At 36.5% G+C, this 72089-nt stretch overlaps 6 protein-coding genes across 6 annotated transcripts; 2 read left to right on the forward strand and 4 right to left on the reverse strand.

Moving 5' to 3' along the window:
• Positions 1 to 1858: 1858 nt before the first annotated feature.
• LOC101544465 (olfactory receptor 51Q1) lies at positions 1859 to 2821 on the forward strand. Its single transcript, XM_012934927.2, has one exon. It carries the CDS (start codon positions 1868 to 1870, stop codon positions 2819 to 2821), a length of 954 nt encoding a protein of 317 aa, XP_012790381.1. The 5' UTR covers positions 1859 to 1867.
• Positions 2822 to 11627: 8806 nt separating this feature from the next.
• LOC101544731 (olfactory receptor 51I2-like) lies at positions 11628 to 12575 on the reverse strand. Its single transcript, XM_004618356.2, has one exon. The coding sequence runs from the start codon at positions 12573 to 12575 to the stop codon at positions 11628 to 11630; it is 948 nt and encodes a 315-aa protein (XP_004618413.2).
• A 5998-nt stretch (positions 12576 to 18573) lies between these two features.
• LOC101558454 (olfactory receptor 51I1) lies at positions 18574 to 19518 on the reverse strand. Its single transcript, XM_004618250.2, has one exon. The coding sequence runs from the start codon at positions 19516 to 19518 to the stop codon at positions 18574 to 18576; it is 945 nt and encodes a 314-aa protein (XP_004618307.2).
• Positions 19519 to 25335: 5817 nt separating this feature from the next.
• Positions 25336 to 25828, reverse strand: LOC129405817 (60S ribosomal protein L23a-like). Its single transcript, XM_055143390.1, has one exon. The coding sequence runs from the start codon at positions 25819 to 25821 to the stop codon at positions 25351 to 25353; it is 471 nt and encodes a 156-aa protein (XP_054999365.1). The 5' UTR covers positions 25822 to 25828; the 3' UTR covers positions 25336 to 25350.
• A 7383-nt stretch (positions 25829 to 33211) lies between these two features.
• Positions 33212 to 34150, forward strand: LOC101558721 (olfactory receptor 51I2). Its single transcript, XM_004618251.2, has one exon. It carries the CDS (start codon positions 33212 to 33214, stop codon positions 34148 to 34150), a length of 939 nt encoding a protein of 312 aa, XP_004618308.2.
• A 17082-nt stretch (positions 34151 to 51232) lies between these two features.
• On the reverse strand, positions 51233 to 52177 carry LOC101558995 (olfactory receptor 51I2-like). Its single transcript, XM_004618252.2, has one exon. The coding sequence runs from the start codon at positions 52175 to 52177 to the stop codon at positions 51233 to 51235; it is 945 nt and encodes a 314-aa protein (XP_004618309.2).
• Positions 52178 to 72089: the final 19912 nt, after the last annotated feature.

The following is a 72089-nucleotide window of genomic DNA, read 5'->3' on the forward strand; positions in this document are numbered from 1 at the left end:
TATATAGAGGAGGGACCACTATGACAACGATAGTTGGAAATTATCACTATCACATCACAAGGCATTAATTCTTGCCTCCTGTCCAATATCCACTTTTTTTTAACATTTGCACATTTTCTTTTTCTTTTTGGGTCACACTGGCGATGCACAGGGGTTATTCCTAGCTCTGCACTCAGGAATTACCCCTAGCGGTGCTTGGGGGACCATATGGGATGCTGGGAATCAAACCCGGGTTGGCCGTGTGCAAGGCAAATGCCCTACCTGCTGTGCTATCACTCCAGCTAACTTTTTTTTTTTTATTTATTGGAGTCCTTTTGGCACCACAGCCAGGAACACATGCTTGGGGCTACTTCTGGCTCTGTTCTTGGAGGTCACTCAAGGCAGTGCCCAAAGGACCATATAGAGCTAAAATCAACCAGGGTTGTACCAATGAAAATACCTTAAACCCACCAATACATACTTAATTCTTCAGCAATTTTAGAAGAAAAGCTTACAAAGTTATAGATGATAACAGAAAATCCCTTTCATGCATCCATTATATTCAGAAAACTGAAATGTTTTATATGACCTGTTTACGGGTTTGCTTATTCTTTCTGCAGTTGCTTTTTACATTATTTTCCTCACTTTCTCCCTGAATTATGTCAGTATCATACTGCACTCATTTCCTGCAACCCCAGATTAACTTTCAATTAACATTTTATAGCAAACTATTGTTTCCCTGTATTAATTTTTCACCCTTGTTTGCTTATGCCAGTACCCATCTGACTTTTTATTCTTCTTGTAGAATGAGTTTATGCAGAAATCATAATTTTCTAAAATAGGATTTAATGTGGTTTTCTAGACTAGGTCTCCATGAGCATAGTAAGGACAGTAAAGACTCTACAGACAGAGCTAATTCCCTGGGCTCCCTGGAGACCCCCATGTCCCAAGGTATCTCTTTATGTATTCCTGACTGATAGTCAACACTCCCCAAACTCCAGACAGGTGGTTTGCAAGAGTTTATAACATACCTGTATGATCCAAATATAGAACACAGATGCATCATATATCAGAGCAAAATCATATAGGAAAAACTACAGGTAAGACTCTGTGGATGCATGGAGAAAAGAAAGAAAGGTGCTCTTATTTTTTTTAAAAAATGAAACCTATCAATTTATGCAATGAACTTCCAGCAGTGCCCAAACTTAGAAATCAATAAAGAAGTTATTGTTCTAATCAAAGTTCTAGTCTCACTGTTCACCTGTCACCCTCTGGTTTCTTATGTTATTTTGGCATGGTATGAATGCCATTCATAGTCTGAGAAGACATCAAAGAATGATATATCGTATTAGAAATAAAAACTGATCTAATGGAATAATGACCTTAAGTATTATTAAATGGGTGAGAGACTGAAAAATGTGATGATGAATTTATATAAAGGAAAAGGTGAGAATGCTATTGTCAGAATCAAAAGAAAATTTGACAGTGAATTCTGGCTTTAAAACAAGTAGGATTTGACATTGGATTTGCAGCTAGGAGTGATTTGAACTTTTTGTGAAGATAGTATTGATATAAGAATTTAAATCAAAGCCACATTTTTGGGTCCTAAGAACTTAATGGGCATGAGAGTTTAGAAGTACAAATATAATAATATTAAACATTCTCTATGTATTGAAGCATATTGGGGTCTCAAGATAAATAAGTATTATATGAGCAGTTACTGTACAGATAGTTTTTAAAAGGTCAATCTTGAATCTTTGTTTATTCATACTCAATAACTGTATATTTAGTTGAATAGAGTTCAGATAAAACCAAGTAAAGTTTGTGATGATTTCTGTTTTCTTCTTTCTGAACATAGTCACTGGATTTAAAACTACGCTCATCTGTCATGTCCAAGGTGACTAACATCACCCAAGAATCCTTCTACTTCATCCTCACTGGCATCCCGGGATTTGAAGCTTACCACATCTGGATCTCCATCCCCTTCTTCTGTTTCTACACCATCTCCATCATGGGCAACACCACCATTCTATCTGTCATCCACAGAGAACCATCTCTCCACCAGCCCATGTACCTATTTCTCTCCATGCTGGCCCTGACTGACCTGGGTCTCACCCTCACCACCCTGCCCACAGTCATGAGACTTCTCTGGTTTGATATCCAGACAATCAGCTTTGAAGCCTGCTTTGCCCAGTTATTTTTCATGCACACATTCTCCTTCATGGAATCTTCTGTCCTGCTGGCCATGTCTTTTGACCGCTATGTGGCCATCTGTCGCCCTCTGCATTATGCCACCATCCTCACCAACACTGTCATTAGCAAGATTGGAATAGCCATCGTTTTCCGTTGTGTTCTGGCTGTTCTTCCACCACTTTTTTTACTCAAGCGTTTGCCCTTTTGTCGTTCCCACCTTCTCACTCACTCCTATTGTCTTCATCCAGATATGATACGCCTTGTCTGTGCTGATACGCGGGTCAACAGTTGGTATGGTTTGGCTCTAATTTTGCTTATTACTGTGCTGGACCCACTCCTCATTGTGCTCTCCTATGTAATGATTTTGAAAAGTGTCTTAGGAGCAGCCTCTACTGCTGAGAGACTCCGGGCCCTCAATAACTGTCTGTCCCACATTCTAGCTGTTCTGGTCCTGTTTGTTCCTATGGTTGCGGTATCTGTAACTCACCGTTTTGCTAAGCATACGTCTCCACTGGTCCATGCCATAATAGCCAATATCTATCTGTTGGCACCCCCTGTGATGAATCCTATCATTTATAGTGTCAAGACTAAGCAAATCCGACAAGGAATTAGACGTTTGTTTTCCAAAAAAAACATTCACTTAAGGTGATGTAATCTATTCTTAACAATTCATAAGTTATCATTATAGGTTTGAAATCTTAGCATGAACCAAAAGGGGAAAGAGACAACATAAAATTAAAAACCAATATATATGTATCTTAATTTTTTATTTTATAAGTTAGTTCACAATATTTGGTTACATTTCATATTTAAACACCAATCCCACCACCATTACATTTTCCCAACACCAAATTCAGATGTTTCCATCCCAAATCCCAATCCCTGTCCCAAAAGACAACTGAAAGAATATATTTTGTATTGTTTGTCATGAAGAACTGCTGAACAGGCTTACAAAATTGTGTCCCTATAGGAAACGGTTAAAAAAAAAACAATAATTTTAAAGTCAGTGTGAAGTAGTGTTAGCCTTAAGCAAGAAATTTTTGTCTAAGATGTCCATATCTCAAAGAAACGTGGAACTGAGTTGACTAAATTCCAGCACATTTTGCCCCCTTACTGGTAGAATGTTCTTCATTTACTGAGTAAAATTCTGCGTACATTTTTTTCTTCTGGTTAGTCTTCTTTCATACAGACTTGGTGGAATAAGTTTGAAATAACCTCAGTTTTTGTCCCTGCCACCCATTCTCTTGGGCAGATCCACTGACATATCAGGTAAGTTCTAGTTCCTGTGCTGTGACATCTCAACCTGAGTAGTGCTGCTATGCTTCTATCTTCATACCTTCTGTGGAGATAAAATTATGCTTCAAAATACTTCAGGTTAATTTTTAGGGGTCAATAGATATATGGGTCAAAATTTTTAGTCATCCAGTTTTAATTAAATAGTGCCCAACATGATTATTTTAGCAGACCAGATGAACATCTATAAAAACTATAAAAGTTAGGGGGAACTATTTAGATCCCCTGCAGCTAGAATAGTTCATTTTCTGCATCAATAGGGACTCATTGAATTTTAAATTAAATTTTCAAATAAGTCTATAAATTCTATTTTTTGAGTAGTAATTTTTTTACTCATGAAAACAGATTAAAAATTAGGCTTTTGATATTCCTAATATGATTTACATCTTTAGGGATAGTTTTCCTCTGGTATCACAAACTTTGAAAATAGAAATAATAGAAAAAGATCTGGTAGGGAAATATGGTACCAATAACAATGAATACTGTTTAGTGGAACCTAGATAAATTTTCTCCAAAATATATTTGAAAGAAAGCATAATTTTAGTCTGACTTCTGTTTATTGAACTCATAAAATTAGCCAATATTTGAATCAACATAGATTTGAATAAAATCTGACAGTGCTTTAGTGAAAGCATAAAGGAATAAAGGACCAGGAGATAAAATATATAGAGCAGAGGGGAAGATATCATTTTCCTTCAATACACTTTACCTCTTAAATTTTCTTGTGTTTTTATCAGAACCTATAATTTATCATGTTTTGCCAAAGAATCATGCACCAGAAAACATAAGAAAATTAACTATAGGCCCGGAGCCATGTTCAGTTTCATTGTAGAATAGATTAGAACAGGAAACAAATTTATTGAGTTGATTCTCTTCTTGAGCTCTTGACAAAAAGTCAAGAAAATGGATGGAATATGGATCAAAAGAAGCTTTTCTTTCAACAGGTGGTATAGATATTAGAATCTCCTAAATCATTATAAAAGGAGACTAAATCCTAGAAATAAGTCAATTTTGAAAGAGGGACACATGGTGATATTAATGATATCCTCATGAGAGTAATCTGTCCATTGAATTTTATGGCCACTGATCATGAACTTCTAACAACAAAAAATTTTACAAGAGACTAAATGAAGATTATAATAGAAAGTCTTTCCATTTCTCATTCTACCAAATATTTCTGTTTCCTTTCCCTACACACATCTTTGACTCTTGTATGTTTGTGTCATGTGCTTGTGTGTATATGGAGTTTAGTTTTGTTTTTGTTTGGGGGCCACATCTAGCACTACTCAGGGCTTACTCCTGACTCTTCACTCAAAAATTACTCCTGGCAGTGCTCAGAAAACAATATGGGGTATCAGGATCGAACTTGGTTTGGTGGACAAATGTCTCACCTACTGCATTATTTTTCTGGCCCCTGTCTAAGTTCATAAGTTAAGAAATGGTGTAGAATAGTAAAATATATTTTAACAATTGATAAATATTTCATATATATTATTTAGTGTTTACAATGATGTAGTTTACTGGTCACATTTTACTACAGAATATTTTCCCTTTTATAAAATTTAGAGTATTATATGTTTGATACCATTATATTAAATAAGATGTATAATTAACAAAGGACTGGATAGTGATGTTTGCAGACACTAAGTGGATTATATTAACTCAAGTGGAAAAATAGTCCAGATTGCTTCTACAGAATAATATATGATGTACTAATTTACCTAAGAATATTTTTGAGAACAGAAAGATGAGTCATAATATTTAAGTAATAAAAATATCCTTCAGTAAGAGAATAGACAAAGTAGTTTTAATGCAGGAATACAATGCACACTACTGAGAAACTAAAAGGAAATGAGCTCTCAGGCTACACAAATGCAGGTATGAATATGATATGCGTATTGCTAAGTTAAAGAAGCTAGTCAAAAAAGTGTTAAAAATGTATATTTAATTTATATTAAATTACATAAAAGGAAAAAACTGTGAGTAGACTGATTCAGTGTTAACCAAAGCTTGAATTGACGAAGATCATATATTTACATATTTTTTTTTGCGTAAGGTGATTCTATACTACTAGCCTGGTGTATACATGACATGTTCATTGCCATGACCCATAGAACTTTACAGTAGCAAAATGTAAACTTCAGTGCATGTAAATTTTAAAAAGCACTTAGGACTCCAAAGAATCCCAAGTTGGAATGCAGAATCTGACAAAAAAGGGAAAAACCTCTATTACAAACATATGGGGGAAAAAAACACGCTAAAAGACATATGAGAAAAAATAAAATTACTTTGGAAGTGGGTATGAGTCTCAAGATTAAAAGTAAAGTACTGTAGCACTGTCATCCTGTTGTTCATCGATTTGCACCAGTAACAGTCTCCATGACAGTTGATGACTCTGGTGATAGTGGGCACCAGTAACGCCTCCATTGTGAGACTTGTTACTGTTTTTGGTATATCGAATATGCCACAGGTAGCACGGCCAGGATCTGCCTTGTGGGCGGGATACTCTCAGTAACTTGCAGGGCTACCCAAGAGAGACAGAGGAATGGAACCTGGGTCAGCCCCATGCAAGGCAAACACCCTAAAACAAAGTATTAATCTTTATAGATGAAACTATTACTCACAGGGGTTCTTATTAACACATCTGCATCCACCATACATGTAGGATAGGAACTTAACAATTAAATGTAAAGAACAGACTGCAGATATCTTTTTTTTTTCAGTATTGTATTAAGAAGTTATTGAGAAGAAAGTGGAGGTTTGAAGACTGTGGACAGGACTCAGGTATAATGTAAATAACATCATGTTTAGCTTAATGTAGATTCAGATGATTAAGTGAAAAAAAAATTTTTTTTTTTTTGGTTTTTGGGTCACACCTGGTGATGCACAGGGTTTAGTCCTGGGTCGTGCACTCAGGAATTACTCCTGGCCGTGCTCAGGGTACCATATGGGATGCTGGGAATTGAACCCTGGTCGGCCGCGTGCAAGGCAAACGCCCTACCCGCTGTGCTATCACTGCAGCCCCAAGTGCAGAATCTTTTATGTATATGTAATAATCTAGGTTGTTACACAGGTATTTATTAGTTGTATGGATCTGGAAGCAATGGGTAATCTGGTAACAATGCAATCATATGTATTTACAAATATTAAATGTTTTTGGAAGGTGTGTTAATTAATCCACAAAACAAAATCAATATAGAAAACAGTGAAAATTAAAAAATAAGGTTCTCAATAAAATAATAACTTAAGTCTTCCATAGATAAAAATGTTACTTATAATTACATTTGTACTGGAACACTGTCAAGAAAAAAAAACCTATTGCAACAGTTTTTTTTTTAATTTTTAAAAAAAAATTAGTCTGTCTTAAAAAAAAAACTAGTCTGTCTAGCAATTTATTCTTGCCAAGATACTAAGATAAGTTTAATATCTGAAATATATTTCTCCATTTATATTAAAATGTCATTTGATAAACATTTATGAGTATGATCATTTTTATTCTTTGTGATTATGGAGTTTGAACATGATAGATAATTGTATTTCTTTACCCAGCATATTGGAAGCTAGGTTGTGATTTTTAGTTAGAGTTTCTTCCTGTAGATGTGTACATACATATGATATATGATGTACATATATAAAGTTATGAAATGTGGGATATTATTTTTCTGTCACTTGTCTGGGAACTTCATGACCACAAATTTATAAAATTTACTAAACAGATACTGATAGATAACATCAGCTTGTTATTCTATTTCGCTACAATTTCTATTTGTTTCCACATTTTGATCCTAGTATTTAATATGCAATAGACATATAATATAAGCTAAGTGTATGTTATGATTTCTATATAACTGTAGCTATATTACTGAAAAAACACAGGTAAAAGTAAATTTCAGGTGATATCTTGTTAAACCCAATATGCCAAAATATTATCATTTCAACTTGCAACCCAATTTGGTGGGGAATGACTATGCTCAGTACTTATTCCTTACTCAGTACTCAGGGATCACTCCTTAGGGGTCCATATGTGGTGTCAAACTTCAAATTAGAGGAAGCCATGTATAAGGCATGTGGCCTGAAGTAACACAAATTTTTTAAATGGGACATTTTATATTATTTTTACTTCTTGTGAGGTCTTTAACATCTGGTCAGAGCATGACAACATATCACTTTAAACAAAGAACATTTCAAGTACTTAATATTTATGTATGCCTAGTGGTTACCATGTTAGAATCAACCCAAATCTGCTACCAAAGAACAGGGCTTTTGAACTTTACAGATTATTACTCAAAGTTACAGTCTCTGAGTAACAGTAAGAAGGTTTGATAATTTCTTATATTTTTATTATGCTTTAATAGTTTTCAATTTGTTTTCAATAACTTTCATCTAAGCTTGGATATCTGAATGATTATAAATCTATTAAGAATAATATCTAATGTGTATTTCTGAATAATGATTGTGAATATTGCTGCCATAATAATTTATATTATAAAAGAAATGACTATGAAGGTAACTACTAAAATAAAAACAAAATTTGATCACTTATTCAAAGTTACACATTCATGCCTTAGATTTGTAGCTTTTAAGAGATATCCATTTTCTGACATTTAAAACTTAACAAGAGATGTTGGCCCTGCACCAAGAAATTATTGCAATACCCATTATTAAGCTTTCAGATTTATAACCCATTTTAATTTCAAAATAAAATATTATTTCATGAATAATTTCCATATGTAATATATATAACTCAAGGTATTATAGGTAGAAATAGAGATAGAAAATGAGGAAACACACAGAAGATATCTACATTCATTCACAAGTTTTTGGATACCACTATAGATGAAATCATTTCTCATGTTATTTGGGAGTGAAATTTAATGAAAATTTCTGCAAGATAATTACACTGGTCATAGAGAAACTATCGGAGGATTTTTGGGGCTGGACTGAGCTACCAGGATGAGCCCAAACCAGTGGTTTGGATGAGGTTGAACATATTCTTTTGGCTGCCTTAGTAAATAATTTCCTAAATTATAACAAAATTGTCCGTCTTCCTTTTCTCACGGATCCCTGGTTCTGCTTAAGCCTGTTTGTTGTCAGTATGTAGATCCTACCTTGTTTTCCCATATGCAGAAGAACTTTGCATGATCTTCCTGTAACTCCTTTGGTGACTGTATTGACCCTTAAGAGTTTCCATGATCAATAAAAGGAGATTACAGGGCTCTCTACCTTTGTCTAAGAGTAAGAAAGAACCTATACCCTCCATGAAATACATTTCTTCCGAGTTCCTTGTCTCAGCACGTCCGACCACACAAACGTTCACGCAACATCTGGCGCCCAATGCACGAACATTCATGCTACAGAGGATGTCTAATCTATAAGCCTTCAAAATGATTATTTGATTACCCAAAGAAAAAACAACATTTCTGGAAAAATCTGTACATAAACTATTTTAAATAATATAACTTTTAGATATTTAATATCCATATACTCTCTTTGCTTAAATTGCTTTGTTGAAGAATATCTAGTTTCACTACTCCCGTCAGACAATATTTGCTTCCTCTTTATAATATCATTCCTCTTTTTTTACCTAATTTTCCTCCTTTAAATAAAAAAAAAATTAAATTAAACTAAAATGAGAAAGGAAAAGACACAGAGAGAACAAAGAAAGGAATAACTGGGAATTTAGCAAAGATCTGGATAAAGTAAATGACACCAGTAATTCTATAACCAACTATAGAATAAGGCAAATTGCATACTTTTTGGGCTTTGAAAACAAATAGAGACAAATGTAATTATCATTTATTAGGCCATTAAATATGATTGATAAGAGATCATCATATGGTTTTGCTAGTTAATGCCCAAAGCATTAAAAAGTGTAACAGGACTCTGATGAAACAGCTCCATTTCCACCTTCTTTTTTATGTTACCAAACATCAGTATTAACATGTACAAAAATGGAATAGAGAAAATAATGTTTCTGGAATCTGTATCATTGTATTGATTTTTTTTTCAGATTTAGCAAAGGTCTGTATATCTCATTAAAAGATTAATTCCTATTAAAATTTTACCTTACACATATCAGTATTTGTATTATAATTATGTTGGTGTTATCAACTATGTACTGATAAGTATTGGAAAAACAATTTAGTCTATAATACATTTTAAAACCTATTTTATGTGCTACCATTTTTTACATAAAATTTTACCATATATTCATATTTATGATACAATGGTTTATGACAGCATAGTAATATAGGTATAAGCATAAAAATACATTATATGACCAAAACACTTTGGTGAAGTAAAATAAAATATTGGTTAAAGTGGAAAACTGACTGATAAAAAAATATCTGAGATATAATATTAAGTGTTTATACACATCTCAATTCATGATGCCAGATCCCCAATGACAGCATTTAGGTTCAACTGTACATTAAAATATATGATATGATCATTTATCTTAAACCAGCTATTCTATATTCCCAAATATATGTTCAACAACCTTGTTAATTTAGTAATAAAAGTTAGCTGTCAACCTGAAAGTGCATGAGAAAGTACAAAATTTTGTTTTCATCCATTGTTTCATGGAGTACACAAAACTTTGGTGCCTATTACACAGATTGAGGTCTTTGAAATGCTTACTTGTGAAGATAATTCTCGTGAGTTTGATAGGTTAAGGAAAAATAACACATAGTGAGGAAAGCATTTTAATTAGAATTTTTGAAGTGAGAGAGGTCGAAAATCTGAGACCAGTCATTTATCAATCAGCTCAGTCCTAACAATACACTCTACATTAAGAGTTGTGTTGTTTAAAACTGTAAGGATGGCCCTTCTTTTTTGACCACAGATATCTAAGGAACCTGATTAACTTAAACAGAACCAAGCCGTGCCTGCTAGATTCATGCTGACAGGGCTGAAAGAGGGATGGAAATCAAAGAACACATACAAATATACCTTTCACAGAGCATGTTAAATTTACCAAAGGCTGATGGTAAAGAAGAAAGGGGAATAGTAATATCCAAGCACAGAACACCAGACCGTTTTGGCAGTGTATGTTTATCTAACAGGAGGACTTGAAATTTTATAAAAGCAGAACTTGGGGCTGGAGGGATCAGGGTAGGGTGTTTGCCTTGCATGTGGCTGACCCGGATTCGAATCCCAGCATCCCATATGGTCCCTCAAGCACTGCCAAGGAGTAATTCCTGAGTGCAGAGCCAGGAGTAACCCCTGTGCATCACCGGGTGTGACCTAAATAGAAAAAAAATTTAAAAAATAAAAGCAGAACTTGTTGCATTTGCCAGAATTTTTAGGATCTCAACCTAATTATGTTTGTGTTCATATTTTACTTTATACCTAAGTTAAAACTATTTAAACAGTTGTTTCTTCTCCTCCGTGTCTCTGAGTGCATTTAATTTGTTAAAATAAGAACACTTCTGAGAAAGGAAGGATGTGCTATTAAAAGTGATGCTGAAGACTCTAAATATAAACCATGACTACCTGAAGCAAGTCAGAGTCTGATTCCCTCACTCAAAGGCACACTCCCAGGAGCATCATCTTTATAGGTATAGACAGTTAACCTCTGCCTAGGTCATCAAAACAGAACTTTGTTTTATGTTAATTTAAATAGCATTAAGCCTCAATCCTTTGTGGGGAGGAGGTTGGGGTCACAAGGTTTGGGTAACAATTGTGGTGCTCAGGGATTACTCCTGGCCCTATGTTTAGGGAGCATTTCTGGTGATGCTTGATGGACAATATGTGGTGCCATGGATTGAATCAGGGTTGGTTATGTGAAGGCAAGCACCCTACCTGCTGTACTATCACTCAGTCCCTCAATCCTTTATTCTTAATTTACCATTTATTACATTTATTATATTTGTTGTTATCTGGAGTTCTGAGGGAAAGGGAAAGATTTGTAATCTCTGCCCTAAAACCAATTACATCTGTTGAGTATGACATCAGTCTTTATCTTTAGAGATTAAGCACATTAATAATATATGAGAAAGGAAGAATTAGGTATAACTGTTGCATTTCAGAATCAACTTTGCTACAAAGATTTAAATTCCTTACACGTATTCTTTCTCAGAATGCCTAATACAGAGTTTTGCCCACAGCAGAAATGCTGTTATAGTTTAAAATGACTCAAAAGCCGAGCCATGTTAAATGATTCAGGGCAATTCTTTTTTGTGGAATAAGGCAACAATTCCCTGTCGAATTGGCTTCGTCTTGACACTATAGATAATAGGATTGAGTACAGGTGGCACAAAGAGGTAGACACTAGACATGAGTGTGTGTGCCAGGGGTGAGGCATGCTTGGCAGCCCGATGCATCACAGACACACCAATCATCGGCACATAGTATATGAGAACTGCACAGATATGTGACACACATGTGTTGAGAGCCTTCCGTCGTCCCTCCCCAGAAGCAATGCCCAGAACCGTGTAAAGAATCAGTACATAAGAGACCACGATAAGCAATGAGTCTAGCCCAAAAGAGGCCAAGACAATGGATAGTCCTAGAATGCTATTGAGTTTAGTGTCAGCACAAGGCAGCTGGATCAGGTCTGAATGGAGACAGTAAGAGTGGGAGAGGACATTAATATGACAATAAGGCAATCGTCTTAGAAGGATTGGAAGTGGTGTCATGAATAGCACACTCTTCAGTGTAATGCCCACCCCCATGGAGATGATGCGTGACAAGGTCAAGATGGCTGTGTATCGTAAAGGATTGTAAATGGCTACAAAGCGATCATAGCTCATAGCTAGCAGGACTCCTGATTCCATACAGGAGAAGGTGTGAATGAAGAACATCTGGGCCAAACAGCCATCAAAGTTAATCTTGCGGATATCAAACCAAAGAATACCCATGACAGTGGGCAGAGTAGACACAGAGACACCAACCTCAGTGATAGCCAGCATGGAGAGGAATAGATACATAGGTTCATGTAGGGCAGTATCTGCCTGCACAGCTGCCATAATTAGGCTGTTCCCCACAATGGCCACAATGTACATGGCAAAGAAGGGAATGGAAAGCCATCCATGTTCAGCTTCCAGACCTGGGATTCCAGTCAAGAAGACAGAGAGGAAGTCTATGCTTTCATTGCTTTTCAGTTGCATGTTACCACAGCAAAAAAGCAGCCTTCACCTGCTGGTTGAAAAGAAAAATCGTTATTCCTCACCAAGAATAAGTTCTGTCTTAACAGCCCACCTTTAAAAGTTGAAATCTTGAGCAAGGCAACAGTCATTCCCAGTTTCCTATGTACTCATTACTAAAATAGGGCTAAAACACATCTGCTTGAGTTTTCTTTAAATAAATAAGCTATTGCATGACATGTGAAACACTAAATAAATATGATGAACTATTTTATCGTTAGAAAGAAACTAAAACTTGGAATGATAGACTACCCTAGATTTTGGCTGAGATCAAAGTACTCATTTTGTAGTGAAACTTCCACTTCATTATGAAAATGAGAATAAAATTCAGTTGGATCTAGGATTGAATAATAACTGAACTTTAATCATTTACACCTCAATAAAAATTAAGGTTTTTTTAAAACAAAAAAAATAACTGAACTTTAAGAAAGAACTGAATAATAAGAAAAAACATTATTGATCAAAGTACCAAATTATATCAAATATGCATAGACATGTACAGAAATATAAAGAAAGGAAGAAAATTAGAGAACAAGGAATAGAATTATAACCAAAATACTTCTTGTACACATTCTAAAAAATAGAAATAGATTCAAATTCACCTGGTAAAGCTTTGCGAAGTGAGTTAAAAGACAGACAGACTGAGCTCACAATGGCTTCAGACAGGAACTAACTGAGACAAGAGGCCAACTTTATGTCTAGGAAAATTCCCAGAGGTCAAGGCCTCTAAGGTCCTATTTGTCTGAGTATGTTGCTGTGTTGATAATGGGGAAAAGAGGGGCATGGTCTCTTACTGTGGGAATGAGTAAGAGGAAAATAAGAACTTCCAGTGATGATTCTCTTTTTCTCTTTAGAAAGAAAGCAATTTCAGCTAGAAGTTTGTGATGAGGTGGAAGTTGGAATTATAAGTTAAGGTAAATGGAAAAACTCTTTCCTGCTTTCTCCATTGTACCCATTCCCTGTATGCCTCAATTATCTGTCCTCAAAATTGAAACACTTAAGTTAGAATCCAATGCCTTCCAGTATTCATTTAAAAATCCTTACAGCAGACAAAGCCTAAAGTTTAAAACCCAACAAATTTTAGAGCTCAGAGATCATAAAATAGTTTAGAGTCCAGATTCAGTACCATAATTTAAAGAAAATGATCATGGTTGCCTGTATTCATATGTCACTACTGTTTTGTAGACAATCCACTCTTATAAAATCCACCAAGATCAGAGTCTTCTACAAGAGAGCCTTAGCAAGGTAACCAAAAGACTACGGGATTAAAATTAACTAAAAAACTAGGTTTGAGTCCTAGTTTTAACATCTACTGGCTTCATTATTTTAAAAGATTTGCATTGCTTTAATTTAAAGTAAATTCATTTATAAGAAGAATATACCTGTTTTCAGGGGCTTAAAAAATCAAATAAAAATATGTGACATTTTTAGTGTGATTGCATCACACAATATAATCATTCTTGTCATAAGTTCTCAGAAGATCTCAATTTCATACCACCCAAAAAGATTATTTGTTCAAGTATCTGTTTTTCCTATTATAAATTTTACTGTATGTCTTCCTTATTTAATTTTAAGTGGAGTAAAATTATATTGAGGTGAAATAAGTGACAGAAAGCTTTCTGCTTTTTCTGTCAAGTGATTGCATCGGTGGTGGAAGGTGAGGGGAAGAAATAATAGATAGATATAGATAAAAATTATACTTTCTTGTGTGGTTCTTTGATGTATATACAAAGTACACTGAGAACTTATCCTTTTCCATTTTATAGGGTTAATTAGGTCAAGATTGGTGAGTTGTGAATCAGAAGATGGATTCTGAAAGATACAGACAACCTAATAAATAAAATCCTAAAGTTGTGGTGAAAGAAATTAAGAAAATGATGCCTGAATTTGGACACAAGTTTCTAGTGAGGAGAGACTAATACTGAGAAATTATAGAGCAAAGTGAATCTAGCAATAAATATGACAAAATAATAAGATATAAGCATTGGCCCAAAACCAGTTCACTCATTCATTAATTCTTCAGTCATGCATTTAATTGATATATTCTGTGTATCAAACACTCTGCTAAGTGTCGTATCCTTAGTTTTTATTAGCATTGTCTCTCTTTAAATTCTTAAAAAGTCCTTTTTTAAGCACATGAAAAAATGCTCTACATGACTAATGATCAGGGAGATACAAATTAAAACAACAATGAGATATCATCTCACACCATAAAGACTGGCACTCATCAAAAAGAACAAGAACAACCAGTGCTGGTACAGATATGGGAAGAAAGGGACTCTCTTTCATTGTTGGTAGGAATGCTAAATGGTCCGGCCTTTCTGGAAAACAATATGGGCATTCTTAAAAAACTAGAAATTGAGCTTCCATATAACCCAGCAATACCACCTCTGGGAATATATGCAAAGGATACAATAAAAGCATAGTACATTACCATGTATCATGGTCACCGTTTATTTTGAGGTGCAGAAGCTTCTTAATTTTTATCTTTGCTTCCACTTGCTTTGTCAGTGGTGGTTCATCCTTGAAGACGCCTTTAGCTTCACTGCCATGGAGGTTTCCGTCTATATTTTCTTCCACGTACCTCATGGATTCAGGTGCTCTGGGGGCCAAAAACACACTGCAGAAAAGACATCTGCACTTCTATGTTCATTGCAGCACTATTCACACTAGCCAGAATCTTAAAACAACCCAAGTTCCCAAGTACAAGCAATTAGATAGAGAAACTTTGGTACCTGTGCTTTCTGTGCCATTAATGAACCTAGTGGAAATTCTAGGCCTCCTTTCCTAACACTTGTTCAGCATCAGAAACTTACCAAGGAAAGGATCGGCAGCTTGGCTTCATGCATATGATGAAGTGCTCAAATGTTCAAGATATAAATATCTATTGGTTCTTATTGATAGCTTCAGTAGATGGGCAGAAGCTTTTCCCATCTGTACTGAAAAAGCCAGAATGGTGGTTTGATGTTTCTATGTTCATTAGAAAACTCCGTACACAGATTTTTATTTTCTATCAACTATGGGTGAGGCAGTTATTCCTTTCCTTCCAGTATTTTATGAATAGAAATGGGTATGGCATTATGTTGATTTGGTTTCTGTTGTTTTAACTCTTATGTTTTCTAAGACAGCAAACTACTCTGTCCTTACTAAGTCATAAAGGACCTTCTACTCTGCCAGGGTCTAATCATTTCAAAGTACCATCCATCAGTCTAATTGATCTGATCTTTTCTGTCAGATAAAATCAGACCCTAAGGAGATTGGACCCCTCCCCATGAAGGAAATTCTCCGAATTCCTTCGGACCTCTCCCTCAATCTGATTAACTTTAGTGATTCAGCCCAAAGAAGACCATCACCACTCCCAACCTCCCTGGTAACCTACTTAGCAGCGGACTTTTACCTGGGAAGAAGCCCCACGTGGGAGCAGGTTGGAGAAACTTTATAAAAGCCACCCTGAACAAAGGAAAGGTGCACATATGCTGCCCGAGACCTTGTGCTGCTTGCACCCACGTGGTCAAGCATGTGTGGCTCCTGAGCACATGCGTCACCATCATCTCCCCTCTCGAGATGTGTACTTTCGTGCTTTCGTGTCCAATGCTGGGATGTGTCTATGGGCTCTCTCTGCCCTTGGAGAAGGCCATTTTCTCTCTTGAGTGCATCTCTCTCTCTCTCTCTCTCTCTCTCTCTCTCTCTCTCTCTCTCTCTCTCTCCTCTGCATCTTAAAAAAAAACTTCCAAATAAAATCTACTTTAAGAAAAACTATGGTACATATACATATAATAGAATACGATGCAGTTACCATGAAAAATAAAATCATGAAATTAAATCATGAAATTATATCATGAAAATAAAATCATGAATTTTTTATATGAATTTTATATGAATTTTTATATGAATTTTTTATATGAAACTTATAAATAAATGTATGTGGAAATGCTGAGGAAAACAAATTAGAAGGAGAGGGACAGATATAATGATTGCACTCATTTGTGGGCTATTTAAAAAAAAACATAGTAAGAGATTAATACCTAAGGACAGTAGAAACTAGGGCCAAGAGGACTCGTCCATGCTTGGGAGTGTGCCACAAGTCATGTGTGGCAGTGGGCAGGCAGTTTAGGATAAAGAAGGAACCATTATGATTATGATATTTGGAAATGATCACTCTGGTAAATAACTGAGTGCTGAAAAGAGATAGAGGTACGAACCTGATAACTTCTTAGTACCTGTATTCAAAGCATAATGCCCAAAAGTAAAGAGAAAGAGAGAGAGAAAGAAAGTTCTTACCATAGAGGCAGTCTTGGGTGGAGGGGAGTGACGGGAGGGACATGGTGGTGGGAAATGTGCACTGGTGAAGAGATGAGTGTTGGAGCATTGAATGATTCAAACCCAATCATGAAAAACATTGTAACTGCATATATCACTGTCATTCAATGAAAAAAAATTTAACAAAAAAAATGTGGTTCAAGTTCAGTAGGTCTTATGTGGGGCTTAAGATTTGGAGTGATAGCACAGCGGTTGGGCATTCGCCTTTCATGCGTCAGACCAGAGTTCGATTCCTCTGCCCCTCTCGGAGAGCCCAGCAAGCTACCAAGAGTATCGAGCCCGCGTGGCAGAGCCTGGCAAGCTACCTGTGCGTATTGGATATGCCAAAAACAGTAACAATAAGTCTCTCGAACAAATTGATGAGCAACGGGATGGCAGTGACAGTGACAGCGATGGTACATCCACACAATGAAATACTATGCAGCTGTTAGGGAAAATGAAATAATGAAATCCGCTTAGACACGGATTGACATGAAGAGTATCATACTGTGTGAAATGAGTCACAAGGAAAGGGATGAGCAGAATGATTTCACTGATTTGCAGGATTTTTTTTAAACATAGTATAAGAATAATACTCAAAGACTGATCCATGGTAGGAAATTTGCCATAAAGGAGGATGGGAAGTGCAATTGGAGAGAGGAGTTGCCACTATGTCAGTGATAGTTAGAAATGATCACTTTGGACAAGAACTAAGCGCTGAATGGAGGTAAACTGACATAAATTATACCCTTTCAGTAGCAGTATTGCAAATCACAGTGCCTGAAAAGAGAGTGTGTGTGTAAGAGAGAGAAACGGAGGGAGGGAGAGAAGTGTTTGCCATAGAGGCAAGCTGTGGGGACTACGGATTTGGAATGGAGGAAAATGGGACATTGGTGGCATGAAATATACACTGGTAAGAGGATTGGTGTTGGAAAATTCTATGACTGAAACTCAATTGTAAACAACTTTGTAACTCTGTATCTCACAGTCAATTCAATTTTTACAAGGAAAAAAAAAGATTGTGTTTCTAAGTCTAGAACACACTTGGGATAGAGAGATCCTAAATGTTGTTAACTTAATATTTTTTATCTAATGGTAAGTTAAATCAAAATCATCATCTTATTCCCTTTTTCTTAAAGACTTGTTCAAAGTACTTTAGTTCCTCTTATATTTTACATGCTACTACACATATACATTAAAAGTCTATGAGAATCTTACAAAACAAATAGAATCTCTTGAAGAAGCACCAACATTCATCCCACAGACTTTTATTTATTTTTAATGTTTATGTTATTTTCCTCACTCTGAGGGATAGTATATTTATTTGTGTTCAAAACTATTTTGTACTTGAACTTCTGTTGTTTTTTATATATGTGACAATGCTTTTCAATATAACTTTTGCTCTTTTTAAAATAGTTTTCATTGATAATCTTATCTCACTGTTTATGAATGTCTTACAATAATAACATTCTCAGCCACCAGTATACAAGTTTCACACAAAATTCAATATATATTTATGTCATTTTATTGAATAAGATACCCCTTTATTAGTTCCATAGCAACTATCAGATTGTGGGCTCCTCCTCCTGTTTGTAGATTCTAAAAATTGATAAGCATATCTCAGTCTTAATACAGAGGACTTCTCTCAGCTTCAGCCATCTTCTCAACTCTGGGATTTATTAAAGACCTTGAGGATCCCTTTGCGTATCTCTTTAGTCTTCACACTATAGATGATGGGGTTGAGCATGGGGGGTACAAATAGGTAAACATTGGACATCATGACATGAACAACAGGTGGAGCACTTTTCCAGAAGCGGTGGATCATGGAAACAGCAATGATAGGTACATAAAAGGCCAGTACTGCACAGATATGTGACATGCAGGTGTTGAGTGCCTTAAGTCGCTGTTCCCGGGATGCAATGGCTAGCACAGCTCTCAGGATCAATGCATAGGAAAGCAAGATGAACAATGAGTCTACACCATATGTAAAAATGACCACAAAGAGTCCATAGATGTTGTTAACATGAATGTCTCCACATGCAACTTTCATGAGATCTGGATGGAGGCAATATGAGTGATGCAAAACATTGCCCTTGCAGAAAGGCAGTCTCTTCACCAGAAAGGGGAAAGGAAAGAGAGTGGTAAAACTCTTGGCAAGGATGCCCAAGCCCATACCCAAGATGCGACTGTTGGTAAGTACAGTTGCATAGTGCAGTGGATCACAAATAGCTACAAAACGGTCGAAACTCATGGCCAGTAAAATGCCTGACTCCATGAAAGAGAAAGTGTGGATGAAGAACATCTGAACCAAGCAGGCATCAAAGCCAATGTGACGGTAGTCGAAGCAGAAGGTAGCAAGTACAGTGGGAAGTGTAGAGAGGGACACTCCCAAATCATTGAGAGAAAGCATAGAGAGGAAGTAGTACATGGGTTGGTGCAGAGCAGGCTCCCGAATCACCAGAACGAGGATGCTGAGGTTGCCTAAGATGGAGATCAGGTAGAGGATGCAGAAAACCAGAGCAACCCAGCCTTGACCTGTCTGCATCCCAGGAATGCCTGTCAACTGGAGTGTGGCTGGCTGGAAGGGGGTACCATTGAAGCCCAACATGGCAGGCAGGTGGGTGAATACAGATGGGGGATGAGATCAAGAGGGCGTGTTGGGGGAGTTCTTCACTTTCTTTCAAACATCCTGTCTCCAACACAAAAGGCCAGAGATTGAACGTGTTTATCCATGTTTCTGCTTCCTCCATTAGACTATGAGCATTTTGTGGTTAACAATTTCAGGTCTACTCATTTCTGGGTCACTAATTTCTACTTCCCTATCTTGAACTTACAGAAACCCCATAAAGGTGTGATAATTATTGGAGTAATTATACATGATAAGGGAAAAAGATAAAATAGAAGACAACATAACCAAATCTTCCTAATTCTTACCTTAAGCTACAGTATGCCTTCACTTTCTTGCCATAAACTATAGCCTGTATTCTGGAAATTTGGAGAAAAAGCAGAAAAATCAGATAAACATGGAAAAAGAAACTGCAATCAAGACATTAGAAATCCTTTCATTGCACAAATAAAACATTTAAATCTGTCAAATAACAGTTTTAATAAACTTTTTTTCAGACTTCACCTTGATTTCCCAATTCTGTAAAGACCTCTGAATTTATTATCATCCCATTTATTATACTATGAAACACTAAATTCCATTTATTTCATTTAGACCATATATTTATGCTTCCAAGTTTCCCTATATTCTTATACTTTTATCTTAGTCTCAATATTTATTCAATTTTTAAACTGGCCTACTTGTCTATTTATCATGCTCTTTGATAAAAGATATTATTGCTTCATTTTTATCTTAACCTACTCTCCCAGAAGACTGTAATATTCATTTACTCATTGCTTTTCCTTCATGCTACATCATCCTTCAATGAGGTCTATAATGAAAATGAGTATACAGCTGAATGAAATCAAAGAAGCAAGCATTTAGTAGCAACAAACAAGTACAGCTAATAAATTATCATATTAGGATAAGGTAATTTAAAATTATCATAACATAATATTAAATTTATTCTCAACTTTACTCTTACCTGCTGGTTCTGAGAAAAAATAGTTTTTCTTCTTGAAGACCCAACTTTATCATTCCACTTTATTCAAACTTTTTTATAGAACTCTTTTTTATTTTTTTGCAAAACTAAATTGTCATAAAATATATATACATAACTTATTCTCTCTAGTTACCACTCTTTTTTTCTGAATTCTGTATAAAATTTCCTTAAAAATATTGTAGATGACAAGAAAATAAGCTTCTTTATATAGAGGTTTCTTTAATTCAATTTTCAGATCCTGAATGCCAAGGATTTAATCTTTTTAACAACACCAACCAACTTAGATATTCCATATTCTCCCAAGTAAAACTAACAAAACTAATTTCTCTATGTTCATCAGTACCTGTTTGTCACCAAAACTAATGAAAACATTTATCTCCTAATCTATTTGGCTTTCTGGTTAGAGTTAATACAGTTGTCAATTTGTTGTTTTATGAAAGATTTCTACCCATTTCTATCATTTCTACCCATTTTCCCTCCTACCTTAGAATCTCATCCTTTGCCTTATCTTGTAAATCATCTTTCTCAGTTTTTGTTCTTGAGCATCATTAGACTTATTCTAAAAAAAGTCAGCAATAGTCATAAAAGTACAAGTTGGAAAATGTCATAGATGATTTCTCAGTTGTTATCCACAATATCTTTGAAACTTTACTTCAATTTAAAAATAAAAATTCCATTTGGAATTTGGGAACAAATACTCCCTTACTCCTGTGATTTTTTTTCTTGGACTCTTCATTCTCTAATTTTGTTAGCAAATACATGAAATTATATGGTTATAAGGAGCTTGGCTAAATCCCAGATATCAGTCATACTCTGAAAATATATGGGCTGTAGAAAGACCTAGTCTAATTCATTTGTATTCTTTCCTTTCAAACTTAGAAAACAAAGAAACCCCACAATCAATAAATTTTTATTCCTTTACTTTCCCTATAACTTCTTTTTTAAGACCCCATTCTCACTAGTAGTTTATTTTTATATTGGCCTACTTGTCTCTTTGTCACTTTTTTCACAATCCTGCATAATCCCAACCCAGATTTAAATTCAATATATCCAATAATTTTTAAATTCAGCCTGCTCAAATCCACATTTGGAAAAATAATTTTATCCCATGATAATTCTACGTATTAAAGAAATAAAGTCTCTAGCACTAATAGATAATAACAATTCTTATAAAATTGATATACAATTTTATACTAATTGATATACAATTTTAGTTAATCTAGAAAGATATATTTCACCTATGCTCTAGGTTTTCCTGTTGAGAAAGTAACCTAAAATACTTCTTCCTTAAGAAGAACATGCTTGGTCACTATTCTACAATTATTCCTCTTTATTTAACTACGAAGGTATCAGTTAAGGATTCCAAAATATGACTAATTTAGGACACATACAATGCACTTCTTTCATTCATTTTTCTGTGTTTACTCACATGGTCACAAAAGGTCAGAAAATATACACTTTATACTCTTATTCGATTACTGTTCTCAGATGGTTCTACCTCACAACACACAGACAGAAAATATCATATACTCCTTATTCATGCATTACATTACCCACAATCAAAGAGTTTAGGGAGACTTATCATTGTCATTGGTATAGTACAATATATTTCAAACATTCTACATAATTAGACCTTCCTAGCCATATGTTTATAAATACACATGAACACATATAAACATAGACACAATCAAATATGTACAAAAATGCCACAAAAGTATCAGAACAACAGACCCAAAATAATTTCATTCCAACTGTAATTCCACAATACACACAATACTGAAAATTCAATTAGAGTTCAGGATCACATTGTCAAGTCATTTGATTCTGTGATTTTTTTTCTACTTTCTCATCTAAGAGGTATAAGGAAACAATCATTCAAATTTCAGGATAGGGGAAACATATGGAATACCCTAAAAGAATACAAATTTGATGAACCAATCTCTAATGGTATACCTGTATTAGGGGTCTTATTCAGAAGGGAACTGGGCACCTGGGCTTGTAATCCTAGAATTTCAAAGGGAACAGATTTACCAGTTTATGTTTGGAGCAGAATGTGAGTTAATCTGCCTGAAGCAACAGTAAGAGTGCTAAAACTTAGCACACATTCTAAATAAAAAGCCCTCAAAGTAATAGTACAGTGGATAGGATGCTTGTCTTGCAGACTCCGGTTCGAACCATGACTTCCCATGTGGAACCCCAAGTACTGCCAGGAGTAATTACTGAGCACAGAGCCAGGAGTGACCCCTGCACATCGCTGGGTATGCACCCCCCAAAAAACTAAACAAATTAACAAAGAGCCCAGGTGAATAATCTGAAAGAAGGCCACTCACTGGGTGTCAGAAGTTTCTTTTCCCTGTGGCTAGATATAGTGCGCTATGAGTCCAGCCTGTGACTGGCATCTGTTCACTCTAAGGTGATTCAGTTATTTATAAATATCTCCAAATCCCTAGGCTTTTTTGTTTGTGGGCGGAAATGGGAAAGTAGAAATAGTGGTGAGGCTAGCCTCAAAGCATAATGAGTTGGCCCATAGGAGAATTGCTCCCAGAAGAATACCAACTTTTGCCCCATCATCTATTATGTCATCATTCATATCTGTTACTATGATTACTTATCCTTGATCAGGAAGTACAAATGCACCTAGTCATAAATACATTGTGTACCCTCAAAACACACATGTAATTTTATACATATTTATTGATTTGTTCATTGTTTATTTCCACTTTAAAATCCATAATCATACAAAAAATTAAAAATATGCCTATAGAACTACCAGATGATCTTTCGCTAATTACATAACTATCCATTATAATCCATATATTCTCACACTTATTATTATGACTAATGTAGATATACTTTTAGGTAAATTCACATAATTTAAGAAACAATATTTTGGATATACCCCACATTATCATTTCCGAAAGTGTTTAAAATGCATACTTACATTTTTATTAACATATCAACAAACATACAACAAATTAATATCTCCATACCTCTTCACAAATTCATATGTGGAATTTATATTGAGTTTTTTACAAATCAATATCAGCATCTATAAAATATATCTCTATTAAAACTCATTTTAGTCCACTATGAGGCCCAAATTATGAAACTATAAAATTAGTTTAATTCAAGTAATGCCAAACAAAAATTAAATTAAATTAAATATTTGAACACTATTTTGTTCCATATATTATTATCAGCACTGATAAACACAGCAAAATAGAACAAAATATAACTATCTATAATGGAATTCACTCAATATGTCAACAAAAATGACTCCAGATATTACCTGAACATGTGCTATAAATGCATTTTGAAGCAATATCAATGCATTTGTCAGAATTTAATTCAATGCACATGTGTGTGGATTTTGTCATTCAAAAAAATCAAAGGGCTTTTCAAATTATTAAGGTTAAATTAAAAACTTGGAATATTGGGGTTAGAGTGAGAGCACAGACAGCGGGTAGGGCATTTGCCTTGCACGCAGCCGACCCGGGTTCGATTCCCAGCATCCCATATGGTCCCCCGAGCACTGCTGGGAGTAATTCCTGAGTGCATGAGCCAGGAATAACCCCTGTGCATTGCCTGGCGTAACCAAAAAAAAAAACTTGAAATATTAAAGGGGATTATACTGACATTACAACTTAGTTTTAAGTTATAACTATAATAAGATTGATAAAATATTAAAAAGAAATATGTATAGATATTAGTAAAACAAGTATAATAAATGAGTCACAACAAAAATTTTCAAAGGGGAACAAGAATAGGACAGAATTTGTTTAAAGACAAAGAACAACACAATTGTTTAAAAACAAAGAGTCAATACAGCACACACACAAAAATGTATCTCTTAGGTTCAAACCTCATAGTAACAAGAAAAATGAAAAATCTGGAGTTTAGACACTTGGCCTTGCACGTAGCTATCCCTGATTTGATCGCCAGCACCACATGGTGGCAAAAGTATGACAAGGTGTTGCCTAACCCCTGCCCCTCTAAACTTACGAATTTAAAATTAAAATAAAGAATTTCTACGTCTGTATACATGGCACAGTGGGTAGGGCATTTGCCATGTATGCAACCAACCTGGGTTTGATCCCAGAGGACCACCAGAAGTAATTTCTCAGAACAGAGCTAGGAGTAAGCCCTGAGGATTACTGGTGTGGACCAAAAACCAAACCTAAACACACAAAAAAAAATCCCAAATTTCTGAGAGGGTCCATTGAAAACAGCTGAGTTATCACCCTTCAGTCAACATTCCACATCCAAGATAAAGCAATATAGAGATAAATCTCACTTTAGTTTGAGTGTAAAGAAAGAAATCTCAAGAATTGCACTTATCAAATTTACATCCAATGAAATTTGAGAGGACCGTGACACAGCAGACTGGTCTCTGCACATTGAAAATATCAAAGTGACCTTTCTACTCTGATAACAGTATTGAAGGGTAGACCATTAATTTCAATAGAGTAAGGCTAACCTATGCAGAAGAACAAATTCTACAAAGAAGATCTAGCTTTGAATTCAGTCATAAGCAACCAAGAAACAAGAGAAAAGATTTTCAATTTCACTTTATATTATATTGTAATGCATTTCATATCATTACACTTTATTATCCAATATCTGATAAATGCATGCATCTGCATTAGCACAGATGGTAGGGTGTTTGCTATGCACTCAGCCGACCCAGGTTCAATTCCTCCGTCCCTCTTGGGAGAGCCCAGCAAGCTCCCAAGAGTATCTAGCCCACATGGCAGAACCTGGCAAGCTACCCATGGCATATTTTCTTTTTATGGTGGAAAAAAACTGTATTTAGGATTAGCCAGCTGGACTGTTTAGATGATCCCAATTTTGTTGGCAACATCCAAGGCGTCATAATCAGGAGCCAGCTGAACATATGCCTTTTTCTCTCCATCAGGCCTAATCAGGGTGTTGACCTTGGCTACATCAATGTCATAGAGCTTCTTCACAGCCTGTTTAATCTGGTGCTTGTTGGCCTTGACATCCACAATGAACACAAGTGTGTTGTTATCTTCTATCTTCTTCATGGCTGACTCAGTAGTGAGAGGAAACTTGATGATGGCATAATGGTCAAGCTTGTTTCTCCTGGGGGCGCTCTTCCGAGGGTATTTGGGTTGCCTTCTCAGCCGCAGGGTCTTGGGTCTTCGGAAGGTGGGTGATGTGCGGATCTTTTTCTTTTTCTGGCTGTGGACGCCTTTCAGCACTGCTTTCTTGGCCTTCAAAGCTTTGGCTTTGGCTTCAACTTTGGGAGGGGCAGGGGCTTCCTTCTTGGCCTTCGGCGCCATCTTCGTAAAAAAAGCCCATGGCATATTTGATATGCCAAAAACAGTAACAAAAACAGTAACAACAAGGCTCACAATGGAGATGTTACTGGTGCCTGCTCAAGCAAATCGATGAAAAATGGGACGACAGTGCTACAGTGCTACACTTTATTAAGCAATACAATTCTTATAAAAATACTGGTGGGACATATGTAATTCTCAGGAAGCCTAGGAGCTCCTCCCAACAGCTCTCGGTCAACTGGGTGGGTGATTCAATGTATGGGCCTGAGGATGTGGTGTTGCTCAGGACTCACAGTTCTGGGGGTAAGTCAGGAAAAAGTCAGCATTTTATTTTTTCTAATAATTGAGCAGTATTCCATCCAAGACATATTTTTAAAAAGAGGAGAAGTAAAGAAGGGGGAGTAAGTTCTGTGAATAATATAGTAAAGTATTTCATACAATTCAGTTTCACAATCCAGAAGAGGAAAATTGGAGGCAGCATGGCTTCTGCCTTTCAACTATATTAAGAATTGATGGTGATCAAAACAGGGTGATACTAGAACAAACATAGATACACAGAGTAATTTAATATAATTGACACCTCACATATATGATCAGCTAATTTATACAAAGAAGTCAAGACATTAAAATGGATAAAAGAATATTTTATGCTGGGGAAGAAGAATGAATGAATGAATGAATGAATGAATGAATGAATGAATGAATGAATGAAGAAAGAAAAGAAAAAAGAAAAGGAAGGGAGGTAGGATGGAAAGAAGAAAGGAAGGACTGGATCACTATCTCATGTACTAAATTTAACATGTATCACTAGCTCAAAATGGATTACATACTTTATGTTTGACCGTAATTTGTAAAATGCACTAAAATTAATGATATTAATTTTGTGTGATATCTTCAGGAATTCTTCTCCAATAACAAAGCTAGTAATTGTGAAAATAATCAAAAGCAATTCTGTCACATCAAAAGTAAAAGAAACAAGTATTAAAACAAAAGATATCCTATCACATGGAAAATGCATTCTGTACACCTGTCAAAGAGCTAATATCCAAAATATATAAAATTTAACAACAAAAATCAATTACCCATCAAAAAATAAAGAAGAGCTGAATAGACATTTCAGCAAGGAGAGCTATAGATGATAAAGGACATGGAAAAATATTTATCAGTACTGATCATCATATAGATGCAAAGCAAATGTTAAAGAAATATCACCTAATATCTATACAGTGACTTATATAATGACCTACATAATGAAAGATCAGAAACAAATGTTGATAGAATTATGGAGAGATAAGAATCCTCATATACTATTGATGGGAATGTATGTTTTCCAGATTCTACTGGAAAACAGTATTAGTATAGAATGAGAATGATCTCTAAAAATTAAAATATCACTATTATGTCATTTAGCAACTCCTCTTGTAGGTATCTAAATAAAAAAAAGCAAAAACACTAATTTTAAAGGATATATATCATTGCAGTGTTTCATGATTTTTTTAAACAATAGCCATGTTTAGGAATAACACAAGTGCCAATGATAAATGAGTGTATCAAAAGATGTAATATACACAATAAAATAACATCCATTATAAAATAAAACACCTTTCCTTTCATTACACTATAAATTAAACTTAAGGGGCCATGCTATGTGAAATAAGTCAGAAGGAGAGAGTGAAAGAACAGGTGATTTCACTCGTGGCTGGGATATAGAAAAGGAGAGCAAAGAAATAAAGTCAAATGAAAGTAAACCCTTAGACTGTCACTGTAGAGCTGAGTTTATCAATCAGGGGTGGGGAGAGGGGGCTGAAATAATTGAGGGATTCAATGGACTTCGTGGAGTAATACTGACACTTTTAGAGGTAGGCAAAATATCTTGCAAACTTTTGTGTCCAGACCTGTGTAACATATGTCTTTTATATATTTTATTTTATATATATATATATATTAACCTACTCCACCCAGACCCCCCATTTTCCAGTAACTTGGCAGCCACACCCACAATCTACCCCCGGAGCCATGTAATCCCATCAATGGCCAAGATCCAGAGACTATGAAACAATAATAATAATTTTATTAGATACTATTGTAAAGCTATACCAACATATTGCATAATTCTGAAATCTCTCTGTTAATGATATATTTTTGTACCTATGCAGAAACTCAAGATAATGACCTGCATTGGGGAGGAACAGGTTTGGCAGATTGCCAAATTATTTTTCTCTAAAGTAGAAGAACACCTGCTGGGGATTTTGTTTTTAGCATACATTAAGCATCCCTGATGAATATTCTCTCCCTGGGGCATAAAATGAATAGCCTATAAAAGCAGTGACCTTGTTTTAATGTCGGCAAATAGAAGGACGTGTTGTTCGATGGGTGTCTCTTCTGTCTGTCTTCCGGTGAGTTCTGAAGTCGTATAATCGTGGGTCCTGCTGTCACAGAAAAAGATTAAATTGCAACTGGGTTAGAGTAGGGGTAAACTAGATGAAAATATCAGATAGCATTTTTCAGAATAAAATGAACAATGGGGAAAATCTCTGGCTTGCATTTTTTGCTGTAACACTGTGTCTATTATTAATCCTGAGAAATTCACTGCACTTCTCTAGATGGCTCATTTTCCAGAGTCAGAATCAGGACACAGAAATGTTTCAAGACCCAAGAGCAAAACAATCACAATCTATTGCATAACTCAAATGTATTGTTAAGCTATAAAAAAATGGTCTAACTTTTTCGCATGAATTGTGAAATAGATATATAAAAGTCTCCAGAGATTAAAAAAAAAGTCAGGAAAACAGAACGAGGTTAAAAATTATTCATTATTTTCTTTTTTACCACACCTGGTAAAGCTCAGGGCTTACTCCTGACTCTATATTCAGGAATAACTCTGGTGTGACTCTGGGAACCATACGGTATGTCAAGAATGGAATCCAGGTTGGCTATGTGCAAGATAAGCACCATACCTGCTGTGCTATCTCTCCAGCTTTTCAGGAATCATTTTTACTGGTACTCAGGTGACCATATGCAATGCCACAGATTAAAGCAGGGTCAGCAGCTTGCATGGTAATCACCTTACCCCTGTACTTTCTCTCTGGTCCTTAAAAAGTATGTTCTCTCCCTTTCTCTATATATATTTACATGTACCACATACTATTTATAAATAAAAATTCCATAAATACCCTCTCAATATAAACTATGTATAATCTCTATATCAATCTATATATAATATATCTCTCAATCTATCCCCAACCCCATATCAAGCTAATTTCTGTCTTCATTCAGCACCTTAGAAAGTCCTCATGAGGGGCTGGAGCAATAGCACAGCGGGTAGGGCGCTTGCCTTGCACGCGGCCAACCCAGGCTGACCCAGGTTCGAATCCCAGCATCCCATATGGTCCCCTGAGCACCGCCAGGGGTAATTCCTGAGTGTAGAACCAGGAGTAACCCCTGTGCATTGCTGGGTGTGACCCAAAAAAAAAAGCAAAAAAAAAAAAAAAAAAGAAAGTCCTCATGAGTATATCTTGCTTATCTAGAAACTGAAGTTTTGTAACTGCACTGTAGCACTTTGCTAATTGATTTGCTTGAGCAGATCAATGTAACGTCTCCATTGTGAGACTTGTTGCTACTGTTTTTGGCACCTTGTCAAGCTCTGCTGTACGGGCAGGATACTCTTGGCAGTTTGCCAGGCTCTTCTAGAGGGACAGAGGTATCGAATCCGGTTGGCCACATGCAAGGCAAATGCCCTACCCACTATGCTATTGTTCCAACCCAAGTTTTGTAACTATCAAGCAAATACACACCATATGACAAATAAGTATTGATTTTCTCTAACTACATTATCTTTTATGTGCATTTAAGATTCAGAAACATTTTTTGGCTTTTTGTGCCACACCTGGAGATGCTCAGGGGTTACTCCTGGCTCTGCACTAAGGAATCACTCCTGGCGGTGCTTGGGGTACCATATGGGATGCCAGGGATAGAACTCAGATCAGCTGTGTGCAAGGCAAATGCCCTACCTGCTGTACTATTGCCCCAGGCCCCATTAAAATTCAACAACTTCTTAATATGATAAACAATGAATTATTGAATTATTGGATTATTTCCTGGAAAGGGTTTGATAACCTTTTTTTAAAAATAATATATAGTTTTGACTCTCATTTGCATAATCTTGCTTTAATTGAAGCCTATTTTCTTCACAATTGTTTCTGTTCTCTTCTGTTACTATTGTTGCTATTGTTTCATATTACCTTCTATAACCCTCTAAATAAAGAAGGGGACATAGACATGCGCAAACTGAGTTCTAAAACCAGTCAGGATGCAATGAATAACACAAAAAAGTGATCATTGACTTTTTGGAAACTACCAGAATATATGAATTATATCCAGGACTTTTTTATGTTTAAATCTGTAATTAATTACACACCATTTCGTCATTGTTATAGCACTCACATAATAGAGGAGTCCCAGGTCCTCTTCTTCCATTACCATTAAAAAGTTCCACAGATCATATTCTGGATTTGCTCTGTTAGAACTTAGTTGGAGATGGGAGAAGAGGGAAAAGGGGGAGAGTAGTGGAATATATTTCTGGAATGCCTCTCCCAAAGGAAAATATCCTGTAAGCCTAAAGTACATCTGCAAGGTAGAAAGCTTTCAAGCCTCTTTATCTTCATATGTCCTGAGAGAAAAACATGGGAAGGTTTCAAAAATATTTTAATAATATACAGGATATCTTCACATTTATCCAAGTTGTAGTAAAATGCAAGATTTCATCTTATAGCATCTTATGAGTAGTATTAAATTGTGTATATGTACCATAATTTCTTTACCTACTCACTTGTTGCTGGGTATATTAATTCTTTCTCTATAGCTTGGTTATTGTAAATTTTGCTGCAGTGGACATAGGTTTGAATATCTTTTGTGTTTTAAAAGGTTTTTCTTTCATTAAGGCTCTGTGATTTACAAAGCTTTTTATAATAAGATGATTTCAGGTGTACAATGTTGTAACAAACACCAATCCCACCACCAGTGTCCCCAGATTTCCTAATATCGCCAAGCCTGCTTCCTTGACAGGCATATAACAAATTCATTTTACATTGCTTGATCCAATAAAACTTAAAGAAATGGCAAATAGAAATATTAGGAGATAAATTTACAAAAGTCAGTTTGTAATGATTAATTTATATATAATTTTATCTTATGTAAATAAGGATTCAAATAATAAAACATAGTATACTGGGGGCTGGAGCAATAGTACAGTGGGTAGGGCATTTGCCTTGCATGCGGCTCACCTGGGTTCAATTCCCAGCATCCCACGTGGTCTCCCAAGCACTGCCAGGAGTAATTCCTGAGTGCATGAGCCAGGAGTAACCCCTGTGCATCGCCAGGTGTGACCCAAAAAGCAAATGTGTGTGTATATATATATATATGTATATACATACATATATATACATATATGGGTGGTGATCAGTTGCATTCAATCTTATCTCCATTCTTCTCCTGATTCTCCTTGATCCTCTTTTATTCTCCTTCTCCCAATTCTCCTGGATCCTCCTTCCTCTTCCCCACTCTCTTACAGCTTTAGTTATATGCCCAAATCATGAGGGGTTGGGGTAGCCATTCACTGTCACTGTTATCCCGTTGCTCATCGATTTGTTTGAGCAGGCACCAGTAACGTCTCTCATTGAGAGACTTATTGTTACTGTTTTTGGCATATCCAATACGCATGGGTAGCTTGCCAGGCTCTGCCATGCAGGCTCCATACTCTCAGTAGCTTGCCCCGAGAGGGGCGGAGGAATCGAACACGGGTTGGCCACGTGAAAGGTGAAAGCCCAACCGCTGTGCTAATCAACAAATGTTAAGTCCTTCCCTCAGGGGAAGCTTCTCCTAGGACAAATTTTCATCCACAAAATGACCCACCTAAGGGCAAAATATCATCTAGGGGTGTATTCCTCCTTTATTTAGTCCAATAGCCATTTAAACATTTATCTTAATTCTACTTCTTAATAATATTTGCTTGCAGAGCCTGGCAAGCTACCCGTGGCGTATTCGATATACCAAAAACAGTAGCGATTGGTTTCATTCCCCTGACCCTGAAAGAGCCTCTAATTGTTGGGAAATATGAGTAAGGAGAGATTGTTAAAACCTTAGGGCTGGGAGGAATAGAGATGTTACTGGTGCCCGCTCGAGTAGATCGATGAACAACAGGATGACAGTTCATACAGATATATGTCTCATAGAGAGTTAGCTATGGATTAGCTCTAGGAATGGCATAAGTAATATTTAATTGCTACTTTAAGAAAAACTGAGAAAATGTAATATATGAAGGCAACAATATGTTTCTATGCATGAGTGGTCAGTAATAGTAGACAACTCAGACTATTCAAACATGTAGATGGATGAGCATACGTATTTACATATCAACCTGCCTGTTATACATACATAATTATTGTATATTTGTAATACAATATAGACAAAAGTATGAGCTTGGGGGGACATGGGCTTGTTAAAGAATATTTATTTTTACAACAGTAAAGTGTAGAGAGTCAGAGAGAGGTGTCAGTCTTCTTGTAAGAGTAAAAATGCCATATAGAGTAAGGTGGTTGTGTTGTAAAAAGATGAATAATGAATATTTTGAGGGTACATTTGACTGTGTAAGAGTGTGAAACCTATATTTGTAATGTTATCCCACACGTTGGATATTATTGCATCCATAAAATAAAATATTTGTTTCAGGGCCACTCCTGGCAGTACTCAGGGATCACTCCTGACTTTGTACCCACCCAGAGGTAACTCTTGGTGGTATTTAAGGGATCATATAGGGTGCCAAACCTACCTGCTACACTACCTGTCTGGCCCTGAGATTTCATGTTATATTCCCAAAAGCAGGATCAGCTCTATACCTTCACACAAAATTGGTTTCTATGTTATTTAACTTTATTTGCAACAACTTAGACTATGAAAAGGCAACATCTTTCACATCCGACTGACTCTTCTTCACTCGGACAAAAAAATGATAATTCATACTAGCTCTAAAAATGGCTTACAATATCAATGATCTGCCTGAATCTAAAAATATTTCAAAATATATATTAAAAACTCTTCCAAAGTCTCATTAAAATTGGAAATAATATACTTTAGATATTTTATCATAATTTATACTTTCAGTATTTTTCAATATTTTTTCTATCATAAACAGGAGAATATTAAAATATGAACAAAGGAAATTTGCCTGACTTCCTCCAAATCCAGTGACTTCATGAATGTTTCAACATCTCACTGTGTAGACATTTTCAGTCTCACTTACTCCCTGGAGAAGTTCTTGCCCTCTAGTAAATGTAATTCTTAGAAGTTTCCAAGCAAGAAAGTTGGGGTCTGAAATTTGCCTGGACTTAGAACGGTCATGGGATTGTTCAACGTCACCCGTCCTGAATCCTTCCTCCTGACTGGTATTCCGGGTCTGGAGAGCTCTCAGTTCTGGTTCGCAGGGCCGCTCTGTGTCATGTATGCTGTGGCTCTCGGAGGCAACACGGTGATCCTTCAGGCTGTGCGAGTGGAGCCCAGCCTCCATGAGCCCATGTACTACTTCCTGTCCATGCTGTCCCTCAGTGATGTGGCCATGTCCATAGCCACACTGCCAACTGTGCTCAGGACTTTCTGCTTCAATGCCCGCAACATTGCTTTTGATGCCTGTCTTGTACAGATGTTTCTTATTCATTCCTTTTCCATGATGGAGTCAGGTATTCTACTGGCCATGAGCTTTGACCGCTATGTGGCCATTTGTAATCCCCTGCACTATGCAACTGTGCTCACCAATGGAGTCATCACTGGCATGGGTTTAGCTGTGACAGTCCGGAGCTTCATCACCCTCTTTCCTCTTCCCTTTCTCATTAAGAGGCTGCCTATCTGCAGATCCAATGTTCTTTCCCACTCCTACTGCCTACACCCGGATATGATGAAACTTGCCTGTGCTGATATCACTATCAACAGTATCTATGGATTATTTGTGCTTATCTCAACCTTTGGCATGGACTTGATTTTTATCGTCCTCTCCTATGTGCTCATCCTACGTTCTGTCCTGGCCATTGCTTCTCGTGAGGAACGCCTAAAAGCTCTCAACACCTGTGTCTCACACATCCTAGCTGTACTTGCATTTTATGTGCCAATGATTGGGGTCTCCACAGTGCACCGTTTTGGGAAGAATGCCCCACGCTATATACATGTTCTCATGTCTAATGTGTACCTCTTTGTACCTCCTGTACTCAACCCTCTCATTTACAGCGCCAAAACAAAAGAGATTCGCCGAGCCATTGTCCGCATGTTTCGACGTATCAAAATGTGACTTCCACATTCAGTTTTGAAATCTGGTGATACTGTAACCACAGAATGTCATTTATAAAGTTATTATTATTATCATCTTCATTAGAAATAAGATACATTCCCTAGGGAAAAAGTAAAATAAAATGGAGTAGGAAAGCATAATTAAGACAGATGACCCAACCATTCATCAAATGTCAAAACCATTACTAGAAAAAACAAATATTGAAGGTAGTTAAGTGACTGACAAAGTTTCACAGAGGAAACTTTCTCTAAGCTAGAAATAATTTTCTACCATAATAAATATCATTAATAATCAATAACTTGAGTCCTTAAAAGTGACACATTCTTATTTAAAGACATTTAATTTGCATTGCTCACTTAATCTTTATAACAATCCCATGAGATGTACATAATTAAGTTAATAGTTCAGGTAACATAGAATGGAACAGATATGTATATATACATATACTCCTCAGGTAACAGAAATTTAATACTAGTCTGCTTCAGTGTGTGTTTAAATAACTTGTGTATAAACAACTAAATATTTCCTCTGTCAGGTTTGTACGGATATTAACATTGAAACATTTTTATTCTCAGAAAACATTTCTGTGTGATCCCAGTAAATGACATAATCTTTAGAAATAAGAGTCTTGTATAAGAGAAAATGAACAGGATCCTGGATTTAATTGATCATCAGCCTTAACTTGTTAATGCCACAAAGAAGTCCACTCAACATGAATGAAAAAATTCCTAGACCTTCTGGGCTGTACTAGGACACCACTTAGAGCTGAAGTTAAATAGGAATTTCTCCTTACCCAGAAATGATTCAATAAATGAACAAATAGTAACAGGAGCATAGAGAGTCTAACTTTCATGCTATCTGCAGCAAAGCTATATCCTCAATTGGAAAATATACTATAGTGCGTTTCAACAAAACACATTTATTAAAGTGTTGATTCAGTACAAAATCCGTGTTTCTATTTTATTTTCATACAAGAAGGGATCTACTTGTTGGGGTTGTATATTTAACATTGGTAACCAGAAGCCCTTCTTCAGTATATTTTATTCTTTTAAATTTCTATTCTACTCTATTTCATACTTGATTCTTTCAGTTTTCTTCCTTCCTTATGTCCTTCCTTCCTTTCTTCCCTCCCTCCAACCTCCCTCCCTTCTTCCCTCCCTCCCTCCCTACCTACCTCCCTTCTTTCTTTCTTTCTTTCTTTCTTTTTCTTTCTTTCTTTCTTTCTTTCTTTCTTTCTTTCTTTCTTTCTTTCTTTCTTTCTTTCTTTCTTTCTTTCTTTTCTTTCTTTCTTGCTTTCTTGCTTTCTTTTTCTTTCTTTCTTTTTCCTTCCTTTTTTCTTTCTTTATCTCTCCATCTCTCTTCCACTCATTCTTTCTTTCTTGCTTTTATTGTCTCATTCTTTCTTTATTCATCTCTTTCTCTCTTTCTTTCTTTTCTTTGTTTTTGGTTGTGCTCAGGGCTAAACTAGAGCTTACCTCTAGCTTTGTGCTCAGGGATAACTCCTGGCAAGCTTGGGAGAGAATATGGGGTGCTGGGGATTGAACTCAAGTCAACCACATGCAAGACATGCATCTTAACTGATGTATTAGCTCTCCAGAACCTCTATGGGTGTAATGTTAAAACTCATTTCATGAGGCAATCAAGAAAGGGGTGTTTCTTTGTAAAAGATGATAAAATTTTGTTCTGGCATCTGCTTTTCCAATCATTTGTTGGCATTACATTATTCCATGACTTATCCATTTCCCAGAGAAAGTTTCTAAATTATCATGCTTATTTTTGTTCAATTTATGTATGCCTGAAAGGTCTTGCATTTTATTTTACATGGGTTTGTGTGGAAAGTTTCTCCATTTCCCAGAGAAAGTTTCTAAATTATCATGCTTATTTTTGTTCAATTTATTTATGCCTGAAAGGTCTTGCATTTTATTTTACATGGGTTTGTGTGGAAAGTTTCTTTTTTCCCATGGTTGCTTCTATTTAGGGATTGTGCTCCATGAAATTCCTCATACCCTTCATCTACCACTTCTTTGCTCTAATATATGCTAAATTATTTGGGGGCTGGATAGTCACTGTGTTCATAAAAATTCATATTACTGCAGATTATGAGCCACAATATTAATGGCACAGAAGTAAATTTCCCTGCCATCAATTGTGAGTGTTCTTTAACCTTCCATTTAGATGATTAACTAAATTCTTAGTGAAAAGTTAATCTTCCAGTTATAACCAAGAAATGGTGACATAAAATTATTCCCCTATGTAACTACTCACCTGTTTTTAAATTTCTAAATTTTGGGTGCTAAATGGTTTTTACTGAATTTTATGTGATGGGCATTTATATTACATTTTACAGGACTTAATAACATCCTTTGGAAATGTAAAGGTTGTCACTGCTATTAGATATTTAATTTTTAGTTTAAGTGTTAAAATATTATTATAAAAATATTATATGATACCTAACATTTCAAGCAGTGTACTCCCCAGTTATAACATGATTTATATGTATGCATTAGTGGGTTTTTTTTGGAAATTTACTTGAAAGCATGGATGTTAATAATTTGGAGACATTACTTAAGACCCTCCATTTTTCTCTGTCCGAAAGAAGTATTTTGTGGCAACATGTAGCACAATTAATTACAACTGATGACAGACTGGAGTATTAAGTATGGGTTTTACATGAATATCACGCGTAGAGTTCCATGCCTGGTGTGCTGAGCCACGTGTTGTCTAAGGCGAGATGGTGAGTCAGGTTTGGGAGAGCTCGAGGGGTTCAGGCGGCATCAGCACCATCTTGCCTCCAATAATAAGAAAATATAGACACATATAACATAAATCTTCCAAATTCTCACTAACCAGTTAAAACTAAGAAAATGTGTGTCATTCCTGCCAACTAAATGTTATGTGCAGATCTACCAGTGTAAAACAATGTATATTAGTGTACGTAATAATAAAAATCATCTCCTTGTCTCGCACACAACTGATCATGATTCGATCTCCAAGATTACAGATGATCCCCCTGGCCTTGTTAGGAATTATCTGAGTGTGTAGTCATGAGTAAGCCCTCAGCACTACCTGATATATCCTAAAAAATCAAAAGAAAACTGTCATCATGTTATGAATAGTGTTTGATGACACTTTCTAAGTTGTGCTTTGCTAGAATTCTGTTGCTGCAATAATAGCATTCTTTTCTATATTTTCTGGATTTTTCCCTTCCATGCTTTAACATGTGAGAATTCTATTGCATTCCTTTTTCTCATATTTTTTTCAGGTTTGAGAAAAGAGAATGTCAGTCATACAGGAAATCTAAATTGACAAGAAAATCTTATAGATATCATCCCAATAGCATTATGTATAAAGAAAGTTGAACTGAAGATAAATATATGAAACAACATTTAAAATATATAAATAGTTTAAAGATAAATTTGAATGACTAGAAACAAAACTTTTCTACATAGTTGATACAAATACAGATGGTAAATTTTTTCAAATATTTGGTCCAGTTCAAAGACTGGTCTGTGAACACCCTGGGACAATTAGGGAAAAGCCAAAATTAAAATTAATTCTGCTAATAGCACTAGATCACACGATGATATTTACCATCTTACATATTTTTAATTTTATTTTATTTTTATAAAGTTGTTCACAATAGTTGATTACATTTAATATTCGAACACCAATCCCACCACCATTACATCTTCTTACCACCATATTTCAGGATCTTTCCATCCTGAACCCCAAAACCGAACCGATATAATTTATTTTGTATTGCTTGTTATGAATAATCTGCTAGAAATGATAAAAAAATAATTTCTTAGCGGAAAGGCTGTGAAAGTTGTATTTCACCCAGGAGCCATTCAGTTCTTCTATAAGAGATTAGTAACATGTTGATAAAGGTTGAGCCTGTGTGCTTCGATAGATAGATAGATAGATAGATAGATAGATAGATAGATAGATAGATAGATAGATAGATGATAGATAGATAATAGATATAAATATAGATATAAACATATAGATAAATTTCCCCCTAAGACTGGATGCCATCTACTTTAAACCCCATCAAATGTGGCCTACTACTCTTGGTATATCAGTGGTGTAAAGTATGAGATGTCCAGAAGTACACTCATGAGTGGGGCTCTTCCAAGCATGTGGAGAGAGGCCATGAGCATGCCCGTGGTTGAGTTCTGGAGGTTTTCAACTGCTGGGGCTGGCTCCATTGGGGTGGGGAGGGCCTCACATGCCCCACCTCCAGGTTGCCCTAAATGAGAAAGTCTGGTCTGGGATCTGGAGGCACATTTAACTTAAATATACCACCAGCTCCGGTAGCCAAAAACCTCCAAAACTCAATCACCACCATGCTCAAGGCCATTCTCCACACACTCTAATGAGCCTCACCCCTGAATGAATCTGCTGAAACCCAGGTATGTGGGACTTGTGACTGAAAACTCCAGGATAAATGGAACTGGGAATGGGTGACCACCTGCCATCTCCCCCGATTTCTGGCAGCTTGGCAGTCACCCCTAGAAGTCACCTCTGGAGCCATACAATCTCATCAATGGCCATGATCTAGAGACTCAACAATAAATCTCTTAGATGAGAGCTATGAATGATAAACTATAAACCATCTTATATTCTTATAGAATTTTTTAAATCGAATCACCATGGCATATAGTTAAAAACAGTTGTTCATGATTGAGTTTCAGATGTGCAATGTTCCAACACCCATATTTTCATCAGCACATACTACCCACAATTAATATCCCCAGTTTCTCTCCTGTCCATTGCTGCCCTACTCCTATAGACTAACTCTATTACAGACAACTCTCTCTTTCTCTCTGTCTCTCTCTCTCTCTTTCTCCTTCCCTCTCTTCTCTCTTATTTTCCTCTTAGACACTATGACTTGCAATACCACAGTGGGTTGAAAGGGTACCACACATATCACTTTACTTCTTTCAGTACTCAGTTCTTGTCCAGAGTGATCATTTCAACCTATCATGTCATAGCGGATCCTTCTCTGTCCTAACTGCACTCCTTCCCCACCTATGGCAAGCTTCCTACCATGGACCAATACTTCTGGCCCTTGTTTATAATGTCTTTGAGCATTACTCTCATACTATGTTTTTTTAATATCTCACAAATGAGTATAATCATTTTTTGTTTCTGGCTCATTTCACTCAGCAGGGTACTCTCATGTCCATACATGTATAAGCTAATTTTATGACTTCATTTTTTGTAACAGCTGCTTAGAGTTCCTTGTATATGCAGAAAAAAAAGGAACTCTCACTCATTGCTGGTACGAATATAAATTGGTCTAGTCTTTTAGGAAAACAACAAGGAAATTCCTCAAAAAACTAGAAATTAAGCTTCCGTATGACCCAATACTATTGCTCCTGGGAATATACCCTGCGGAATCAAAAACATTGCAGAAAAGTGAGCCGCATTCCTATGTTCATTGCAACACTACTCACAATCACCAGAATCTGGAAACAACCAAAGTTCTGAGGACAGAGGTGTGAATAATGAAACTATGTTACATATACCATAAGTGTATGAAATATTGTTCTTGAATAATATTCTGAAGCAAAGATCTCCATCAAATCCTTCTTGTTTACCTAAAACTTTATTCCTATTGTTTTATTGATTTTTTTTGAAAGTGAGCAGTAATTTAGGACACTTTGAGTCAGGCTAAAGTCATATTCCTGGGATCACTCTCTGTGGAGTTTAAGGAACAATAGGGGTTGCCAGGAATGGAACCGAAGAGGGCTGCTTGCAAGGCAAACATCTAACCCATCTATCTCGTCAGCTACAATTATATTCCTTTCAACCAATTTCCCCCATTTCTTTCTCTCTCTCTCTCTAGTCACTGATAATCAATATATCACTTGGAGTCTATGAATCTATTTTATATAACTCTAAGTGAAATTATGCAGTGTTCTGTTTTTATGTGACTGCCTACTTACCAAACATAAAGTCACATAATGCCATCCAGAATGTCACATATCCTATAACTCCTTTTCTTTCAAGGGTTGGAAAATGAAACTAAGGTCTCACATATGCTAAGCAAGTGCTCTGCTATTCTTTTCTATTTTGTGGGCTATTTCTGTATTTTGGTCACTATTTCTTTTGAAGTGCAGAAACTTCTTAGTTCGATGTAGTCCCATTTGTTTATATTTGCTTCTACTTGCATGTCAGTGCTGTTTCATTTTTAAAGATGCTTTTAGTTTCAATGTCATGTAAGGTTCTGCCTACATTTTCATCCATGTACTTATAGATTCATGTCTGATATTGAGGTCTTTAATCCAGTTTGATCTGACTTTTGTGCCTGGCATTAGACAGAGGTTACAGTTCATATTTTTGCAGGTAACTATCTAGTTTTCCCAGCACCACTTGTTGAAGAGGCTTTTCTTGTTCAACTTTGCATTTATTGCTCCTTTGTCAAAGATTAAGTAGCCATATACTTGGGGTCTGTGACAGGATATTCCACTCTGTTCCATTGGTCTGCAGGGCTGTTTCTAGCTCAATACCATGTTGTTTTAATTACTACTGCTTTGTAGTAGAGTTTGAAGTTGGGGAAGGTGACGCCACCCATCTTCTTTTTCCCAAGGATTGCTTTAGCTATGCATGGGGGTTTTTTGTTCCATAGGAATTTCAGGAGTGTTTTGTCTATTTCTTTGAAAAATGTCATGGGTATCCTGATAGGAACACCATTAAATTTTTATAGTGCTTTGGGCAGTATTGCCATTTTGATAATGCTAATTCTCCCTATTGATGAGCAGGGAATGTGTCTCTAGTTCCTAGTGTCCTCCTTTATTTCTTGAAGTAGTGTTTTGTAATTTTCCTTGTATAGGTTCTTTACCTCCCTGATTAAGCTGATTCCAAGGCACTTGGTTTTCTGAGGTACTATTGTGAACAGGATTTTTTTAATGTCTCTTTTATCTCTTTCATTATTTGTACATAAGAAAGCCATGGACTTTTGGGTATTGATTTTGTAGTCTGCCACTTTACTATATCCACCTATTGTTTCTAGGAACTTTTCTGTAGAGTCTTTAGGGATTTCCAAGTATAGTATCATATCATCTGCAAATAGTGATAGCAAATACAGATAGGAAAGGAAGAGGTCAACTTCCTTTCCTATCTCTATGGCCTTGATATCGTTTTCTTGTCTAACTGCTATGACCAGGACTTTCAGTAATATATTGAATAGGAGTGGAGAAAGCAGGCAACCCTGTTTTGTTCCCTATCTTAGAGAAAGGGATTTTAGTTTTTCCCCATTGAGAATTAAACTTGCTGTGGGCTTGTGGTAGATGGCTTTGAGTATATTGAGGAAAGTTCCTTCGATGCCCTCTTTGCTGAGAGTTTAATCATCATAAATGGGTGCTGGATCTTGTCAAATGCTTTCTCTGCATCTATTGATATGATCATATGGGTTTTATTATTTCTTTTACTGATATGATGACTTATGTTGATTAACTTACAAATGTCAAACAGTCCTTGCATCCCTGAGATGAATTATCTCTAGTCTTTCATCTCCTTTTGTTTCTCAAGCAGTGTTTGAACTGCTATAAGCTTTCTTCTTAGGATACATTCCTTTTCTATTCTGTATTCTTATGATCCATTTAGACTGGAGCAAGAGAACAGTGGGTATGGTGTTTGCCTTCCACGCGGCCAACCCAGGTTTGATTCCTCCACCCTGGCAAGCTACCGAGAGTTTCTCGCCCCCAGAGCAGAGACTGGCAAGCTACCCGTGGCGTATCCAATATGACAAAAACAGTAACAAGTCTCACAATATAAATGTTACTGGTGCCCACTTGAGCAAATCGATGAGCAACAGTACAACAATGCTACTGTGCTACAGTCCCAATCCTATTATAAGTTAATTAAACAACTTGGTTTTTTTTTTCAGGTTTAAATGCTAGACCCTCTCTGCCTCTAATGGATAATTTCCTGACACTGAGTGTAATTACCCACAATTGGGAAATTTGTTTTGTGTGATGCTTGTTAAATGTTCTTTTTCTCTCATAAGTGCAAAATTACATCATTGAGCACAAAGATTTGCAATTAGGATAATATTTACTTGCAGAAATATAAGTTTAAATAAAGTTTCAGGAGCTATTGCTATAGAATGGAGATACTAGCCAATAACATTGAATTTGAAGCAGCAGTGAAGACAATACAAATAAATCCTATATATGGTAAAGAGCTGCTACTGATTCTACACAATGACACTTAGTCAGGAATTTAGAGAAAAGGGGCCTAAGGAGATGCCTGTGTCATCTACTGATAAGGACCCACCTTGAGTCTTATTCTACTCTATCACATATTTCACCAAAAATAAAGTTCAAAAATTTTCTTACCTTAAAACATACTATTACATAATAAATTAAAATTTACTTCCTGATACCTATATTAACTAGAGATAATAGAGTGCAACTGAGTCTTCATCTTTGTTCCTTAATTTTTCTGCTTTCTTTTTTTTTTTTGCTTTTTGGGTCACACCCGGCAATGCACAGGGGTTACTCTTGACTCTGCACTCAGGAATTACCCCTAGCGTTGTTCAAGGGACCATATGGGATGCTGGGAATCAAACCCCGGTTGACTGCATGCAAGGCAAACGCCATACCCACTGTGCTATCTCTCCAGCCCTGTCCCTTAAGTTTTTTCAGTGTTCAAGCCCAAGCAAAAGTGAAGAATGAGGATGAATATTAAAGTATTAGAAAGTATTTACGGACAGAGGAAAGGACATAAAATGAAATAGCGGCCTAAAAACACAGATAATATGAAAATGGGAAGAATTAGGGGAGGAAAAGAGACAAGGCCAGAAATTACTTTAGGAAGATCGTAACTAGAACATTGAACATAGAAAAAATATAAGAGAAATAAGTAGAGCAAGAACAACTGAAAGATGATGTTCCAGCTTGTCCCCAGGGCCTCAAGAAGCAATAGGCCATTTTTCTTAGGTTAGGACAAGTCTTAGGTTAGGCAGAGAGTCTCTTTCCCATGCACCTGGCTGTCTTCCCGGGGCCTCCTGGAAGGGGATGGGCTCCAGCTTCCCTTCCCACCCCAAGCAGAGCTCCTGGCGGCTGAAGCCCTCTGGGGCCTAGCCACAGCCATGCTCAAGGCGCCTCTCCACATGTTCGGACGAGCCTCACGCATGAAGGAGCCGGCAAAGGAACCCAGGTGTGTGGGACCTGGGATTGAGACCTCCAAGGCTGCTTGGATCTGGACTGGGCCCCATCCGCCCAGATTTCCCATCTCCCAGTAGCTAGGCGGTCACACCCAGGGACTGCCCGTGGCGCCATGTAATTCTGTCAATGGCAGCATCCAGAGACTTAAAAGCCAGCTCCCAGAACCGTGCGGCCGAGATATCTTATAGCCTACTTCTCCCTCTGGGATAACCTGGCAGACTACTGGGAGTTTCCTGCTCACCTGGGAGAGCCTCGCTAAGTCCCCATGGTGTATTAACATGCCAAAACCACTAACAAGCTGGGTCTCATTGCTCTGACCCTAAAAGAGCCTCCAGTATGGCATCATTGGAAGGACTGTGGTGGTCAATGTGGAGGTCTCGTTCTATTCAGCAGGGAGAACCCTTCATGGGGCTGAGGAGGGGACGCAGCTGAGGAGGGAGAAAAGGCGTTTATTCTATGGCAGTTACAGTATTTATACCTCCCTGCTGGGAGGAGGTGGTATAGAATGCATGTTGGGACCCCCAATAGAAATGCAGTGTGTCGCATGGGCGTTAGCTAGTGATAAACAAATGGTGATAGGATAAGATCAAGTAAGGAAAAATAGCTTCCTACAAGGATGAGTAGAAAGAGGGTTCTAAAATCTCAGGGCTTGGACGAATGGAGATGTTACTGAGACCGCTCGAAAAATTCGACAATCAACGGGATGAAGATGATGTTAATGATGATGATGCCAAGATTACGGAAGACCCTACACCTACGACCGTGCATAGGTGCTCTCTCTTAGGGTCTAGCAGTAGATAAGCCATGGGAAGGAATAAAATCACACTGTAAAACTCTTTAGAAATAAGCTCTCATGAAAATATCTTGTGAAAATTATGTGCTGTCTTCCTACGAGTGATTCAGATATTTTTGCAAAGGTAAGACAACAATTCCTCTCCCCCAGTTAAGCAGAACTGACTGTTACCATACCTGGTCTTCTTGATTCCTTAAGTGTCTCTAGGATAACTCTTAAGAGATATATGACTTCAAAGGGAATGTAAAGGTATGGTCCCCTGAGCATGGCCAGGAGTAATCACTAAGGTAAAGGATAGTAAATGATAAGCCACAAATTTAGATCATTCATCCTAAGCCCAGTGGCAGGATTTCTTTACTCAATCCAAGTCTACACCTTTGGATCCTCTTTATAGAGGAATTCCAGGAACTAAATGTTTCTGAGAATTAGAGTCATTGGGTATATAAATACAATACTATTTTATTTATTTGGAAGGTCACCCAAGGAGGTGCTTAGTCAATAGACAGAGGTTTCCACTTGAGGGTATAAGGGTTCTATCTCTTTCGTTCCATGTACCTGGAAGCACTCACTGAAAATATTGCTCTCATCCTGATCATTGGGATGCTGTGAATCGAACCCAGGTCATTGGCATGCAAGGCAAAATCAATACAATTGTAAATGACCAAAAATTAATTAATCTATCTTGTTTCCAAATATACACATTTATTAACTTTGCATCCTCTTGGCCTCGACTTTTTCTGTTTTTAACACAATAATGTTTTGAACACCTGGTATAAAATGTTGAACCAGGAGTCAGTCACTAATAAGTGGGGAAAAACAAGTTAGCATGTCTTTTGGAGAGAGTGAAAGAGAGAGTTAAAGAGAGAGAGATACAGAGAAAGAGAGAGAGAGAGATCTGAAGGCTGTTGGTCAATAGCCAGAGGCAGAATTTTTTAAAAAATTTTTTATTGAGTCACCATGTGGAAAGTTACAAAGTTTTCAGGTTTAAATCTCAGTTATACAATGCTCTAACACCCATCCCTTCACCCGTGCATGTATTCCACCACCAAAAATCAAAGTATAGCCCCACCCCATCCCCCCACACCCTATCCCCCCTACCCTTAACCCCCTCCCCCGTGTAACTAATAAATTTCACTTTACTTTCACTTTGATTGCATTCAATATTTCAACAAAACTCACTATTATTGTTTGGAGAGTCTCCCCCCTAAAGTCAGACCTGCTGAAAAGGAAGCATTTGATAATTTGTTTTCCATTGCTGAGAATGAAGAGGTATAAGGTCAAGTGACCGCACTTAGCGGCCTCACAGTTTGGGGTTTCTGTATTTTAGTATTTTAGTAACTAAGTCCAGAGAAATATCTGTCAGAAATTGCATCACTGCCAACTTGTACTTCTCAGTTATATTATATTCAACATATGAATGCAACCTTTCTATGTCTATCTCTTTCTTTCTGACTCATTTCACTCAACATGATACTTTCCATGTAGATCCATTTATATGCAAAGTTCATGACTTCATGTTTTCTGACAGCTACATAGTATTCCATTGTGTAGATGTACCAGAGTTTCTTTAACCAGTCATCTGTTTTGGGGCACTCTGGTTTTTTCCAGATTCTGGCTATTGTAAACAATGCTGCAATGAACATAGAAATGCAGATGCCATCTCTACTATACCTTTTTGCAGAGGCAGAAATTTTTATTTTCAGAGATATTAGTGGAAGCAGACTACCATTATCAAACTTAGCAAAACATCTAAATGACTGAACCTATTCTCACTACCCGTCATCTCACTAACACTTTAAATCCTACTTATGCCCCAGATTGAAAGTAAGAGACATTTTTAGGGCAATAAATGTACAGTCTTCTCAGGTAGCTATTACCAGCACCTGGATTAGTCAGTTTTCTTTAACCACCATATCACCAACTCTGAGTATCAACCCTTTTGAGCAGTGAATAACCAGTTTTAAATCAGATAACAATTGGACTGAAAACTAGGGCAGAAGTAAATATAATTCTGGTGTCAAACTATTTTATTGCCTTTAGTTTATTTGCTTATAAAATATTGTGGTTAATTCATTTTTATTAACTCAGTAATATTTATTGAAACCCATAATGTTGCAGCAAAATTTTGGGTTTAAGAATTTAGCATCTATGAAAGTTAGTCACTAAGGTTCAGAGAGAATCCTACCCAATGATAGATGATTAAAAATATATGCCAAGGCACCTTTGGATATGTTTGCTAACTATATATTTCTTTTAAATACTTCCAAAATTCTTATATTTTAAGTAAATGCAATTTAAATTTTCAAGTATTTATGGAAGTGTAAACACTTAAATGAACTTGCAAGGAAGAACAAAGACAAAATTCAAAGCTGTGTATTTAGAAAAATATATTTCATGATGGAAAAAATGAATTTTGTTGGTGACAGACTATTTTCACAACAAAAGACTAAGTAACAGTGGATTAGAGTCGACTTCATTATCATTAGTCTTGACAAAACCCAATACCCCTGACTGAGGCAACTTCTTTTTTTTTCATTTCTTTCATTTTTCTTTTGGCGGGGGTCATACCTGCCTATGTTCAGGGCTTACTCTTAATTCTGCTCTCAAGTGTTGCTCCTGTGGTGCATGAAGGACCTTATAGGGTGCTGGGCATTAAATCCAGATGAGCCAAACATAAGGCAAGTGCCTTACCTACTGTACTTTCTCTCCGGTTACATATTTGACATGGCATTATAAAACAGAAAATTATTTTAGGACAAAATTATGATTCATAACTCAATAAACAAAATTTCATGATTCAATGTAGAAGAGGCAAGAAAAAGAAATACAAAACAAAAAATGTTGCTAAACAAACACATTAAAAATTCCATAAAGTGTGTTATAAACATTTAACCTGAAAATATTCCAGTGTAAATTATTCAACAAAGTATTGGTTTTATTCAATAAGAGGTGGCAATTCATGTTTAGAATTCAAATATTTACAAAACATTTTTTACAAAAAATCTAAAGAAATATTGTTTTTTCAATATGGACGATTCTCAAAAAATTAAAAATTGAGGACCCATTTGACCCATCAATACCACTCCTGGGAATATATCCTGGAGAGGCAAAAAGGCATAGTAGAAATGATATCTGCATTTTTTATGTTCACTGCACCACTGTTTACAATAACCAAAATCTGGAAAAAAAAAAAAACTCGAGTGCCCGAAAACAGATGACTTTGGTACATCTACACATGGAATACTATGCAACTCTTAGAAATGATGAAGTCATGAAATTTACATATGAGTGGATCAACATGGAAAGTATCATGTTAAAATGAAATGTGTCAGAAAGGGAGGGACAGACATAGAAAGATGGCACTCATCTGTGGAATATAAAGTAACAGAGTAGGAGACTAACACCCAGGAATAGTAGAGATAAGGACCAGGAGGTTTGCTCCATGGCTTGGAAACTGGCCTCACATGCTGGGTGGAAAAGGCAGCTGAGATAGAGAAGAGAACACCAAATAGAGGATGTTGGGAGGACCCATTCTGGTTGAAAGATGCGTGCCAAAAGTAGACCATAAACCGAACATGAAGGCCACTCAATATCTCTATTGCAAACTACAACACCCAAAAGGAGAGAGAGCAAAGGGGAATGCCCTGCCAAAGAGGCAGGGTGGGGTTATGAGGGATGGGGTGGGGGTGGTGGGAGAGATACTGGAAACATTGGTGGAGGAGAATGGACACTGGTGGAGGGATGGGTAAACGATCACTGTATGACTGAAATGCAAACACAAAAGTTCATAAGTTTGTAACTGTACATCACCATGATTCATTAATAAATTTTTTTTAAAAAAATAAGAAAGTAATTATTGATAGAAAAAAAAGAAATTGTTTTGGATATTAGGGGAAAAGATATGAGGCGTGAGAACTTGATAAGCAAATCAAACAATTGAGCACTACTTTGAAATATATCCTATTTATTTATAATATAATTCATTAAAGAAACTTCTTAGTTTTAAATCTGAACAAAACATTAATAGGTTTATAAATTATATAGATATCATTCTCTGACTCATTTTCCCAGCTTGTTCCTATATAATTTACCTTAAGAAGAAAAGTTGCAAGTCTTAATAGGGAATTAGTTTATATTTATTAGGCAATAATAAGTTTATACACATATAATGGATTGCTATATACATTATGAAAATAAGATTTTTTGGGTTTCTGCATCCTCAACAAATTTTTCTAAAATCTAAAATGTCAATACAAACCGGTTTGTGTATTTATGATTGTGTACAGCCCATTTTTGTCACAGAGAGCCATTAACAAACTGAGATCTAAAAACTGAATATCTCTGTTATACTAGAAGAAATTTCTATCACAATTTTGTGTAGTGATCCCTTATTTAGACAGAACTGAATTTAGCACATCTGTATTAAACTGGAAGATAGAATCTTTTAATGCCACATGCTCTTTGCGATCACGAACCAAACTTAATCTAGCTCAGCATTCTATTACCTAGCACAGAGCTATGCCCAAGTCCATGATTACCAAATAAATAAATAGGGGTCATTGAATAGAATAATGATTGGAATGCTTTTAGTGTTATGATAGCACTCAACTTCCTATGTTTTGCATTATATTATGACTTCTCAATTCTATAGTTGATATTTCAATTTTGTAAAAGATTTTTAATATTTTTCAAATGCTCATAATAAATTTGTTTCTATTATTTAAATATATAGATATATTAGAATGTATATCTTTTAAAGGAGGGACTTGATTAGTATTGTAACCATAAGTCTAAGGACATATGGTTGACACATCTTTTATTAAGGTTTATTAAGATATATTTTATTTGTGTTTGTGACTATCTCCAAAGTTTGCTTATATTTAATTTTTTGTCCTCATCTATGGAAAGATGATTTTCTCGGGTGGACTGAGAGGATAGCAAGGTTGCTCCCTCCAGAATCATATGTAGGATCCCCTCTATCATGCAAACTGCTCAATGAAAATATTTCTCACTCAAGTAATCTCTGTTTTATGTGGTTCTCACAGGATGTTTTTATATCCTTTCCAGGATAACTTATGTTTCTGAGATTCTCAAACACTTGGGAACACAAGAGTAGTACTTGTTGCTCTCGAGTCTGTAAAGACAGAACTTGAAAGTGTTATTCCAAGTTTACAAGTCAATTTGAAAAGCATTTTCATGTGTGTCTGCTTAAAGTTATATTCTATTATTTGAGGATTGTAACTTTTATCCACTTCTTGGAGTAAAAGTTTGCTATTCTTCTTTTGTGTAATATTTCCCACAAACATTTTATCTTATGAAATTCTTTTTTTCTCTCTTTATATGGCTGCAATTACCGTGTTCTTGATATTTTCTCTTACATAGTATTGTTGAAGATGTTACTTCTCTATATTGATCTCCATGTTTTGGCTTGCTTGGTGATGGCCCATGAATTTGCATTCACTCAGGGATTGGGAAAAGATGATGGTGTCACTTGGGTATTCTTTCTTTATTTCCTTTTCTTTATCTTTCTTTCTTGCTTGCTTGCTTTCTTTTTCTTCTTTATCTCTCCATCTTTCTTCCTTTCATTCTCTCTTCCTTTCTCTTTCTTACTCTCATTCTTTCTCTCTTCCTCTCTTCCTATCTTTCTTTCTTTTCTTTGTTTTTGGTTTGCTCAGGGCTAAACTAGACCTTACCTCCAGCCCTGTACTCAGGGATCACTCCTGGCAAGCTTGCGAAACCATATGGGGATTGAACCCAAGTGAGCCACATGCAAGTCATGCATCTTAACTGATGTATTATCTCTCCAGCACCTCTATGGGTGTAATTTTAAAACTCATTTCATGAGGCAATCAAGAAAGGGGTGTTTCTTTGTAAAAGATGATAAAATTTTGTTCTGGCATCTGCTTTTTCCAATCATTTGTTGGCATTACATTATTCCATGACTTATCCACTTCCCAGAGAAAGTTTCTAAATTGTCATGCTTACTTTTATTCAATTTATGTAAGCCTGAAAGGTCTTGCATTTTATTTTACATGGGTTTGTGTGGAAAGTTTCTTTTTTTCCCGTGGTTGCTTCTACTTAGGGATTGTGCTCCATGAAATTCCTGACACTCTTCATCTACCACTTCTCTGCTCTAATATGTGCTAAATTATTTGGGGCTTGATAGTCACTGTGTTCATAAAAATTCATCTTACTGCAGATTATGAGACACAATATTAATGGCACAGAAGTAAATTTCCCTGCCATCAATTGTGAGTGTCCTTTAGCCTTCCATTTAGATGATTTACTAAATTCTTAGTAAAAAGTTAATCTTCCAGTTTCAGCCAAGAAATGGAGACATAAAATAATTCCCCTATATAACTACAGACCTGTTTTTAAATATCTAAATTTTGGGTGCTAAATGTATTTTTATTGAATATTATATCATGAGCATTTGTATTACATTTTACAGGACTTAATAATATCCTTTGGAAGTGTAAAGGTTGTCACTGCTATTATATATTTAATTTTTAGTTTAAGTGATAAAATATTATTATAAAAATATTATATGATACCTAACATCTCAAGCAGTGTCCTCCCCAGTTATAACATGATTTATATGTATGCATTAGTGGTTTTTTTTTTGGAAATTTACTTGAAAGCATGGATGTTAATAATTTGGAGACATTTCTGAAGACATCCATCTTGTTCTGTCTGAAAGAAGTATTTTATGGAAACATGAGGCAAAAATAATTACAATTTATGGCAGACTTGCGTATTGAGTTATGAGTTTTACATGAATATAATTTTGGCTAGTACCCAAATCAGAGCCTCTCTGAGAGCCCGGCAAGCTACATAGAATGCCGAGCCCGCACGGCAGAGCCTGGCAAGCTACCTGTGCATGGTGGATATGCCAAAAACAGTAACAATAAGTCTCTCAATGAGAGATGTTACTGGTACCCACTGGAACAAATCGATGAGCAACAGGATGACAGTGACAGTGACAGTGACCCAAATCAGATGTCCACATAGAGAGTAATATTGGAACCCTCCACAGACAAGCATACCACACCCAAACATCACCTAAGACAACCATTTACTAGGGTACCTAGAATTTTGCAGATATCTCTGTGATCAGAATTTAGGTCCCATTAACATTTTCCGAAGCCTCTTACGAATCTCTTTAGTCTTAATAGAATAAATAATAGGGTTAAGCATTGGCGGAACAAAAAGATAAATGAGGGACATAAACTTGTGTACATATTCAGGGGCATGCTTCCCAAATCGATGAACCATGGACACACTAACCATGGGCACATAGAAGATGAGTACAGCACAGATGTGGGACACACATGTATTGAGTGTCTTTAGCCTCTCCTCCTTGGAGGCAATGGCCAGCACAGAGCGCAATATGAGTATGTAAGAAAGAAGGATTAGCACTGAGTCTACACCAAATGCAGAGATGACAATAAAAAGACCATACATACTATTGATGGTGGTATCTCCACAGGGCAAGCGAATCAGATCTGGGTGTAAGCAGTAGGAATGGATCAACACGTTTGCTTTGCAAAAAGGTAATCTCTTCAGAAGGAAAGGCAGTGGGAAAACCATGCAAAAGCTGCGGATAATGATGGATATGCCCATGTAAACCACACGGATATCGGTGAGCACTGTAGAATAACGTAGTGGGTTACAGATAGCCACATAGCGGTCAAAACTCATCGCCAGCAGGATCCCAGATTCTGTCCAGGAGAAGAAATGAATGAAGAACATCTGAGCCATACAGGCATCAAACGGAGTCTTTGGGGCGTGAAAGCACATGGCAGCCAGTACAGTAGGTAGTGTAGAAAAGGACACACCCAAGTCATTGACAGACAGCAGAGACAGGAAGTAATACATTGGCTGGTGTAAGCTCTGTTCCTCTTTTATGATGAAGAGAATGACAGTGTTTCCCACGATGGAGATCATATAAAGCAGCAACAGAAGAGCAGCTAGCCAGTACTCTAGACCCTCCAGCTCTGAGAAACCTGTTAGTGTGAAGCTGCCTGTGTTTGATACATTAGTCCAAAAACCTCCCATGATGCATCCTGAGAGTAGTGGAAATATAACGAGAATAAAGAGAAGTCAAATGAAACACATCAAGACCAGGAGCTGTCACTAGAGGTAGAGGGACAGTAATACAGATTCCATACCAAAGATTATGAAAAAGTGATGTAAGAACAGATTAGGGGATCCTTGTTCTCTCAGTACTTCTATAGCCTGACCGTTTCCACAGATACATCTTGGGCTCCTATCCTGCACAAAATCATTTTTATTCTTTGCTTTGAACATTACCCCTTCGTTTTTCTTTCTCTACATTCTTCAGAGAGTGATTAAAATGTTTCTTCAATGGAGCCAATTACTTTGCCCTTTCTTCCTTTCTTATTCACCATCTTTTCATGAACATGCACTATATGAAGTCTTTCCTTAAAAGGAAAACTTTCTTTACCTACTGATCAATGCATTCTCTCTTATGCAAGTTATGATACTTCTGTCTATATTACAAGCTGTTTCATCTTCTTGTCTGAGCTCAACCATCATCCCAGGTCCGCATTATCATTTCTATTATTTAAGTTAGAAGCTTATTAAGAAGGATATTATTTTGTTGTCTGGATCACACTGAAAACCATCAAGTTACTATCTATGGTAATTGGACTATATCTCACTCTCTCTCTTTCTTTGTATATATATATACATATTTATATTTGTATATGTATACATACACATATATGTACATGTGCATATACTTTAAACTGTGAGGAAATTTCAGTGGGAAGCCAAACTTGAAGAATGGGGATTTAGATCATTCATATTGAGTCATTACATCTTCCAACCCTCACAACACCTTCCTTATATAGAAATAATCTTAAGACCTCGTGTCACAGAAAACAGAGAACAACAAAACACCTCTTTTTCCCACATATATCTTTCGGAGAATCTCTCATTTATCTTTTTTACTAATATATTCAAATTATTTTCTACCCAACGAAGCGCATTCTTATTAGTAATCCCAAATTCATGTTTCTAGCTCAACCTTCTCTTCTAGCTACAGATCTAGTCATCAACATTGGAGTACTAGTTACAGTAACTTGTCAGTTTTGCAATCATAACTATAAGAGGTTGAACTTTTTGTTAATCACTACACTTGACTCTCTTTAATGTTTATATTCTAAATAAGGTCCATCACCATCTTTCAATACACTCAAGCCAAAATTAAAGGAAAAGAAATTTTTCACCCTTCTCCCTTTGGAGATATAATTTATCTATTATTTCTAAACTACTGTTTTAGCAACGGCTTGTCTTCATCTTAATTTAAAATGTAATTCATTCCTTGATATCATTTTATTTTGTGGAGGAGACATGGAGGAGGAAAGTTGGGCTACACCCAAATGTGCTTAGCACTTACTTCTAGCTCTCTGATCACGGAACACTCCTGCCAATGCTTGGGAACTTATATATGGTGCCAAGAATTAAATCAGTGAGAGCCACATGCAAGGCAATCACTTTCCCCACTCGACTATTTCTTCAACCTCACCCTTCAGTATCTCGCTCCAGGATTTCTCAGTACTGTCCTCAGTGTCCTTACTGATCTCCCAACTTAGTGTAATGCTCTTCTCTAATCCATTCTCCACAAAACAATCAAATTATTTCTTCAGAATAGAAGTAAAATTATGTTGCAATCCTACTAAAAATCTTCCAATAGCTATTATTCCCTTTTGAAATAACAATTCACATTAAAGATTACATGTTCTTTGTGTGTGTGTGTGTGTGTGTGTGTCTATGTTTCTTTTTGGCTCACACCTGATGATGCACAGGGGTTACTCCTGGCTCATGCACTCAGGAATCACTCCTTGTGGTGCTTAGGGGACCATACTGGATGCTGGGAATCGAACCCGGGTCAGCAGCATGCAAAGCAAATGCCCTACCTGCTGTGCTATTGCTGCAGCCCCAAAGATTACATGTTCTTATTATGAAATACAATAGCATCAGCACTACCTAGCAAGTTATCATATCCTAATTTTTCTAATTATTCATTACTTCTGTGTTTATGTTTTTATGACCCAAACATACACATTTTAATTTATAATTTTGTCACAGTTTAGAATTAGAACTAATTAGTTTTTAAATTTGTGGCTACAAAGATGTTTATGATTGGGTTTCAGTCATATAATATTCTAGCACCCAATTCTTCACAAGTGTACATTTCCCACCATTAATGCCCCCAGATTTCCTCCACCCACACCCCCTTTCTCTATGGTAAGCATCCCTCATCTCTCTCTCTTTCTTTCTCCTCCACCTCACCTTTAGGCATTATGGTCTGGAATACAGATACTGAAAGGATGTCAGGTATATATCCCTTAACCTACTTTTTAACACTCAGTTCCTATCCAAAGTGATCATTTCCAACCATTTTGGCAAGCTGCCAATCATTGTCCAGTCCTCCTGGCCCCTGTTTTCCCTGCCCTTGGATATTGATCTCATACTTTCCTTTTAATATTCCACTAATGAATGCAGTCATTCTATATCTGTCTCTCTCCTTATGACTCATTTCACTCAGCATGATACTCTTCATATCCATTCATTGAACTTATAAAATTTGCTTATAAATGGATCAATAGAACTAATTTTTATATAACTCTTTTATTATCTGAAATGCTGTTTTCACCCAGTAAGTTACTAGTTCCTACAAAATTCTCATTTCATCCTCAAATTTTACCCAAATGACTGGCCATAGATTCCAGGACTAGGTCAGAGATTGCCATTTCTTGTTCTAATCAATAAACTCAATTAAGATGAAAGTATTAATGAAAAGAGAGATAGTTCACTAAATAGGCACTTGCCTTGCACACAACTGACATCTGGCCTGGATTTGGTCCTGGTGACCCCACGTAATTCCCTGAGCACTGCCAGTAGAGATTATTTTGTATGGAGCAAGGAGGAAGATCTAAGCACAGTCAGGAGGTGTGGCACAAAACAAAATAAACAAAAAAAGAAAGATGAAAAGATTATATGCTGTTTTGAATCTATAATGAATTGAAATAATTTAACCATCCCATCTTTTTTTTTTTGCTTTTGGATCACACCCGGCGATGCACAGGGGTTACTCCTGGCTCTGCACTCAGGAATCACTCCAGAAGGTATTTCAGGGGACCATATGAGATGGTAGAATTGAACCCAGGTTAGCCTCATACAAGGCAAACACCTTCCCCACTGTTCTATGGCTCCAGCTCCAACCATCCCATCTTCTAATCACTTTTTTTTTAAAAAAAAATTGGCTTTACCATACATCAGCTATGGATTTATTTTGTCTTCTAATTCCTATCTGCACATATATAGTATACGTGCATAATAAAACATTTTAGATTCATATTCTAGAATCTTATGCAAATTGCATATGTATATTTAGTGCCTGAGGTTTTTTATAGTTCACTTTCAGTATTATCTTCCCATTTACAGTTTCCTATACAAAGACTCTCTCTTATCTATGGCCCAATACAATATTACAGTATGTAGTACACAATGTATGACACAGTGATTCATTCATAACAAAAGAAGCATTATGTGATTCCTGCCAAGACCTACCCATCAAGGAAACATAAACTCCAGCTGTAAGGATGATGGCGGGATGGTGAGATTTCAGGTATTAAGGGACATGGATAGGGAGTATGGGTTTAGGTACAGAAGCAAAGGTAAGGATTATTTCCAAACTTGGATCACAGACAGACTCTTCTCCATCAAATATATTTTGCTCTAATCTCTTAAAGATCTAGAAGTTAGAAAAGTGGGTTCCTAAAGTCTTCTGTGGAGGAAAAACCAAAGTCCCCACTTACCCTCACAAGAAAGCTCTGCTGGTTTAGAGGAGAAAGACTGGTGAAATGTCTATTGGTAAAAGACACCAAAAGGCAAGAACTCTGCACAATCTGCACAAATCTTCCTGCCAGGCTTTACCCTTCTTTATGCTAATATCTATACTGCAGCTTTTGAGAGTCCCCTGAGCTCTCCTTCTTTAGAGCCTCTGGAGTTTCGCTTCTTAAGATCCCCTGAGCTCTGCAAGTCCCGAGGCTCACTCAGAGAGGTGGCTGTGGCAGCAAGGGATCTTGAGTGGATGGCTCTGGGTCTTGGCATTTCTTTTCCTTAAAGGCAAGGCTTCAGAGAAATTAAAGAGTTGGAACCAGGTCATCCTTTATTCTTAGAAAAGGATCTGAAACCTAGAAATAAACCATTTAGTAATACAAATTCAACCCACAGAGGTGAGTTGAAACCTGCATCCTGTGATTCATTGATTCTTAAAAGTATTCCCTCTGCTAATCCTGTCACAATCCGCATGGATTTAAAGAAGCAAAATAATGTAATCACTAAAAGCTTTATTATCAGCCATTAATAAATGAAGTGATCATCCATGTTTGCTTGAAACAGCACTGTTTTTAAGCACTGAAGACCCTGTCGCTGGAGAAAATCACCCAGTTACTGAAACTGGGACAATTTGTTATTCTCTGTCCAGATTTGGATTCCAAACCTCAATCTTATTGAGCAAACAGTGTTTAATTGGTTAAGAAACTATCTTTTTTGAAATTCCTAATTTCTTATTTAAAATTAAATTCAAATTGTTTATGCTTATGTTTATAGAATGCAAATGTTTATTTGGTAGAAAACTTAATTTCTGGTCCATGTTTATAAAAGAATAATTATTACTATTAATTGCCAACTTATGTTATTTAATACAGATTACCTTATTTAATTGGAAAAAAGTCTTAATATATTTTATATTGTCTGAAATCAGCACTTTTAGATAGACTAAATAGGTTGTAGACAAACTAAACCTCCTGTTTTAAGAGACAAACTGAGAAATAAAATTCTATCAATAGTACATGAGATCTATTTGGAGATAAATAATACATATTAGTAAAAGTATTTTCTGATCCAGAAAATAACTTCACAGGACTCTGTGTGGGAATAATATTTAAATAAGGAATCTAAAATAATCTGGAAAAATACAATAGATTAAGACATAAAGAATAAAAGAGTGTCCAGGGAAAAATTGGAAAGAGCTTATATCATGTCATTTTAATTTTACCTTTTAAATATCTCCTATTTAATTGATGTTTTTCTCATGCCTAGTTACTCTCTGGGTCATGAATCAACATGTCACTGTCAGATTATTACAACCAAATTGTAGTTGATCACCCTATATCATTCAGCTCCTCTATAATTTATTTTCCAAACTGCGAAATAAGTTGCCATGGCATTGAGTTAATCACATGTTAGATGATCATTTTCAGGTTTCTTTCGACTCTTAACCCCGGTATTTTGTTTCTCTAGTCCACCTATATGGACCCAGTAATAAAATCTACATTTGTTCAATTTTTTAAGAGTCAGTGAACTACATTACTCATTTAAATCTCACAATGGTCTCATGGCACAGGTAATTTTGTTATATATCTTTTGAATATAAAATGGTCAAGGTACAATGTGTTACATAGCTCCCAAAGTCATAATAGCAGAAGTGGCAAAAATGGTATTTGGACTTAGTTACTCTATATTTATGCTGTATGTTCATTAAGTTTTGAGGTTGAGGGCTGCTCTTCCTTAGTCTCCAGATCCCTCCACTGCTTGGTAGAAGGCCCAGCACATCTCTGGTGAACAATAACCACCTTTCTGTGATTTGTATCTTGCAGAACTCCAGTTCATACCGAAACCATCAATGTTCAATATACATGGCTATTAAAAAGAGTAAAGGATAAGAATTACAAAAATTTTGTTTAAAAGAATTACACCTCCAAAAGTGGTAGCACCAACTCAAAATGCCATTAACCTTGATCTTGGGAGTCAGACTGCCTAGGTTTACCTCCTGCTTCCTCTCTTATTATGTGCTCCCAGACAAGTTACTCTATTCTGTGAAGGTTCAGTGTCTTTCTCTGCAAATTAAGACAATTCCCTTCCTCATAAGGCCTGCTGATAAGACTTAGTAATTAATTATAAATAAAATTAAATTATAATTTAGTGTAATGGGTCATCTAGAATTACCATTATTAGTATGTCTTTGTAGATGATAAAATGAGCATCAGATATTTTCACTGACCTATTAGCTCAGTTGAATGGAAATTCCAAATGGGATGGTTCCTGGCATCAAGTCACCATAAATATTTTGTCATTTTGCTTTAAACTAATTATTTGTTTACATCCTTTGAACACAGAGTAGACATTCAATATAGCATATGATTTGGTAGATTGGTGTAGGAAATCAAGTCCCCTGGGTAAAACAAATTTAGTTTAGGTTAGACAATGAAGGTTGCAAATATGTGCCCAAACAGAAAATGTTCTGCTAGAATAGATTACCTTGACCTTAATTTTATCCATTAATGATGCTAGCTGATTGCTTATCACCCAATGGCCAAATGTATGTAAATATATCAGCTTTTAGTTTTTTAAGTACCTGTAAGTTTTTTATATACATCTTACCTCTTAATCTACATGCAAATTTTTCTTAATGTACCTCTTAACATAAACAATTTGATATGTGAAACCTAAAAAACTGGGGTGGGGGTGTATACATTCTACTAAACAAATGACCAGCCCATCCCCTTGTTTGAGGCTGTTAAGGCTAGACTGCTACTTGGACAAGCAATGGCATCTGTCCTCTCTTTGTTTTAATTGACCCTGCTGAAGAGAGGTTCAAGATACCAATCCCATTGACTTTAATGTGGTAAATCACCACAGATTAGGAAGTAGGACATGAAAAATTGCTGTGTTTCAAATATGCATCAGATAAATCTTCTGGGACCTAAAGTTAGGCTCTCCATAGCCCCTTTGGGCAGCATTGTTGACTCCTTAGAGCCAGTAGCCACATGTGAAGAAAATGACTCCCCTAGGAACAGGTAGCACTTGTCCCTTGAGATGAGCCGAGAGGCACACTTGGCAAGCATTTTTGTGCAGAGTCAATAGCAACTAACATTCAGACCCCTGTTAGGAAGCTCAGATTGTGATTATTTTCCTGCATATTTCCTAGAAATCATGGTGCAATAATAAGTAACTATCACTGAATTACTGTATCACTATCATCCCATTGTTCACCAATTTGCTTGAGCGGGCAGCAGTAACGTCTCCATTCATTCCTGTAGAATGCTTGTGTAGCCCGATGGCTTATTGGGTGCTCTTTCAGGGTCAGGGGAATGAGGACCATCATTGTTACTGTTTTGGGCATATCGAGTACACCACAGGTAGCTTGCCAGCCTCTGCCATTTGGGCAGGATACTCTTGGTAGCTTGCCAGGCATCAGAGAAGGACAGAGGCTTTTGGGACGGCCTCTAATCGCCTTTACAGGTATTCCCAGTCTATTGAATGTAAGTTTTTGGTCGACTGCATGTTGTAATGATCTGCACACTGACAAACACGCACCTGACTGTGTCTCTGGGCAGCCCCTGGACATCTGCAGCCTCAGGTTGATCTCCTTGAGGTTGATGGAGTGCGCCCGGAGGTTTGCAGCTGGCAGGTCAGGACTCTATCCTGGAGGGTCTGTACTAGGTCAAACACCTGCACTGAGTCCCAGGTCACCTGGTGGTTGGCTGACAGCACCCCACAATGGATGAGCCACTGCATGCACTGCCGCCTTGGCTCTATGTCCAATGGCACTGTCACTCAGCCCCGCTGGGGGAGGCAGTGACACTGCAGCTGCTGCCACAGTTTCTTCATGCCCTGCCGACGCCATTCTGTCTGAATCTTGCAAAACAGCCGGCGATATCCAGCAGGCATCACACGTAGAGTTCCGTGCCTGGCGTGCTGAGCCACGAGCTGTCTAAGGCGAGATGGTGAGCCAGGTTTGGGAGAGCACGAGGGGTTCAGGTGACATTGGCACCCATCTTTCCTCCAATAATAAGAAAATATAGACACATATAACATAAATCTTCCAAATTCTCACTCACCAGCCAAAACTAAGAAAATGTGTGTCATTCCTGCCAACTAAATGATATGTGCAGATCTACCAGTGTAAAACAATGTACATTAGTGTGCTTAATAATAAAAACCATCTGCTTGCCTTGCACACAACTGATCATGGTTCGATATCCAAGATTACAGATGATCCCCCTGGCCATGCCAGGAGTTATCTGAGTGGGTAGGCCCAAATAAGTCTTCAGCACTACCTTAGCACTAAATTTAAAGAAATTTATCTTTAACCACTTTATATACTTTAAATGTTGTTTCATATATTTATTTTATTTATATTTGGTTTGGACCATATCTGGCTGTGCTCAGGCCATACTCCTGACTCTGTGCTCAGGGATCATTCCTAGCAATGCCAAGGAAGGCCATCAGTGATGCTAAGGATTGATGCACTACACTCTGTCTCTAGCCCTATAGTTTCTAATTAAAATATTACTGAGAATTAATTTTAAAGGTTGTTCATGTAGACGTTTATTCGCTGTATCACTGTATCACTGTCATACCATTGATCATGAATTTGCTCAAGTGAGCAACAGTAATGTCTCCATTTGTCCTAGCCCTGAGATTTTAGCAGCCTCTCTTTACTCGTTCTTCCCAGCATTGCCGCATAGGAGCCTCTTTCAGGGTCAGGGAAATGAGACCCATCATTGTTACTGTATTTGGCATAGACATTTATTAGTTAAAATGTTGGCTATTTGTGAGAATATACTACTTCTGTATCACTACATGATGTCTCGCAAATTTTCTCAGTAATTTTTTCAGTAATCTTTCCATTAGAGCTTCATGTTTTCTTGATGCACCAATTCTGTCATTTGCAAATATTGACATTGTGGTTGTAGTCATTTATTTAACTCATATGTTTTGTTTTCTTTTGCTTGGTGTATCCAAAGATCTGGGAGATTCACTGGAAATTCTAGACTAAGCAGGCCTGCAGTGCAATATCAGGGCCTAATGATTAGGTGTATTTCTACTTTCAATGTTTTTCTACTTTTTTTACTCCAAGTTCATCTTGTTAATATAAATATCTACAAAATATGCTCACATATTTAGCATAAAGTTTACTTTATGTTATCTATTAGGTAATGTAATGAAATTTGCATAAAATTACATTTATTTCATCTTAAAACTTAGGTAAATGGCTGGAATATAGCACAAGAGTTAGAGCATATGCCTGGCATAACCCAACCTGGGCTCAATCTCTGGTACTATGTGGTCTCCTGAGCATTGTAGGACATTAACACTGGGGGCACTCAGATCTGCTAGCATGACCCCAGTAGTCCATAGCACTGAAAAATCTCAGCAGTACAAAATCCTTGACCCCCAACGCAGAACCAAAGGCCTAGTCTCACCAGAATTTAAACTGCACATCCTAGCATTGCTTGAAAGACTCCAAATAATAAAAATAAATACTTAAAAGTTTGATAAACAGTGTGTTATAGTAAACAAATATTTATATGTGTAACTTTAGCTCATAACATATCTATTGCTCTATGTACATAGTGTTACATATATTCATGAATATTTTATTTGAACTGTATAATTGACATTTGAAGAATTATATATGATGGAACAGGGAGGTAGATCAAAGATTAGGTCAAATGTTTTGCATGAAACTGATCTCATTTGGATGAATCTCGAGCACCATCTGGTACCCTGAAAGGAACCCAGTGGCCTGGTATTGGCTAATAAGAAGAACTCCCACAAACACCACATCCTAACATCTAGAATTCAAATATTTGGTCCAGTTCAAAGACTAGTCTGTGAAAATCCTGAGAAAATTAAGGAAAAGCCAAAATTCCAATTAATTCTGGTAATAGCACTGGATAACAAGGTATTATTTACCATCTTAAATTTCTTAATTTAATTTTATTTTAAAAAGATGTTTACAATATTTGATTACATTTAATATTTGAACACCAATACAAGCACTATTACACATTCTTACCAATATATTTCGAGTCTTTCCATCCTGAACCCCAAACCTGCCCCAAAACAGAACTGAAATAATTTATTTAGTATTGTTTGTTATGAATAATCTGCTAGAAATGATTAAAAAAATTATTTCTTAGGGGAAAGCATGTTAAAATTATTGCATTTCACCCAGGAGCCATTTAGCCCTTCTATAAGAGATTAGTAACATATTGATTAAGGTTTAGCCTTGTGTGCTTCTATACGTAGATAGATAAATGATAAAATAAATGTAGATGTAAACGTATACATAAATTTCCCCCTAAGATTGGTTTCCATCTACTTTAAACCCCATCAAATGTGGTCTACTACTCTTGGTATATCAGTGGTGTAAAGTAAGAGATGTCCAGAAGTACAGTCACTCATGAGTGGGGCTCTTCCAAGCATGTGGAGAGAGGCCACGAGCATGGCCATGGTTGAGTTCTGGAGGTTTTCAGCTGCTAGGTCTGGATTCATTGGGGTAGGGAGGGCCTCACATGCCCCACCTCCAGGTTTCCCTAAATGAGAGAGTCTGGTCTGAGGTCTGGAGGCATATTTAACTTAAAATATACCACAAGCTCAGGCGGACAAAAACCTACAAAACTCAATCTCCACAGTGCTCACAGCCATTCTCCACACACTCTAATGAGCCTCACCTCTGAATGAATCTGCTGAAACCCAGGTATGCGGGACTTGTCACTGAAAACTCCAGGATAAATAGAACTGGGGATGGGTGAACTCCTGCCATCTCCCCCTATTTCTGGCAGCTTGGCAGTCATCCCTACAAGTCACCTCTAGAGCCATACAATCTCATCAATGGCCATAATCTAGAGACTCAACAATAAATCTCTTGGAAGAGAGCTCTGAATGATAAAAAATAAACCATTTTATACTTTTATAGAATTTTTTAAATTTAATCACCATGGTATATAGTTTAAAAAGTTGTTAATGATTGAGTTTCAGTTGTGCAATGTTCCAACACCCATATTTTCATCAGCACATACTTCCCACAATTATTGTCTCCAGTTTCTCTCCTGTCCACTCCTGCCCCACTCCCACAGACACCTTTATGACAGACAATTCCCTCTCTCTTTCTCTCCCTCTCTTTATCTCTCTTTCTCCCTCTCTCCATCTCACTCTTAGTTTCCTCTTAGGCACTGTGACTTGCAATACCACAGTGGGTTGAAAGGGTACCACATATATCACTTTATTTCTCTCAGTACTCAGTTCTTGACCAGAGTGATCATTTCCACCTATCATTGTCAGAGCAGATCCTTCTCTGTCCTAACTGCACTCCTTCCCAATCTATATCAAGCTCCCAACCATGGACCAATACCCCTGGCCCTTGTTTCTACTGTCTTTGAGCATTACTCTCATACTATGTTTTCTTTTTAATATCTCACAAATGAATGCAATCATTTTTTGTTTCTGGCTTATTTCATTCAGAAGGGTACGCTCATGTCCATACATGTATACGCTAATATTATGACTTCATTTTTCCTAACAGCTCCTTAGATTTCCTTGTATATGCAGAGACAAAGGAACTCTCACTCACTGCTGGTACGAGTGTAAATTGGTCTAGTCTTTTTCAAAAACAACATGGAAATTCCTCAAAAAACTAGAAATTAAGCTGACATATGACCCAATACTACTGCTCCTGGGACTATAACCTGCGTCATCAAAAACATTGCAAAAAAGTGAGCCGCATTCCTATGGTCATTGCAGTACTACTCACAATCACCAGAATCTGGAAACAACCCAAGTTCTGAGGACAGAGGAGTAAATCAAGAAACTATGGTACATATACGATAAATGTATGAAGTATTATTGTTGAATAATATTCTGAAGCAAATATCTCCAGCAAATCCATCTTATTTATATAAAACTTTATTCCTATTGTTTTTTCTTTTTTGAAGGTGAATAGTATTTTGGGACACTTTGAGTCAGGCTAAAGTCGTATTCCTGGCTCTGTAATCAGGGATTACTCTCTGTGGAGCTTGAGGAACCATATGGGTTGCCAGGAATGGAACCTGGGAGTGCTGCATACAAGGCAAGCATCTAACCCATCTATCTCTGCAGCTATAATTGCATTACTTTTGACTAATTTCCCTCATTTTTCTCTCTCTCTCCAATCACTGAGAATCAATATATCACTTGGAGTCTATGAATATGACTATTTTATTTAACTCTAAGTGACATTATGCAGTGTTCTGTTTTTATGCGACTGCCTCCTTACTTTAGCATAATGCCATCCATAATGTCACATATCCTATAATTTCCTTTCTTTCAAGTGTTGGATAATGAAACAAAGGTCTCACATATGCTAGGGAAGTGCTCTAGTATTGAACTATTTCCTCAGATCCATAACTTCCTTTTCTTTTCAGGCTAATACTGCACTCTGTATGCATATTTTCTTTGCATATTTTTAGCTTATGAGATTTAAGTTTTTCTCAAATATTGCTGGTGCTACAATGAACATGAAAAGTAATATATCCTTGATATACTAATTTCAATACTTTTAGATAAATACGAAAAAATAAAAGAGTTGAATCATAGTTTTAATATCAAAAACATATGTAGATAAAAACAAAAGGTGGGATTAAATGACACTAAAAAGCATTTTATAGGAAACGAGCAATATACACTGACTAAATGAGAGAATTATTAGAAGTACACACTCCCAAACTTAAAAAAATAGAGGAGTTGTATTTGCTATAGTTAATTTTTTTTTTATTATAACCCACTTTACTTCACCAACTTCTGGTGGCTTCAGTCTCAGCATTTGTCAGTGTTAATCAGACATTCAAAGGCATAAATAGTAGTAACACTTTATTACCTGGAAGAAAATTCTAAAAATTTTCTGAAAGCAATTGTTTAAGCCTCAAATTTATTGTGATATTGAATTTTCTCAGATGATTTAATCTTTAAAATTTCTTGCTGCTTAAAAATTTTGAAAATTCTTCGACGGATCTCTTTAGTTTTGATGGAATAGATGACAGGATTGAGCATTGGCGGCACAAAAAGATAAATAAGGGACATGAGTGTGTGCACATATTCTGGGGCATGCCGCCCGTAACAAGCCACCATGGACACACTAACCATGGGTACATAAAAGATGAGCACAGCACACATATGTGATACACACGTGTTAAGTGTCTTTAGCCGCTCCTCCTTTGAGGCAATAGCAAGTACTGAACGCAGTATGAGAACATAAGAAAGGAGAATGAGTGCAGAGTCCAGACCAAAGTTTGAAATGACGATGAATATACCCAAAATATTTTTCTCAGTAAGTCCTCCTGTACTTTCTGTATAAATTGGAGATGCTAAAAAGCATAGAAAAAGAGATTGTAACTATATAATATAAACAGCTGTGAAAATTCTTAGGACCACAAATTTTGCAGCTATAAACTCCTGCTCTAGACCTTCAACTTTAGCTTTTCATTTTCTTTATTTAATTAAACTATATTAAACATTTATACTTTTTCTTCCTGGGATGCTATTCCTTTTTATTTAGATTATTTTTTTCGACACTGTGCATTACAAAGTTATTCATTACAAAGTTTCAAGGATGTAATGTTCCGACACTGATCCCTACCAGTGTCCATTTGTCTGTACCAATATCCTTGTTCTCTTCCATCCACCAGGTAGCCTCTATGACAGGTATTTTTTTTTAACTTTTAACATTTTTATTTAAGTACTGTTACTTGTGGGTTTTCATATGTACACTCTACCATCTCTCAACACCGCCTCCTTCTCTTGGTTTTCCTCTTCCCTCCACCATTATTATACTGTTCTCTTCTCTCCAGCTTGGCATGCTTCCTACGGAAGACCAGTTCTAATGTTCTTTATTTCTATTGCCTTTGTAGGTTGCACTTCTTTCTTATTCCATATTCCTAGCATTTATTCATTTTGCTCTACTTAAAAACAGAAAAAAATATGAAAAGGATAGAGCCGCATGTGTATATAAATTTTACATTTTGTGTCATCCTTAAAAAAAGTGGCTTTACAGCCTACTTCTGTAGTTTATGTGCTAGATACCTTCTGGCTTTCATGAATAATACCTAACACTAATAGTATACTAATTATTTTAACAAATTGTACATTCATATTTTATAAAAATCAAATATGTATAATACAACAGATAACAAATTGTAATGTGTAACTTTGATATTACAATAATAATATTCTGAGAGTGATTCCTCACCACTGAGAATCTATTATGACTTGCTACCCTTTGCCAATACAATTTTTTTTTCTTAAGCGAAATATTATATCAATGAACAAAAAGATCAGAAATCAGAAAGAAATTCCCTCATTCGAACATAAGAGTCTGGGACAAAGTTTCAAAACTACTGTTGAGGAATGGAGATACTGGCATTTGAAGCAATATGGAAAAAAGCACGAATAGTCCTTCATAAGCATATGTAATATAATAAGCTGCATTTATACCACACAAAGAAATTAAGTCTTAATTTAAGACTTTATTTAGAAAATTGTGCTAACATGTGTGGATGAGACACTGCTCAACAGCCCACCTTGAATTTCATTCCTCATGTCACATATTTCAACAATAGAAGTCCAAAATTCTCTTATCTAAAACCTGATGCTACAGAATAACTTTTATAATGCCCCGAACTTATAATAAGATTATAATAAGATAGCAGAGAGTGGTGCTGAGTTTTTGTCTTTGCTCTTTTTTTTTTCCCAGAATAAGTCACACCAAAAATGAAGACAGGGCATAAAGAAAATGATAAACCAAGGGATCTATTGATAGAGGAAAGTGAAGAGAATGAAACAGAGTGAGACAGTGGGAAAATAAGATACAAAAATAATACGAAATTGGAAAGGTGTAGAAAAGGGAAAGCAAGGCCTAAGAAGGTATTTTAGAAAAACTGTATATAAAAAATTAATATGGAAGAAATGAAATTCATATAAAAGGATCAAGAATAGCTACAAGAAAATGCTTCTGTCTATTCTTTGAGGATCCTGGAGAAATAGGTTGTTTTCCTCCGTCAGCTTACAACCATAGAAGATCCTACGCATACCAGTTTATAGGCGTTCTCTCAGGCTCTAGGCAGCTGAGGGTCATGGCAAGGCATTATATCATCCAGACAAATTCTCTGGGAATAAATTCCTCATCAAAGCATCCCACTGGTCACTGTATACTGTATTCTCAGGGGTGACAGATCTGTTTGCAAGTGCAAAGCAATAATTCCTCTCCTCCCAGCTAAGCAGAGCTTACTTGCCCTCATACCAGATTCTCTTGGCTCCTTGAGTATCACAAATATAAGTTCTGAGTAAAATATGACTGATAACGGGTATAAGTGTCACAAGATGTAGCACTATTTAATAACCAATAATATAATTTATTCTTCTTTGCCCTTCAGTGAAATTATTTCTTCTACTCAATCCAGGTCTGCACTTAAGGTGTCACTTCTTAGGGGACTGTCACCAAAAAAAATATAACACTTCTTAGAGTCATGGTTTAATAAAATACAGTAGTATTTATTTACTTGCATCAACTGCCTTTAATTCAGGTGACTTTCACAAGCAGTGCTTGTGACTGCTATGGCCCTGCTAAGATTTTCAGCAAAATGACAGAGGTTCAGTTTGGGGGTCTGAAGATGTGACTTAGATAGGGCTATATGGTGCCAGATATTGTCCATGTCATTCAAACATTATTCTAGATCCTTTAGTTCTGCAGCCAGCATTGCCTTGGGGACCATGTCACATAAGGGATCAAACTGAGGTTGGTGACATACAAGCTATTTACTTTTGAAAGTTCCATTACTCTTTGAAATCTTTAAGTCATGTCAAATTCTTTTATATTTATAATACATGTATAATACTTTTTAATGACATTCTCTTTAATCATCCTGTACTTCATCAGGAACTACATAAAAATTGTCCCCTTCCATCAAAAGTCAAATTTATCAGCAAATATTTTCTCTCTATTTTAAAGTTGAGAGTAGATAATACCAAAGGAGTTCGAGTTCAATTCAAATAGATTGAAGTACTGTTGTGCAACACTTTCTTGCTTTTACATAACTTTTTTACTTATTATCACTAACATTTATTTTCTTTTTTTAAAATTTATTCTTTTATTGAATCACCATGTGGAAAGTTACAAAGATTTCATGTTTAAGTCTCAGTTATACAATGCTCAAACACCCATCCCTTCACCAGTGCACATATTCCACCACCAAGAATCACAGTATACCTCCCCCCGCACCTCCCCAGCCCCCACCCCACCTGTGTAACTGATAAATTTCACTTTACTTTCACTTTACTTTGATTACATTCAATATTTCAACAAAAAACTCACTATTATTGTTTGGATTTTCTCTCCCCTAAAGTCGGACCTGCTGAAAAGGAAACATTTGATAATTTGTTCTTCATTGATGAGAATGAAGAGATATGAGGTCGAGTAGCACTAGTGGCTGCACAGTTTTGGATTTCTGTATTTTAGTATTTAAGTAACTAAATCCAAAGAGATATCTGCCAGAAATTGCATCCTTGCTTATTTTCTTACTCAAGGATATTCTGTGCTTTAATTCAGTCTGTGTGTATATTCTCTTTGGAGAAACCTATTTGCTTATTGTTTCTGAGATTCTCAAGAACCATGAGAATACTGCTTGATTTTTTCAGGTCTATAAACTCAGAGAACTTGTAACAATCACAGTTTTAAGGTTCAATGTCAAAGACATCTGGGTATGCTTCTGCTTAGGACAAAAATACTTTGCTACTTATTATTAAGTCCTCTTTACACCTTCATTTCTATACTTTTAAAAAAAATTTATTGAATCACCATGAGATAGTTACAAGATTTCATGTTTGGGTTACAATCACACAATGACCAAACACCCATCCCTCCACCAGTGAACATTCTGCACCAGCAATATCCTCCATATACCCCACTTTCTTGCCCTCCCCCCGCCTCCATTGCAGACAATATTCCCCATACTCTCTCTCTACTTTTGGACATTATGGCTTGCAACACGGACACTGAGAGGTCATCATGTTTGGTCCATTATCTACTTTTGGCACGCATCTCCCATCCTGACTGATTCTTCCAGCCATCATTTTCTTAACGATCCCTTTTCTATTCCATCTGCCTTCTCCCCTCCGCTCATGAAGCAGTCTTCCAGCTATGGTGCAATCCTCCTGGTCCTTGTATCTACTGTTCTTGGATGTCAGCCTCATGTGATGTTATTCTATCCTCCACAAATGAGTGCAATCCTTCTATGTCTGGCCCTCTCTTTCTGACTCATTTTACTTAGCATGGTACTCTCCATGTCTATCCATTTATAAGCAAATTTCATGACTTCATCTCTCCTAACAGTTGCATAGTATTCCATTGTGTAGATGTACCAAAGTTTCTTAAACCAGTCATCTGTTCTAGGGCACTCGGATTGTTTACATATTTTGGCTATTGTGGATAGTGATGCAATGAATATATAGGTACAGATGTTATTTCTACTGTGCTTTTTTGCATTCTCGGGATATATTCCCAGAAGTGGTATTGCGGGATCATATGGAAGTTCAATTTCTAGTTTTTGAAGGATTGTCCATACTATTTTCCTGAAAGACTGGAACAATTGGCATTCCCACCAACAGTGAAAGAGTGTCCCTTTTCCCCCACATCCACGCCAGCACTAGTTGCTTTCGTACATTTGACTGCGTGCCAGTCTCTGTGCTGTGAGATGATATCTCATTGTTGTTTTGATTTGCATCTCTCTGATGACTAGCGATGTGGAGCATTTTTTCATGTGCCTTTTGGCCATTTGAATTTCTTTTTTGAGAAAGCTTCTGTTCATTTCTTCTCCCCATTTTTTGATGGGGTTGGAGGGTTTTTCTTATACAATTCTACTAGTGTCTTGCATATCCTGGATACTAATCCCTTATCAGATGGGTATTGGGTAAATATTTTTTTCCATTCTGTGGGCTCTTTTTGTATTTTGGTCATTATTTCTTTTGAAGTGCAGAAACTTCTTAGTTCGATGTAGTCCCATTTGTTTATGTTTGCTTCCACTTGCATGTCAGTACTGTTTCAGTTTTAAAGATGCTTTTAGCTTCAATGTCATGTAAGGTTCTGCCTACATTTTCATCCATGAACCTTATAGATTCATGTCTGATATTGAGGTCTTTAATCCACTTTGATCTGACTTTTGTGCCTGGCATTTGACAGAGGTTACAGTTCATATTTTTGCAGGTAGCTATCTAGTTTTCCCAGCACCACTTGTTGAAGAGGCTTTTCTTGTTCAACTTTGCATTTATTGCTCCTTTGTCAAAGATTAAGTGGCCATATACTTGGGGTCTGTGACAGGATATTCCACTCTGTTTCATTGGTCTGCAGGGCTGTTTCTAGCTCAATACCATGTTGTTTTAATTACTACTGCTTTGTAGTAGAGTTTGAAGTTGGGGAAGGTGATGCCACCCATCTTCTTTTTCCCAAGGATTGCTTTAGCTATGGATGGGGGTTTTTTGTTCCATAGGAATTTCAGGAGTGTTTTGTTTATTTCTTTAAAAAATGTCATGGGTATCCTGATAGGGACCCCATTAAATTTGTATAGTGCTTGGGGAAGTATTGCCATTTTGATAATGCTAATTCTCCCTATTGATGAGCAGGGAATGTGTCTCTACTTCCTAGTGTCCTCCTTTATTTCTTGAAGTAGTGTTTTGTAATTTTCCCTGTATAGGTCCTTCACCTCTTTGATTAAGTTGATTCCAAGGCACTTGGTTTTCTGAACGGGATTTCTTTTAATGTCTTTTTTTTCTCTTTCATTATTTGTATATAAGAAAGCCATGGACTTTTGGGTGTTGATTCTGTAGTCTGCCACTTTACTATATTGACCTATTTTTTCTAGGAACTTTTCTGTAGAGTCTTTAGGGATTTCCAAGTATAGTATCATATCGTTTGCAAATAGTGATAGCTTGTCTTCTTCCTTTCCTATCTGTATGGCCTTGATATCGTTTTCTTGTCTAACTGCTATGACCAGGACTTTCAGTAATATATTGAATAGGAGTGGAGAAAGCAGGCAACCCTGTTTTGTTCCCTATCTTAGAGAAACGGATTTTAGTTTTTCCTCATTGAGAATTAAACTTGCTGTGGGCTTGTGGTAGATGGCTTTGAGTATATTGAGGAAAGTTCCTTCGATGCCCTCTTTGCTGAGAGTTTAATCATCATAAATGGGTGCTGGATCTTGTCAAATGCTTTCTCTGCATCTATTGATATGATCATATGGGTTTTATTATTTCTTTTACTGATATGATGAATTATGTTGATTAATTTACAAATGTTAAACAGTCCTTGCATCCCTGGGATGAATCATCTCTAGACTTTCATCTCTCTTTGTTTCTCCAGCAGTGTTTGAACTGCTATAAGCCTTCTTCTTAGGATACATTCCTTTTCTATTCTGTATCCTTATGATCCATTTAGACTGGAGCAAGAGAACAGTGGGTATGGTGTTTGCCTTCCAAGCGGCCAACCCAGGTTTGATTCCTCCACCCTGGCAAGCAACCGAGAGTTTCTTGCTCCCAGAGCAGAGACAGGCAAGCTACACGTGGCATATCCGATATGACAAAAATAGTAACTAGTCTCACAATATAAATGTTACTGGTGCCCGCTTGAGCAAATCGATGAGCAACGGTATAACAATGCTACTGTGCTACAGTCCCAATCCTATTATAAATTAATTAAACAACTTGATTTTTTTTTCAGATTTAAGTGCTAGATCCTCTCTGCCTCTAATGGATAATTTCCTGACACTGAGTGTAATTACCCACAATTGGGAAATTTGTTTTGTGTGATGTTTGTTAAATGTTCTTTTTCCCTCATAAGTGCAAAATTACATCATTGAGCACAAAGATTTGCAATTAGGGTAATATTTACTTGCAGAAATATAAGTTTAAATAAAGTTCCAGGAGCTATTGCTATAGAATGGAGATACTAGCCAATAACATTGAATTTGAAGCAGCAGTAAAGATAATACAAATAAATCCTATATATGATAATGAGCTGCCACTGATTCTACACAATGACACTGAGTTAGGACGTTAGAGAAAA

The sequence above is a fragment of the Sorex araneus genome, chromosome 6, assembly GCF_027595985.1.
Source record: "Sorex araneus isolate mSorAra2 chromosome 6, mSorAra2.pri, whole genome shotgun sequence".
Classification (NCBI taxonomy): Eukaryota; Metazoa; Chordata; class Mammalia; order Eulipotyphla; family Soricidae; genus Sorex; species Sorex araneus.

Bases quoted from the DNA above. Each gene is read 5' to 3' on its own strand.
- LOC129405817 (XM_055143390.1), bottom strand. From the start codon at position 25,821: ATGGCGCCGAAGGCCAAGAAGGAAGCCCCTGCCCCTCCCAAAGTTGAA.
- LOC101558721 (XM_004618251.2), top strand. From the start codon at position 33,212: ATGGGATTGTTCAACGTCACCCGTCCTGAATCCTTCCTCCTGACTGGT.
- LOC101544465 (XM_012934927.2), top strand. From the start codon at position 1,868: ATGTCCAAGGTGACTAACATCACCCAAGAATCCTTCTACTTCATCCTC.
- LOC101544731 (XM_004618356.2), bottom strand. From the start codon at position 12,575: ATGCAACTGAAAAGCAATGAAAGCATAGACTTCCTCTCTGTCTTCTTG.
- LOC101558995 (XM_004618252.2), bottom strand. From the start codon at position 52,177: ATGGGAGGTTTTTGGACTAATGTATCAAACACAGGCAGCTTCACACTA.
- LOC101558454 (XM_004618250.2), bottom strand. From the start codon at position 19,518: ATGTTGGGCTTCAATGGTACCCCCTTCCAGCCAGCCACACTCCAGTTG.